Raw genomic sequence first — 72,089 nt, 5'->3', positions numbered from 1 at the left:
GTGGAGGTAAATGTGGGTGGTGTTGGAGGCCAGGTGGAGGTATTCTAGGTGGTGGTGGAGGTAATCTGAGTAGTGTTGGAGACCAGGTGGTGGTAATGAGGGTGGAGGTAGAGTGGGGTCGTAGAGGCAGGTCGTCTCCTGGGCAACAGTCGTACATTTATTTTTGGGACGCAGTTTTGTCTCGCGTGACGACCAGACAATGATGGTCATACTGTCCTGGTAATATCATCTCTTGCTCTCTTGTCTCCAACTTGAGTCTCCAGTCTGAGTCTCCAGTTTGAGTCTCCAGCTGTGTCTCAGGCTCTGTTGTCCCTGGCAAGATCTCAGTTCAGGCCTTCAGTTTGAGTCTTCAGTTTAAGTCTCCAGTTTGAGTCTTCAGTTTGAGTCTTCAGCTCGAGTCGACAGTTTGAGTCTTCAATTTAAGTCTCCAGTTTGAGTCTTCAGTTTGAGTCTCCAGTTTGAGTCTTCAGTTTGAGTCTACAGTTTGAGTCTACAGTTTGAGTCCTCAGTTTGAATCTTCAGTTTAAGTCTCCAGTTTGAGTCTTCAGTTTGAGTCTTCAGTTTGAGTCTCCAGTTTGAGTCTTCAGTTTGAGTCTACAGTTTGAGTCTACAGTTTGAGTCCTCAGTTTGAATCTTCAGTTTAAGTCTTCAGTTTGAGTCTCCAGTTTGAGTCTTCAGTTTGAGTCTACAGTTTGAGTCTACAGTTTGAGTCCTCAGTTTGAATCTTCAGTTTAAGTCTCCAGTTTGAGTCTTCAGTTTGAATCTTCAGCTCGAGTCGACAGTTTGAGTCTTCAATTTAAGTCTCCAGTTTGAGTCTTCAGTTTAAGTCTACAGTTTGAGTTCTCAGTTTGAGTCTTCATTTTAAGTCTCCAGTTTGAGTCTTCAGTTTAAGTCTCCAGTTTGAGTCTTCAGTTTAAGTCTCCAGTTTGAGTCTCCAGTTTGAGTCTCCAGTTTGAGTCTCCAGTTTGAGTCTCCAAGTGTCTCCAGTAAGTCTCGGGGGAGTTTGGTTCCCTGTCAGCACGTCAACCAGCGGGGGAGTGTTGAAGGGTCAGTTTCTCTCCATCGGGAACTTCACCAACTTGGTCATTAATCCTTATATGAGGCGACTAAGCCACGACACCTCCTGACGCTCTCATTGAAAAACCAGGTTACTGTAGTTAGTCTCTTGGCGTTATAAAAACACACCGCCAGCACGAGCAGACATCATCGCCTGACTTTCCACACCCATCCCGTGTTGATACTCTTGTGGAAACGACGCCAGACGAATGTTTAATGGGCACTTCTGCCAACACTGGCGGTATTTTATGGTACGGACATAAGTCACCGTCGTTTCACTCCTTTATACAAATCTCTGGTGAGAAGAATTTCATGGGAAAACTACGTCAGACGAACGTTCTCCCGCTGTCTGGCTGCACTGGCGCTAATTGATGGTACAAGCATGAGTCATGGCCGCCACACATACCTTCTAGGAGAAAATTGTTTGAGATAAGGCAGACTAACGTTCGCTCATTTTCTGCCTACAGTGGCGCTGTTTAATGATGCCAGTGTAAGTCACGGCCACTTAAACACACACACACACATACACAAGCGTCAAGATGGGAAGCTTCATCGAAAATTCCAGACTGAGAACCACTTCTTATGGGGTCCAATTATTTTCGTGTGGTAGGTGTCCACTAAGGTGTGCAAGTGGCATGGTCTGACTCGAGGCACCAAGTGTGTGTGTGTGTGTGTGTGTGTGTGTGTGTGTGTGTGTGTGTGTGTGTGTGTGTGTGTGTGTGTGTGTGTTACCTGACAGTTTCCTACTTCAAATCTTCTCCCTTAATATCGTTGCTCAGAGATTCCCACCTTTAGTTTTTCTCCTTAACTCCGACTTTTCAAAGATATGTTTATTGATATTTTTCATCGCCTGGGGGGCTGAGGAAATTGTCTTTCGTTGTCGCAGTGTCTTAGTGAGCGACGCAATATTGAGGAAGACGCACTTCTTAAGGTGCTCAATTTTCTTTACGAGGAGCTGACTGCAGAAAATTGCTGCCTCCAAATGTTATGGAGGACACGAGCTCTCGGAGCCATTCCCCTCTGGTGCCGATGACGACTGTGTCTTCCTTCACATCTCACCTGTGTCCCCTATACAGTATGTGTTCTTATATCAGCGACTCACACGGAACGCATAACCTACTATTTCAACACCATTTACCTCGGTGTCGTTGAAGTGAGCCAAGTAGATTAATTCTCACAGCACGAACTATACGACGGGTAAAACTTGCCGTGTGACTCTGAGAATCCCAAGTTAACTAACGATTCTCCGGGTATCCAATCTTACAGAGGGGAAAATTTATCGGGCGAATCTGTGAGAATCTTGGCAGACTTGATGGCGCCTGGTGTTACTGTAGTTAATTCATGCTTATGGAGAAGGTAATCTCACGCCCGGTTCCACGCGGCAACACACAGCCATTCTCGCCTTTGTCAAAGAAAATAAGATCTGAAAGAGGCGTTGTATAAGGCTGTTCAACAAGGTGGCAAGGTGACCGAGGGTGACTGAGTTGATTAAGGGAGGGAGGGTGAGGAAAAATGAGACGGTGAAGATAAAGGAAGAGGGTGAAGGCAAGGTAAGGGAGAGATAAGGAGAAGGAAGGAGGAAGAGGGGGAATGGAAGAGCGGTAGGGTAAAGGTAGAAGAGGGAAGAAGTTGAGAGTAACGAAGAAAGGTAAAGGGAGCAGGGACAGGGTAGTTAAGGGAGAACGAGCTGCTGGGTAAGGGAGGGAACCATAACACACACACACACACACACACACACACACACACACACACACACATCCTCTCCTCGGCAGTAAGAGTTCATCTTTATAAGAAGATTCGCGGGCCAGTCAACTTTAAATCCCTCTGCCAGGACGACACAATATATACACCTTCACACGTACTCACATACACACAGGCATACATACATAAGTTTCTACACACTCGTACACACACTTACAAACTCATACATGCAGACTTACACACATACACACACACACACACACTACATACACACACACACACACATAAACATACAGAAAGAAATTTACACACACACACACACACACACACACACACACACACACACACACACACACACACACATAAACACACAAAAATAAATTTACACACACACACACACATCCTTTCATATCAGTGTGCGAAACTTTACTGTCTGTCGATATAACTCACTTACCTGCAACAGAAAAGTTACTTCACTGAGTTGATGATAAGCAAGTTACTCTGTTCTCACTGACTGACTCAACAAAGGTATTGGTATTACTGAACAACTTGGGACACCTCACAGCTTTTATTTTATTTTATTTTTATTTTTTGATAATTTTGTCTATATAACAAACTCAACACAAACTTGTCTATTTATATAACAAACTCAACACAAACTTGTCTATTTATATAACAAACTCAACACAAACTTGTCTATTTATATAACAAACTCAACACAAACTTGTCTATATATATAACAAACTCAACACAAACTTGTCTATTTATATAACAAACTCAACACAAACTTGTCTATATATATAACAAACTCAACACAAACTTGTCTATTTATATAACAAACTCAACACAAACTTGTCTATTTATATAAACAAACTCAACAACACACAAACTTGTCTATTTATATAACAAACTCAACACAAACTTGTTCAATTATTTATATAACAAACTCAACACAAACTTGTCTATTATATAACAAACTCAACACAAACTTGTCTATATTATATAACAAACTCAACACAAACTTGTCTAATTATATAACAAACTCAACACAAATATACACAGGTAAATACAATATAGTTTCAGGATTATTTAACTCATTACAGATACAGGTGGAAATATTTTTTTTTTTTTTTTTATTTTAGAATTACAAAGACTAATTAATTTCAGAGTAACAACAACAAAGGACAAAGATACAAACAGATGCTTATATTTTGTTGGTAGAATTAATCGACAAATGAATGATGTAGTTATTTGAGAAGGAATAAGTACAGAATAATATCCACGTACAAGTACACTTACATATACCCAGATACAAGTACACTTACATATACCCAGATACAAGTACATTTACATATACCCAGATACAAGTACACTTACATATACCAAGATACAAGTACACTTACATATACCCAGATACAAGTACACTTACATATACCCAGATACAAGTACATTTACATATACCCAGATACAAGTACACTTACATATATCAAGATACAGGTACACTTACATATACCAAGATACAAGTACACTTACATATACCCAGATACAAGTACACTTACATATACCCAGATACAAGTACACTTACATATACTAAGATACAAGTACACTTACATATACCCAGATACAAGTACACTTACATATACCCAGATACAAGTACACTTACATATACCCAGATACAAGTACACTTACATATACCAAGATACAAGTACACTTACATATACCCACATACAAGTACACTTACATATACTAAGATACAAGTACACTTACATATACCCAGATTCAAGTACACTTACATATACCCAGATACAAGTACACTTACATATACCCAGATACAAGTACACTTACATATACCCAGATACAAGTACACTTACATATACCCAGATACAAGTACACTTACATATACCCAGATTCAAGTACACTTACAGATACCAAGATACAAGTACACTTATATATTTGACATTAGAATTAAACAGCACTAAATAGGGATATATTCTGTTTCCTTATGTCGTTTTTAGATCGCTTGTGCAGTACCTCAAGGGGGCATCTCAGGTCTTGTATTTTTTGGGGGCTGCTGTAAATATTTTCAAACTTCTCGTAGGAATTCATGTTAATATTATACACAGGAATGAAGCAGTATTTATGTGTATTATTATTATTATTTTAATTGGTAACACGATTAAGCATTCTGAATGTGAGAGTTTAAATATGTTAAATGAAGCCAATAGAATAATAAATGCCATAATTGCTTCCAAATATGACATGTTTAAGATTCATGTCCACGTATTTTAATGTAGATTTTTTTTTAACTCTTCTAGTATTAAGAACTTATAGGAATATATCAAGGCAAAAATGCACTGAAAACACGTATTGAAAAGGCAAATTATAAACAGGATTCCATCGTTCCCTCCGTCCATGTTTAGTCGCACCGTATGTTACTTTCGACCTAATTAAACTGTGTGTGTGTGTGTCTGTGTGTGTGTGTGTGTATGTGTGTGTGTGTGTCTGTGTGTGTGTGTGTGTGTATGTGTGTGTGTAAGTCAGAACCGAACACAGACTTGGTGCCCCGAGTGGTTGAGAGGTCATAAGGTTATCGTACTGAAGGGGTTAAGTCATTGTACTAAGAGGATTCAAATCATCATACTCAAGGGTTTATAAAGTGAATCAAGTCCCCTAACGTGGTATAATATAAGGCTGGTTTATAAGGTTATTAAAGTATAAGACTCTTCAGGTAGACTCGGGTAGTGTAGGAGCAGCCACATCTGATCTACCTGACCTACTTCTTAAAGTTGAATAACTCAATACAGTACCAGGTTGTATAAGTTTTCCAAATACCTGTTCAAAATATTTTAGTTCAATTCGTCTGTTCAAAATATTAGTTCAAATTGTTTGTTCAAAATATTAGTTCAAATTGACTGTTCAAAATATTAGTTCAATTCTTCTGTTCAAGTTGTTCATTGAGAAGTATTTGACTTATCCTCACCTACTCCCTTACATCTCGGTCCTCACTCCAACTCCCACCCCTCTCACCCCCTCTCACCCCTTTCCCTAACCCACTCAAAATTTCCCCCTGGTTCCCCTCCCCTTGTGACCTCACCCTCACCCCCCTTTCCCCCCTTAAGCACCATTAACGTCAGGTTAAGCCTTAAAGGAGTATAAAAACCTGTATTCACCCCTTCCTCTCCGTGCAACATTATGCTGCTTCCCTCTCCCTCCTTTACCCCCCTTCCCTCCTTTCCTCCTCTCCTCTCCTTACCAGCCACCTTTCCCTTTCTCCTTTCCCTACCTTTATCATCCATCTTTCCCCTCCTCCTTTCCCTGCCCTTACCCCTTCCCTCCCTCTCTCTTCCCTAACCATCCCTCCCTCCTTTCCTGTCTTTCCCTCTCCCTTGCTTCCACTTACCTCCTTCCTTTCCCTGCTCCTCCCATCCCTAACCCCTGCTCCTCTCCCGACTTTTACCCCCCCTCTATCCCCCTTCCTACCTCCTCTACCCCGCCTCTAACACCTCCCTACCCTTTCTCTCCTCCTACCCCTCACCCAACTCTACTCCCACTCCCTCTTCCCTACCCCCTCTCCCAAGCCTCCTACCCCTCTCTCTCCCCTTTCTGCTCTCTCCCCACACCTACCTCTTTCCCCCTCCCCCTCTCCCGCCTCACCCACCTCCCACCTACTCTACCCCACCTCCCACCCCTCTCTACCCCACTCTCACCCTACTCTACCCACCTCCCACCCCTCTCTCTCCCCACCTCCCACCCTACTCCCCCACCTCCCACCCACTCTACCCCTCTCCCACCCTCTCTACCCCACCTCTCACTTGCTCTACCCACCTCCCACTCCTCTCTACCCCGCCTCTCATCCCTCTCTACCCCACCTCCCACCCCTCTCTGCCCCCCTCTCACCTGCTCTACCCCACCTCCCACCCCTCTCTCGCGCCTCTCCCCCCTCCTTCTACGTATATATGCAGAGAACATTTCATTAGTATTCAGATGAAGGCTCAGGTTTAGTTTTCCTGTCTTTTGTCCAGTGTTTTTAAAAGCTGACGACCTGACTGAATAGACTGGCAGGGTTATGTGACGATCTAGGATGGTTATGTGATGATCTAGGAGGGTATGTGACGATTCAGGAGGGTTATGTGACGATCTAGGAGGGTTACGTGACGGCACGGCTAGGGGTTATGCTACATTCTAGTAGGGTTATGTGATGATCCAGGGGGGTTACGTGACTTGGTCTAGGAAGGTTATGCTACAATCTAGGAATCTGGGAGGAGTTTATGTGATGATCTAGGAGGGTTACGTGACGGCTAGGAGGGTTAGATGGAGGGTTATGACGGCTAGGATCTAGGAGGTTACGTGACGGCTAGGAGGTTATGTATGATCTAGGAGGGTTACGTACGGCTAGGAGGGTTATGTTATGATCTAGGAGGTTACACATTAGGAGGGTTGTGACTGGAGGGTTATGTGATGATCTAGGATATTAATTTTGTTTACCTACTTTTAAACTTCCTAAGCTGGACAGCACACACACACACACACACACACACACAGACAAACACACACCACACACACACACACACACACACACACACACACACACACACACACACACACACACACACACACACACACACACACACACACACAATTATAAAAGACTCTTCATCCACCCATTACTCCACCAATATACAACATATTCTTCTAACAAACATACTAATGAAAGGAACTATACACAATATATCTCCCCTCTTAACCCATTGTTATTTTGAGGTGTCATAAAATCGATGTGTGTGTGTGTGTGTGGAGAACTAAGAGTGTAGTTAATGGGGTGCCCGTGTTGTTGTTGTGAGATGGCTGATGCAGTGTCTTCTTGAAAAGTGGTGGGGGAGGGTGAGAGAGTGAGAGGAGAGATAGGGAGAGGGAGAGTGTGGGGTGAGGGTGGAAACAGGAGAAGTGGGTGGGGAAAAGAGAGAGGAGAGGGTAGGGTGCTTGTGTGTGTGTGTGTGTGGCTATGGACGTGTGTGGGGAGGTGCATGTTGGCCTGTGTGTGTCTGTGTGTGTGTGTGTGTGTGTGTGTGTGTGTGTGTGTGTGTGTGTGAGGTAGGGAACTAAGAGGTGTAGTTAATGAGGGTCTTGCCCGTGTTGTTGTTGTGAGATGGTGATGCAGTGTCTTCTTTTAGTAATTAGAGAGGGAGGGGTGAGAGAGGGGAAGTGAGAGGGAGAGAGATGGGGGGGGAGAGCAGGGGGAGAGGAGGGGTGTGGCTATGTGGACGTGTGTGGGGGAGGGTGTGTGTGTGTGTGTGTGTGTCTGTGTGTGTGTGTGTGTCTGTGTCTGTGTGTGTGTGTGTGTGTGTGTGTGTGTGTGTCTGTGTGTGTGTGGGGTAGGGAACTAGAGGTGTAGTTCAGGGTCTTGCCCGTGTGTTGTTGTTGTGAGATGGTGATGCAGTGTGCTTCTTTTAGTAATTAGAGGGAGGGGGTGGGGAGAGGGGAGGTGGGAGGGAGAGAGATGGGGGAGGCAGGGGGAGGAGGGAGAGTGTGTAGCTATGGACGTGTGTGGGGAGGGGTGTGTGTGTGTGTGTGGCTGGACGTGTGTGGGGGAGGGTGTGTGTGTGTGTGTGGCTGTGGACATTGTGTGCAGGAGGGTGTGTGTGTGTGTGTGTGTGTGGCTGGACGTGTGTGGGGGAGGTGTGTGTGTGTGTGGCTGTGGACGTGTGTGGGGGTGTGTGTGTGTGTGGCTATGGACGTGTGTGGGGGAGGGTGTGTGTGTGTGTGTGTGTGTGTGTGTGTGTGTGTGTGTGTGTGTGTGTGTGTGTGTGTGTGTGTGTGTGTGGCTATGGACGTGTGTGGATATGGGGAGAGAGAGAGATGGAAAATAACCTTAGTTCTGCCTTAACTATAATAGAGACGTGCTTCTCGCAGTCTGGAATGAACATTATGGTATGGAATCTCATTTTCCATGAGATTTTCGACCCTAAGTTCATCCCCGTGAAGAATCGAGTCATATGTAACTTAAATGTTATTGTTATTGGACGTTGGTTTTATTTTTCACCTTAAATTAGTAAATAGAACATCTGACATCTTCATCTTGTAAACTTTTTTTTAATCTAGAACTGAAGTTAGAAATCAATTACGTAACACGGACAAATAAAATTCTTCTATTCTGTTATTAGTCACATAAATTGTGGTTTATTTGCAGAAAGAGTGTGGTATTTGAGGAACATGACCTATACACACTAATTATTGGAACTTGTCTGTGGTGGCGACCTTAGGCCCTGGATTCTGAAAGACTCGTATAGATATTTTTTCCCTCTTTATCTCCGGATTATGAGATCTCGTCCAGCTACGGCAGTTTCAATAAATTTCGGCGCCACTATTGTCAGTTATTTTTGTGTCCTAGTTTAAATTGAGATAATTAAGGCTCAGGTCTCCAGTCAAAGTGAAAAATTGACTAAAAAACGTCTAATAACGAGCGCGCTGTTACCCGGAGCATCAAAGGTTCTTACGTTCAATTTCTCCCCAACTGGATGTGAGAACGTATCTAAATTACCCAATCAAATGACAACATAAAGAGAGTCGGGGAAAATAGCATCGAAATTACAGTAAACTTAAGTAAGATAAGTTGTGTGTCTGGGGAGGGGGGGGTTGTGTGTCTGGGGAGGGGGTTGTGTGTATATGGGGAGGGTTGTGTGTCTGGGGAAGGTTATGTGTTGTCTCAGGGGGTTGTGTTGTCTGGGGTGGGGTTGTGTATCTCTGGGGAGGAGGTTGTGTGTGTGTCGGGGGGGTATAAGGCGTAGGAATGCGTGTGGTAGCAGTCGAGGATGTAAAGGTGAGGTAAGAACGACAAAGAAATGCGGTGTACTATTATTGATGACTCCGCCAAGACACGCCACCCCGGTGTAAATGTCATGACATTTATCAAAACATTGTATGGTGTGGTGTGGTGTGTGTGTGTGTGTGTGTGTGTGTGTGTGTGTGTGTGTGTGTGTGTGTGTGTGTGTGCGTGTGTGTGTGTGTGTGTGACCGGCATTTTGCATACACAAGTTCATCAAATGATCGACGATAATATCTACATGTAAACAGCTATATAACAATTATTATACAGACCACAGTGAAGGGTGAAGGACACTACAGTAGACGTCTGGCACATCACCACACCTGAACCTATGTTGTGGATATAAACCAACATTAATTTTCTGCAGACCTTGTGATGTTGTTCGTACAGCGACCTTACACTAGTCTGCAAACAACCTCATACAAGCAATTACAACTCTTTTCTACAACTCGCTGGCTGACGGATTCAAATTAATGCTTCTCTCTCTCTCTTTTTCTCATTCAAATATTCACAACATTTATTCAGGTATAAGTTGACGTGGAAGTATTTTGGTTAAACTTCATCTGGTATTTAATGTCACTGGGATTTAGTCTTTTAACGAGTCATCTATTTTTTTGGTATGGTAAAGCTTGGCCGTGTTGTGCTCCGGGTCATGGCAGGGTGGACAGTGCTTTAATAAGTGTGTATGAATGTTTTGAAGTTTTTCACTATATTTCTAGGTTAAAGTCACATTATTACTCTGTGTATAGAATTATATTAAGTGAATAGTTTGTATACAATGGGTATTTGATACAGTCACAACGTGGGGGATTACTGTACGTGTTCTGGTAAGGCTGAAGAGAATTTTCTGATTATGATTTTATGTTATATCGTGTATAATCAAGCTTTCTTTAATACATATATTCTTAATGTACAAGAGATAGTTTGCTGTCGTGTTGAAGTTAATAGAATCAGGTACACTACACCAGGTGAAGAGCTTTAAATAAGCTGAAATACTGTATAAGTGACCCAGGTGATGGGATATAAATTATTGGCGGGAGGCGTCTAGCAGTAATAAGGTGTTGTCATCACACGAGTCGCTGTTGGAATCCATTAACAAGATCTGGATTATACGTGAATACACAACACTCGCCAGCAGTCGCCGCCCGAGACCACCTCTGGGGGTGTCATATTGTTAGCTCCCTCCCTCCCTCATGCTCAAGGTTTAGATATTATTTTTTCCTCGTAACTTGGGATAAGAGAAAGCATCGTGATACGGTAGATTTACAACGTAATTTCGGGTCCACGATGCTCAAAGGGCCCATTACGTTTTTTTTTGTTAGTTTTTTGTCGCAGTTTAGAATGAGAGAACGTTCCTCCGTATGATACATCCTCAGTGTAATTCCGACACAATATAAGTTATGTCTTTGTTGGAGCCCAAGTGAGCCAGTTGAATGCGTTGTTATATTTTCTAATTAATAATAAAAAATAAATAAAAATAACACTTGAATCTGTCCGGGTCCCTTTAAACGATATTTCCACCACCTTATATTTTGTCATGATTTAAGAGAACCAGAGAGAAGCTTTGTTATGACTCGCGTTTATTTCAGGCATGGAGTGTATGTTTGTACAGTGTGTTTACCTTGACGGCAGCTGAACGACCTGACACGGCTGCAACCATCTTTTACCTTCGTCTTATTTAATAGTATATTGATAAAAGGTATATACATGGTTTTTATAGCCTGTCATATCTTAAAAGCGGCTCCATTAAGGTCATTTTTGTACTAATACTTTAGAAAACTCTCCATAAGGCTCTCGTGCAGCGCTCTGTTCTTAGCCAAACTTATCAGTGTGTTTTGTGTGAGTGTCGACAAACTGTTTATAATTTGGTTAAGTTAAGAATTATGAAAGTTACGTTAAATCAGGTTGCAAATTATAAAAGTTATATCTGTTAAGTTACAAAATATAAATACTCAGGTTAGGTTAGGTTATGAGAGGTTAGGATAGATTAGGTTAGGTTAGGATAGGTTTGGTTAGGTTATGGAAGGTTAGGTTATGGAAGGTTAGGTTAGGTTAGGTTAGGTTGGACAATATGTTAACTCACCCACACCTCACTCTTGTACTGTCCATCATTTAAACAGACGAATTTCGATAATTTCCTCACCATTGACGTAATTCCAGCAAGGTACAAAAAATGTTGTACACTGTGGAGCAAATGTTTATAAGACCATAACAGTTATAACATTATAACGGTTACAGTAAAATAACGCTTATAACACAATTACCTTTATGGCGCTATAACACTTGTAACACCAGGTCGTTAGTTTAAAGGTTCGGATTCATTCACATAACACCACCATCACCAACAACAACAACAATATTATACCTGGGATTCGTCCACACCACCACAACAACAACAACAACAAAATCATACCCGGGATTCATCCACGTAATAACAACAACACCATACCCGAGATTCATCCACGTAACAACAACACCATACCCGAGATTCATCCACGTAACAACACCATACCCGAGATTCATCCACGTAACAACAATAGCTTACCTGGGATTCATCCTAATGCAACAACACCATACCCGAGATTCATCCACGTAACAACACCATACCCGAGATTCATCCACGTAACAACAATAGCTTACCTGGGATTCATCCACGTAATAACAACAATAACAGAACCAAACGTGGTCTGTTTTCCCGGATTTGATCTTTGAATAATTTATTTTGTTTCCAGTAGGGGCAGAGTAGCCTGTGATGTCGCTCTGCAAAGTCTCGCTGCATCGTAATGTTACACGAGAGTAAACTGTCGGTAGGTAGTGAACCGCTACTGCATTGTTTACCTGTGTACAAGTCCTTTATCTTTCAGGGTATGTTCATGGTATTAAAGACATATACTGGACATGATGAAGGAAATTGATAAGTTAGGTTAGAATAGGTTAGGTTAGGCTCGGATTCGGGTAAAGTTGGTTAGGTTAGGTTAGGCTTGGGGTACAGTAGGTTAACTAAAGATAGGTTAGGTTAGGAGTGAGTTAAATCAGGTTCAGGGATAGGTTAGATATAGGTTTAGAGTAGCTTAGGTTCAGGTTAGGTTAGACTAGGCTTGGGTTACAGTAGGCTAACTAAAAATAGGCTAGGGGTGAGTTAAGTCAGGTTCAGGGATAGGTTCTTTTATAGGTTTACAGCAGCTTAGGTTTACGTTAGTTTAGGTTTAGGTTAGGTTAGGTTAAGGATGTTTCAACGTCTATTTCAATCACATAGTAAATTCTCTCTTTTGCAGGCAGTACGTACGGGTGTTAATAGTTGTATGGCTAAGAGAAATTCTTTATCCAATACAAACTTAAAATATTTACGTAGTTGGAGAAAATCTTGTGAAGTATTTGGCTGTTTACAAGTTACGGCGGTGGGAATGTTGGAAGCTGCTGTGTGAGGTGCAGCTGTGTGGTGGTGGTGAAGCTGCAGGTGTGTTGTAATGTGTTGAAGTATTGTGTGTGAAGCTGAAGCAGTGTGGTGGTGGTGAAGCTGCACTTGTGTTGTAATGTGTTGAAGTATTGTGTGTGAAGCTGAAGCAGTGTGGTGGTGGTGGTTTCTCTCAATTTATTCATCGGTTTATTGATTCCTCTGAAAACAGCGGTAAGGCGAGCAATTATCTATGTTCCAAACTTCTTTTTTTCGTTGCATTAGTCAGGCCTGTATCTAAGCATTCCTGAGTGACTGACTAAACTATTTTTCCACGAGATTCCTGTGTGTGTGTGTGTGTGTGTGTGTCTGTCTGTCTGTCTGTCTGTCTGTCTGTCTGTCTGTCTGTCTGTCTGTGTGTGTGTGTGTGTTATTCATCTCATACAGACATCACGGCGCCCGGCTAGCCCCAAACAGTGACACAAGAATGAAGCGATAGACCTCTTCTGTAACACGTAAACAAAAAGATAAATAAATGATAAGAAAACGAATAGTTAGCGAAAAGGAAATAAAAAAAAATCGTGAAATGGGAATAAAGGAAGAAAATAAATAAATAAATAAAAGAATTAAATCGTAAAAAAAAGAGAGGAAACGTTAGTAAGAAATCGTGAGAAATCCATAAATTATATATATAGAAAATATCGTTATTAAAAGACTACATAAAATATAGCCCAAAAAATCTTTAAAAAAAAATCATTAGAAAAAAAAGACCAGATGAAAATAAAAGATGATAAAGGAAAAACTATTACGGTGGTGATAAGAAAAGTAAATAAGAGACTCACTTTGACACATTCGCTTCACATCCGCCAAAGAGAAACAATAACAATAGACCAGAATATACGTCTCTTTCTTCCGTCTCTTTCATCTCAAAATCGTTTTATTTTTCTCTCTTTTTTTTTGGTCATTTTTATTTCAGAACTTTTGTAGTTTTTGTCTTATCTTAAAACTTTTGTATTTTTGTCTTATCTCAAAGCTTCTATATTTTGTTTCATTTATCTCAAAACTATTATATATTTTGTCTCATTTATCTCAAAACTTCTATATATTTTGTGTCTCGTCTGTGAGTCGTCCCGATCACAATCTCAACAAAATGTGTAGAAAGAACAGGGAGAAAAGGCCACAGTTTCTCGCACTTCGCCGCACTTTGTTTAAGATTTACTGAAGTGGAGTGAGGGAGGGAAGGAAGAAAGAGGAGAGGAAAGGGGTGAATAGGGAGGGGGAAGGTGTGGAAAGGGGTGAATAGAGGGGAGATGGGGTGAATAAGAAGGGGGAAGGGGTGGAGACTGGTGAATAGGGATGGGAAGGTCGTCGAAAAAGGGGTGAATGGGTTAGGGAAGGTGAGGAAAAGGGTGAATCAGAGGGGGAAGGAAGCAAAAAGTGTGTGTGTGTGTGTGTATGTTTGTAGTGTGTTTGTAGTGTGTGTGTGTGTGTGTGTGTGTGTATGTTTGTAGTGTGTGTGTGTATGAGAAAGAAGGTCAAGGTAGAGTATGGTGGAAACACATGTTGGATGATGATGATGATGATAATAATAATGATAATGATGATGATGATGATGGTGATGATAATAATGATAATGATGATAATAATGATGATAATAATGATGATGATAATAATGATGCTGATAATGATGATGATAATAATGATGATAATAATGATGATGATGATGAAAAAATCTCAAACTTTTCACCCAGACTTTTTTACCACAAGGCCTCCCCCACACCTGAAACAATTACACCACAATTAGCTTCTTTTTTTTTTTTACCCCAACTAGCGGCCATGTCCGATATTTATGCCCGGTATTACCCGTAATAGCCGGTTAACTCACCACGTGTGCCGGTCGATAACTTTCTTTGATCCGGTATCCGTCTTTCACCCTTCACTCGCTTTTTACGGATAAAAAAATGACATTAAATAAATCCGCTTTGACTATGGTGAAATATGTGTAAAATTCTATTCCTGTTTCTTTTTATAAGTCAATAAGTATTAGTGTGTATATTTCTACCTGTCTGTGTCTGTCTGTGTCTGTCTGTCTGTCTATCTATCTATCTATCTATCTATCTATCTATATCCTGAGTTCCCATGAAATATACATAGGGGCTCTATTGTGTACCTTAGGAAGATGAAAGGTCATTGAGGGGGTTTATGCAGAGAGAGAGAGAGAGAGAGAGAGAGAGAGAGAGACAGAGAGAGAGTCACAAGGGACAAATAGACACACCAATATATTCTATCATTTTATATAACTGTAGCCAATACAGTATAATACAAAATAATTCACTTACACACAATTACTCTTAATTAAAATATCATCAAACATTACACACGATCAACTGTATTAAGATAATCCCTTATATTTATACAACAACAACAACAAAAACAACAAAATATGAACTGTGATATTTTAATGTAAAGTTGTATCAATTATTTTCTATTTTTAAGTTTTTTTTCTGAGTCTATTTTATACATGGTAATAAATCCCTCAAAACTGTTTAATATCTTCCATCAGTTAGGTAAGGAAAGGCGGGTATTGGGTTGATTATTATATGAAGCCAATGTGGATAGTCAAGAGCTGATCATTGGTTACGTTGAATTATACTTGGTAAGGAAAAATAATCCCTCGTGTGCGTTTAACATCCATCAGTGAAGTAAGGTTAAGTGGGTGTTGGTACTGACTAAACCCAGAGAGGTCCCACATGGTTCACAAACAACCTTTAGTCAGGTCAGTTAAGGTGGGTATCTCACTGTCTGAACCCGCCCACCTTCACCTCTTTCCCACCATCACCCCTACCCCCTCTTTCTCACCCCTCACCTCTACCGCCCCTCATCCCTACCGCCCTCATCCTTACCCTCCTCACCCCTACTCCCCTCACCCCTACTTCCCTCATCCCTACCCTCCTCACCCCTACCCCCCCTCACCCCTACCCTCCTCACCCCTCTTCCCTCCCCACCCCCTCCTCCCTCTTACCTTCACCCCCCCTCACCCCTCACCCTACTCTATTACCTCCCTACCCCGCCTTCACCCCTATCCCCTCACCGTACCCCTCTCACCCTTACCACCTCACCCTTACCCCACCCCTGCTCCCCCTCACCCCTCCCTCACTCTACCCTCCTAAATGCACCTCTAACAATACCATAATGTAACTGTATTTTAAAACGATCCCAAAGGCATTATATAACATCAATTATCTTATAATAAAAGTCTTTTTCTCTTAAAAAAAAAGAAAAATAAGAAAACAAGAACAAAAAAGACGCCAAATTGACACAAACAAAATCGTAGTAAATATAGGATGGTGATGGTGTTAACTACCTTGGTGTTAAGAGCTTGTAGGATGATGTCACTTAAACCAGCTTAGTGTTAATAGCTTGTAGGATGATGTCACTTAAACCAGCTTAGTGTTAAGAGCTTGTAGGATGATGTCACTTAAACCAGCTTAGTGTTAAGAGCTTGTAGGATGATGTCACTTAAACCAGCTTAGTGTTAATAGCTTGTAGGATGATGTCACTTAAACCAGCTTAGTGTTAAGAGCTTGTAGGATGATGTCACTTAAACCAGCTTAGTGTTAAGAGCTTGTAGGATGATGTCACTTGAATCATCCTAACGTGTTTGTATTAGCATATAGGATGATGCACATGGCTTTATCATCCTCGCCAGCTTTATGTAAAACCTCCATGGAACGAATTATATAGAGATGAAAGTCCGTTATATCGAGGGTCCGTTAGATGTAAAACCTCCATGTAACGAATTATATAGAGATGAAAGTCCGTTATATCGAGGGTCAGTTAGATGTAAAACCTTCATGTAACGAATTATATAGAGATGAAAGTCCGTTATATCGAGGGTCCGTTAGATGTAAAACCTCCATCTAACGAATTATATAGAGATCAAAGGCCGTTATATGTAAAATCTCCATCTAACGGATTATATGGAGATAGAATTCCGTTATATGGAGGTTTCACTGTAATACTAATATCCCATTATTCTTGTATAGTCAAATTTTACACACTTATAGCAATGTTTATATACAGTATACTATAACATATTATTCTACACTGAGCCATTTAATTAATCAACGTTGCATTATATTAGATCACAAGAGGAGGTCTTTACGTGGTAGATTCCGTCTAATTAATTATACAACCATGGGATGTTATTTTCCACCATTTGTTAAATTTGGATTATGTAGAATTAATTGTATTGTTAAATGTTTGTTTGTTGGTGTGATTTTTATTGTTTTTTTATTTCGCGATGTTTTTTGTTCAGGCAGGTGGGGTTATGTAGAGGTTTTGGGGTCTGTTTGTCCTGATGTCTGACTTCTTTTGCCTTTAGTAATTCGGGAAATACTTCATTGGTGAATTTAATTTATTCTAACTGGCTAAGTTTGACCCAACCAATCCTAGCCTAACATATTTCTTGCATTTCACTTCATGTCTAACATAACATAACCTAACCTGGCCTAACATAACATAACCTATTTCTTCTAGCTAACATAACAACCCTAACCTAGCCCCTAGCCCTAACTTCTTCAGCCTAACCCTATTTGTGCTTTTTAACATAACCTAACCTGGCCTAACATAACATAACATATAACCTAACCTGACACAGCTTCCCTATTTCTTATAACCTATTAAAACATTAAATCAACCAAATCCAACTAACTCACTCTCTCTTTCTTCCATGCCATCTCCTCACTTTATAGCTTTGTTCCTCTTCCCCCCTCTCCTTCCCCTACCATTACCTCCTCTTCTTCTCCCTCCTATCACCTTCCTCCTTCCCCCCTCCCCTTCTCCTTTCCCCTCCTCAACCTCTTTCTCCATCTCCTTCCTTCCCTCTGCCGTCTTCCCTCTCCCTCTCCCCCCATCCTCTCTATCCTCCTCTCCCTCTTCTACCTCCTCTCCTATCCTCCCCTCTCCACCTGCCCCCCTCTCCCTACCTCTCCCTCTCTTTACCTGCCCCCCCTCCCCTACCTCCTCTCCCCTATCCTCCCCTCTCCCCCTGCCCCCCCCTCCCCTACCTCTCCCCTGTCCTCCCCTCTTCTCCACTGCCCCCCACTTCCTCCTCTCCCTATCCTCCCTCTCCACCACCCCCCCTCTCCCTTACCTCCTCCCTACTCTCTTTACCTGTCCCCTTCCCCACCTCCCTCTCCCTATCCTCCCCCTCTCCACCTTTGCTTACTTACCCCTTCATGTCACCAGGTTGTCACTTCACTTAGCATCTCTCTCAAGGCAATAACCGAATTGTGTACAGAAATAATTATAGTCTGGGCCATAAACAGTCACTCGATGCTCCCAGTCAAACACCAGTCACGCCTGTCAGTTATATATAAAAAAAAAGCTCACTAACACGCCCCGGTTTAGCTTTCAGCCACTCAAAATACAGTTGGATAAGCTTAAACTGCTTTTCAAAGCTTTCTGTCAAATCACGATTCTATGTATATATACATAGCTAATACTGTTACGAATACTGTTATGTAAATACGTTGATTGATATTGGTGTATGTGTGTGTGTGTGTGTACGTGTGTGTGTGTGTGTGTGTGTGTGTGTGTGTGTGTGTGTGTGTGTACGTGTGTGTGAGATATTTTCATGTAAATGTCACGCAGGTGTGGGTAGAAATACTGCTTTATTCAAAAACTCAAAGTCTCCACCTGCCTGCGACAATGTTGTTCTGGCTACTCTCCTCTCTCTCTCTCTCTCTCTCTCTCTCTCTCTCTCTCTCTCTCTCTCTCTCTCCTCTCTCTTTCCATCCAAATCCGTTTTGTGTGTCTTTATAGCCATGACTTTGCATATGCCCATCTATACACATACTTATCCACCTACCCACATTCTACCCCACCTTAATCACCTACCACCTATCAATCCACCAAACCCACCTACCAATCCACCTACCCACCTACCAATCCACCTACCCACCTATCAATCCACCTATCCACCTACCAATCCACTTACCTACCTACCTATCCCACCCACCCACCTGTGTCTGTCCCTTTGCTTCACCGCCACCCAGCCAGTGTTACCAACGTCCCCATAGTGAGAAAGGAAGAGGTAAATGGAGACCTATTGGACTGTAGTAGGAGTTGTACACAATTCTCGCCCTTAGTCGTAAAATGGTAACGCTGCTCCCCCGTAAAAAAAAGTGTTGGAACGGCCGCAGTCCACCGAGCGTACATAAAAGTCTTCTGAAGATACAATGGCTCGTCCTTGTGTGTATTTACCTTTAAAACTAGGAGGGCGAAATACGGGGTCCCCCATGAATTGTGTGTCTCTCTCTCTCTCTCTCTCTCTCTCTCTCTCTCTCTCTCTCTCTCTCTCTCTCTCTCTCTCTCTCTCTCGTACCGAAAACCCCCATCAAGAGTCGCCATGTTAGTTATAATGTTGAATATCAAAGTTAATGAAGTTAATTACTTTTAACTTTAATTACTTATTTACGATGTATTTAAACACTATATAATATATATTTTTTTTATTTCTACACTTACACTTATAAGCGTTTACACTTGTACACATTTACAAATTTCACTTAATTTACACTTTTACACTTCATGTTTTACATTTTACACTTATATTTTAATAAAGTGTAAATGTATAAAAGTCTAGAGTGTAAGTGTATAAAGTTTGAGTATAAAGTGTAAAGTGTGAGTGTATGAAGTGTAAAGTGTGAGTGTATAAAGTGTAAAGTGTGAGTGTATAAAGTGTAAAGTGTGAGTGTATAAAGTGTAAAGTGTGAGTGTATAAAGTGTAAAGTGTGAGTGTATAAAGTGTAAAGTACAGAAGATAAAGCAGATACGCCAAGTCAACTTTTCTCGTGGTATTTCTGTGTCTGCCGCAAGAGGAAAGTGTTCACTATTTTGTGCTCTTTCTCACCCTCCACTTGAAGCAGGAACGCTGTGTGTCATGTGTGTGTGTGTGTGTGTGTGTGTGTCGTGTGTGTGTCGTGTGTGTGTGTGTCATGTGTACCTTTGTATATACTGTATATGTATGTGTGAGTGTTTGTATGTTTGTGACAATTACGTTTGTATATGTGTTTGCATGTGAGGTTGTGTATGTTGTATATATGTTTATGTGTGTGTGTGTGAGTTAATGTGCATTTTGTGTGTGTATGTGTGTTTGTTAGTGTGTGAGTGTATGTGTCCTCCCCCAGCCGGACTGACACACCCCTTACAGCCTTTGAAAAATAATTCGTGACACGTCTGTCCGGATGTCTGACCACACACCAACAACGAATTCACAAACACAAAAGGAAATATTAATACATAATATAATCAAACATAAATATAAAATTCAGGTAGAGTTACATAGGATGATTTGGGCCGTATTCGTTGTGTTTGTATCTGGAAACATTCAAAATAATGTTGATTTTTTTATGTTTAACCCATATGAAGAGACGGAACGTATATATTTAAATGATGTAGTAGTTTCTTACCCCACAAACTACCGGTGTGTTAATTCTTACAATGTTTACGACCGTCTGTAAACACTAAACATCCTTAGGTCTTGTAACTATAATACCAAATGTTTTTGAATCTATTTGTAGGTGTTTGTTACTCGCAGGTGTACGGACTAATGTACACCCGGGTCAAAGGTTTACTCCCTCCTACACTGAAGCAGCATTGACCCCCAAATGAGATGAAACAACACACCCGGACCAGCCGTGTTAAGTAAGTTCGGAGACTCATTCTGTGACTCAATTTCACCAAGGGGACCGAACTTTTGTCCGCGACTCTACAGAGCGCGACAGACGTACAGACGGACGCACATATAGACGGGCAGTTGGCATTCCCGTGGCGCCTTTCTGGGACAGCTCGGCTGCAAAATAACTCCCCACAGCCTGAGTGACGCGCCACTCACACCCTCTGAAAAAATTTGTTCCACACGTCTGTCTGAATGTCTGGGTACAAAGTAATAGCAGTCACATATATTCTGAATTTCAGTGCAAATACATGTATAAAGTACATGTAAATGGTTGCTGTAATTAGTACAGGTAAAGTTATTATTGTATTATAAGTCATGCCTACACATGTGTCTAATGAATGTGTACCTAAATTTTGAGTCAATGTATTAATCTCTCATTCATAAAGTAATTACAAACTCGTATATTCAGGTATAAATATATGTTTTAATAATGAGAGTAAAGTCCTGTATGTAGAGTTTTATATAATTCTGGTAAGTAACTTCACTACACGTTACCTACCATGAGTATTTGCGCACACACATATGACAGAATATTGTTGAATATTTCTCTCACTTTTCCTTAATTCATCCATAAATTGGTGCCTTATGATGTTCCTTATTTAATATAAACAAGATTGTAGGTTATACATCCACGAGGCTTTTCACTCCTTACACACTTCACATCTCAGAATTCATTCATATAATAATGCAAATAGAAAAAAATATTCTTGAGGTTTTTAGATCAATAAAAATCTATATGTCTCAGTGAGTCTTTTTCACAAGATAAGATGGCGTTATTCACACTTAAAACAAGTATATATATATACATATATCTGGCTGTATGACCTTCAGAGCTCTCTAGGTCTCGGGAAGTCATTCAGAAAACGAATCGTTTTTATTTACATTTGACATGAGTATAAATGAACAGCCTTGAGTCTTCTGGAACTAAAAGATTTACACATTTCAAAACATTCCTTCACGAGCTGTTTACCAAGTTATTTCTATACACTTAACACAAGTGTAAACACGCGCTATTGACGACCTCCACGCACTGCCAGACACAACACCGTTCACCAACAAAGACGGCTCTTATGGTTTTTTGTTTTTGTTTTTTTTACGGGCATTAGCCCATCGGGCACAGGTCACTGACCCACATCGGGCCTGGGGGGGTGAAAATTTAATAATGATAATAACAACAACAAAAATAATAATAATAATAATAATAATAATAAAGAACCATAGAAAAATCATTCAATACCCTGTAGTGAGAAACAATATATGTATATTGTGTTGTCAATAGTAGGAGAAACAATTGAGACCCTGCAATTGAGTGTAAATGAGGCAGAAGTCAGATCAGCAACCTGGGACTTTGTCACAATTTTTGTGATGCCATATGGCAGCAGGGTCTACCATTAGACAACACATTATGCTTCCAATATCTTCCCAAGCGGCAGTACCTCCCTGTTGTGCGTCTTGCCCTTCCCTCCCCCTCTCTCTTAAATCCTCTCCACCCTCTTCCTTCCCTCCTCTCTCTCCTCCTCTTCTTTCCCATTCCTACATACACCACTTCTTACTGTATTCCCATTCTTTCTCTCCCACTCCCGCTCTGTTCCCTTTCTACCAATCACTTCTTCTCTCTCAGAGTCCTTCCTGCATTCTTCCCCTTGCCACCAGCAAGCGTCCATGCCCCCCCCCTTCCTCATGCCACCAGCAGATGCTCCTTCCTCCACCTACCACCAGCAGGTACCTGTTTCCTCCCTTTACCACCAGCAAGCCCCACCACCTCCCTGCCACCACTCCACTACCCGGACACAACATTTGTCAGGGGCAGTCGTCGTCATATGCTTCTTCGCGCTTTAATCAGTCATCTCCTGTCGCGGCTCTTAAGACCTCTTGGTTTTCTGAATATTCCTCGTTGCTACTGAAGCCTTGTCACTGTGGCCGAAGCCTTATATATATTACTGAAACCTTGGCTTTTTTTTTAAGTCATGTCGGTTTTTGAAGTAATACCATTGTTTCTGAAGGTTTGTTGCATTTGTTCAAGTCCTTCTGGATGCTCCTGAAGTTTTGTCAAAATTTGTAATGAATGCATCTAACTGGCTCATTTAAGCCTTGACACAAGAATAACAACCCGATTATTGTCGAAATTGAACTGAAATTTTACCGTAAGGAGACGTGCTCTCATAACCCTGGTAGCGGGAAAACATCATGAACGACCCTCTGTGAGCCCAGACCTCGGTTGGACCCTAGTCGACCAGCGTTATGAAACTGGGCAAGAATTTTCGGCACGTTTTTGGCTCGCGTCCCTTGGAAAATATTTCCCATCGTCAGCAGGCCTGGGTCAGAGTTACCAGATGTTCGTGCATTAACTTCTGCTCCAGTATGGAGATGTGAGGACGCATCTAGCCGACTCGCTCACATCTAGTGCGTCTTAGGTAAAGGTTATATGCCAGAGTTCCACGCTCACGTAAAAGGTGTGCACATATAAATCACCCAACACTGTACTCGTGTGGGTAAAAGTCTTGTCTGACGAAATATGAATATATTATTGATAAACAGTTCCAATACTGTAGGAAGAAATTCTTTAAATAATAATAAAGGATTTAGAAGAGGCACTTACTGAGGGTAGCAAAGTCAAAGAAAATAAACGATTAAAATTAAAGTATTCCAATGTAATATAACGTATCTCAATGTGATGATGATGATAATGACAACATTAAAACAGTTATGTTACAGTGTTGCTCACCGGACACCGTCCTGTTCACATTGCTGTTACTGTTGCCTCGGTGGAGTGTACAGTGAGCAACACACACACACACACACAAACACACACACACACACACACACACGTACAAGCACGCCACTGCCTATTTTACCATAATAGAAAGATTTTTAGGGATTGTGATCAGTCTAGCGAGGAGGATGCGATCGTTCAGACCACAGCTGGTTGAGCCGAAGTGAACCTGCTGGCAAGGGATGGCGGCCACTGCGGCTGTCAGTTCTATATTATATTATGAAACAACCAGGTGCAGGTCCCCGCTTTCTCACCTTCAACTCATAAGTGTGACCAGAAGAGTTGAGATTAAACAATAATCTGACCAGTACGATGTATATTTAATATTATTTGCATGTACAGTATAATGAATCCGATTTTCACTATCCCGTGATTTGACCTGACATAACTTTCCTGAGGAACAAAGCCACGCAACACGTCTCTGGTGAGTCAGTTATTTTATGACGACAGAACCAGACATCTGACAGCTAAACTTGTGTACACAGAGTCCAGCAGTAACGGTATAAGCTGTTAAGTAGATAATGGGACTTAGGTCATGTTACGGTATAGCAGGTCCCCTGCTCGGGATAATGGTCATCGTGGTCAACCGATATCATCATTGTACTAACGTTATCAACTGCAGCTGTGAAATTACCTTACCGTGAAATTTTTATTTAATATCTAAAACTTGTTTGATGTGGGTGAAGGTCGGAGTGGGGAGACAAAGGGGGACACAGTTGAGGACTCGCAAACAAGATGTCACGCGGTTTTCGATTCGGGCGAGATTGAAGGATTATTTGGGACACAACTCATAGACCCTGTTCTTTATATAGTGAGTGGGGTGCAGCCTATGAAAGTCTCAAAATTTGTGAATTCGTATTTCAAGGGACCAAAGTTATTTGGAGCTTCCAACAACAGCAGAACTTATAAACCCTTGACTCTTCAGGCTTCCTACGCCCTTAACTCATGAGACATAAAGGCAAAAGCATGAACAGCATGTAACTTCTGTTGAGCACTATAAGCTTAACGATCACTTCACCTTACACAAGGATGTAGGAGGGGGGGGGGTGCAAAAATAAAAAGTGTAGTGTGTTGATGGTGAGAGTGACTCAGGCTGTCCTGTAATACGATACAGTACTGGGAGGTCACAGCCCGTGGCCTCTGTGCATAACGCTTGGTGCTCACACGTGTACTGCCTCCTGGACCCACAGGTACTTACTGCTGCCGACACTTTGTTCTTAAGTGATGAGGAGCGTCCAGTATAGTTACATTAAGATAAAGTACAGACACTAATAGAGACTCGTCTTCTTTCCCGCTGAACTTATTACGGTCGACTATATCCGTCCATCCCTGCCACTGAGGTCCACACACTCTCAGCTACTTCCGATATATTTTCTGCCTTACCGGACTAGTGAACACACCTTTTATACTACGTGACCTGAGCTACGACACCAAAATGGCGGCCAACATGACTGTGCACGTACACTTAAGCTTCTCTCACGTCACGAACATTAACATTATAAACCCTTGAAAATCCTGACACGGGTAAGCGAATAAGAAATAGTAGCCCGCTTTTGTAGCTAATTTTTGGAACGATGATTTTCGACACATCCACTGTAGTATGTTGAAATGTTAAAGAATGTTCCTACTGATGTTTCAAGGATCTACACGTTGATATGTTACAGTCTGGAGCTCATACAGGCTGGTATATTGACGTTTGTAAACATTATCGGTAGATGGTAGACTGACTCATTCATGTTGCAACACTCTCCAGCCTCGTATTATCTACCAGGTCGCTGTTCTTTGCAGTGACAAAACCCAATTATCATTCACTCATAGTTGGTAAAGTCGCCATAAAGAGGAGAAAGAAGTTAGTTTTCATTTTGTTATATAAGTGTTTGTAAACCTAATCAGATGACGATGGACAAACACAAACATCATTTTATTCATTAGTGTTTCAGCAGTTCACAGATTAGTCCAATGGAGGAAAATATCGGGTTTTTTTTTTCACGTGTATCATCTCAAGGCAATAACACACATCACCAACCTATTCCTTCCTATAAAAATAAATAAAAATAAAATCGTTTCCATAGTCGTCACGTGGAAGAATAAGACGCCATGATTCCTTTACTATTTTTTTGTAAACAAGATCAGCTGATGGACTCAAAACACACACCATAAATTAAACGGCTCTTAAGACTCAGCAAGACTCACCACGTGGATAAACTCAAAACACACACCATAAATTAAACCTAAGACTCAGCAAGACTCACCACGTGGAACAAGGAGCCATTATCACCATGTGGGTCTTGCAGGTAAACTAACTTATGCTATAAATCAGTCAATGAATCAACTTCTGGGTGGATGTAACTCACGCTCTTAGTGGGTTCTTGTTCCCTACTACAGCGACGTAATGTTCTTAGCGGGTATTGGCCATGAGAGTGATGTGGCGGTGACCAGGTGGGCGGAGGGTGAGTGGCGCAGCGGGAAGAGAAGGAGGGAAGGAGGGAGAAAGATTTGGTGTGAGAGAAGGAGGAGGAAAGGATAGGGAAAGGAAAGAGAAGAGGAGAAAGACAAGGAGGAGAAGGGATATGGAGGAAGACAAAGGGAGAGAAGAGAAGAGGGAGGAAGAGTAAAGGAAGGGAACAGGAAGAAATGAAGAGGAAGTCAAAGAGGAGGAATAAGGGGAGAGGAAGAGAAGGAAACAATAACAGGAGAGTAACGGTAAATGAGGAGGAAGGAAGAAGAAAAAATCTGGGTAAAGGAAGAGAATGAGGAATAGGAAGAAGGGGCAGTAAACAAGACAAGGAGGAGAGAGGAACTAATAGACGGAAAGGAGCAACAGAAAAAGGAATAAAGGAAATAAGAAGACTGAAAAAAGACAATAGGAGTAGAAGGATGAAGAGAAGAAACAGAGAATCAGTCAAGAAAAGAAAAATTAATTTAAGAAAGATGTAAAAAAAATTATGGTGAACGAATGAGAGAGAGAGAGAGAGAGAGAGAGAGAGAGAGAGAGAGAGAGAGAGAGAGAGAGAGAGAGAGAGAGAAAGAAAAAAAACACAGTAATCCTGGATTTTATTATTATTTTGAAATCTATACACAGGTAAAAGTACTTGTACCTATAACTTCTCCCTCAGTAACAACAAAAAAATCCTTCACATCACCACCAATATCACCACCACCGCTACTACCAATATCACCGCCACCACCAATATCACCACCACCGCCTCCATCAATATCACCACCGCCGCCACCACCAATATCACCACCACCTCCACCACCAATATCACCACCGCCGCCACCACCAATATCACCACCACCACCACACTGGCGAACCACCATAACGACACACAATATCACCACCCACCAGCTATTTACACCCAACTTATCAATACCAGATCTTGATATATTTGCATATATAATTAACTCAACCGAGGAGTGGTGTGTGTGGGGGGGTGGTGGGGGTGTAGTGATGGCGTCACCATTAGACGAGGAGAGAAGTGGGCGAGACGGTAATTTAATTAACATGAGACAGGTAAGGACAGGGAGGGAGGTGAGGTACGAGGAGAGGGAGGGAAGGAGGGAGATAGAAACGGAGGGGTGGAGGAAGGGAGGGAGGGAGGGAGGTTAGGAAGGAAGGAAGGAAGGAAGGAAGGAAGGAAGGAACCAACCAATAAAACAAGACACTGATAATTTTTCTAAGTTGTTGTCTCCGTCTCTTCCTCTTATTCCATTATCTTGTATTTTCTCTTCCTCTTTCTTCCTTCCCCTCCTCCTTGTTTTCGTCCTTCTTTAGTCTTCTCTTTCTATATCATCTGTACCCTCTTCGAATTTCTTGTATTTACTTTTCTTCTATCCTTTCTTCCTCCTCCAATCGTCTTCTTCTCTACTTCTCCTTTATTTCTCTCTCTCTCTCTCACGGATCTCTTATGTACGTGATAGTATAATAAGATAAGTATATTCCGTAGAGTTTCTTCAGCTCTTATTGAATATTTATAAGAGTTAATAATGTTAATATGTAGCTTAAGTAAATATGTAAAGTCTTTATCTACAGTAATTTATAAACACTATCTGGTATTATGAGTCAGATGAATGTTTAGTTCATAATATTCAACTCTTGTTTGTATTCTTAGTTGCGTCAGTTAGCTCTATGAATAACAACCTCCTCTGCCTGACTGAGAAGCAATTTTTATGTGATGCAACTTAAGATTACATAGTATTTTTGGGGGTAACTGTTTAATATTTTACATAAGTGTTTCTCCTGGAGTCTTGATAAGTCTCATTCATAAGTAAATTCCAATTTAAGAAACTCGTGAAGGAGGAAAATAGCAAAGTAACACAAAACAGCTGCCTAATACACTGAGTTTATTCTGAGACTCAATGACGTCACTCGTTCTTGTCGTCGGAATCATTTACCCAGACGAGAGAAAATGTTAAGACTCCCTCCGAGCTCTTAATCAGGACGCAGATTTTCAGAACCTAACCTAACCTACCCTGACCTAACCTACCCTGACCTAACCTACCCTAACCTAACCTATCCTAACCTAACCGTATCTATGACATCTTGTTTATGGTGTCACGTGACGGAGATTCTTTTGTCCATAAGGTATATTTACATGCTAATGATCATGGGAATTTTGGCCTTATTGCATTGTTTATCACTGTATACATGTTAGCGAGGATAATGATATAATACTGTATGGACAAGTATTACTATCATGGCAACTTTGAACCCCTGATATGACCTAAGACAGTATCATGGCAACTTTGAGCCCCTGATATGACCTAAAACAGTAGCATGGCAACTTTGAACCCCTAATATGACCTAAGACAGTATCATGGCAACTTTGAACCCCTGATATGACCTAAAACAGTAGCATGGCAACTTTGAACCCCTAATATGACCTAAGACAGTATCATGGCAACTTTGAACCCCTGATATGACCTAAGACAGTATCATGGCAACTTTGAACCCCTAATATGACCTAAGACAGTATCATGGCAACTTTGAACCCCTAATATGACCTAAAACAGTAGCATGGCAACTTTGAACCCCTAATATGACCTAAAAAACAGTATCATGGCAACTTTGAACCCCTGATATGACCTAAAACAGTATCATGGCAACTTTGAACCCCTGATATGACCTAAGACAGTATCATGGCAACTTTGAACCCCTGATATGACCTAAAACAGTATCATGGCAACTTTGAACCCCTGATATGACCTAAAACAGTATCATGGCAACTTTGAACCCTTGATATGACCTAAGACAGTAGCATGGCAACTTTGAACCCCTGATATGACCTAAAACAGTATCATGGCAACTTTGAACCCCTGATATGACCTAAAACAGTATCATGGCAACTTTGAACCCCTAATATGACCTAAAACAGTAGCATGGCAACTTTGAACCCCTGATGTCACCCATAAATATAATATAATTAACTCGTAATACAAGAACAACGAGTTTATAAATACAACAGTTAGATGGAATAAGACTTTACCAGAATAGATTTTTTCCGTAATTATGGTTGACCTTTGATGATATAACGCCATCATTACCACCACTATCATTATTGCTATTACTACTACTACTACCGTCACCACCATTATTACTACTACAACTACTACTATTACTACTACTACTACTACTACTATAACCACCGACGTCACCATCGCCGCCACTACCATAATAACCACCATCACCACTATCACTATCACCACCACCAACCTTAGAATAACTACAATTTTCACCTTCACCACCACCACCATCGCCTCACCACCACCACCACCACAGCCAATTAAGACGTCACATATGAAACAGGTGCATTGATAATTAACTTTGCAACACCTTAGTTTTTTTATCCCCCACCTCTACCTCCCCCCCCTCCCACTCCTCCCCCACCTCACCTCCCCCCACCTCTACCTCCCCCCCACCTTCACCTCCCTTGTCATGCTCCTCCTTTACCATTTCTCCTCTTTCTCTCCTTACCCCGCCCACTTCCTTTCTCCTCTCTCTCTCTCTCTCTCTCTCCCTTAACCCCTTTCTTTCACCTCCTCTGTTCTCCTTTCCCTCCACATCCTCTTCTCTCTCTACCCATCTTCCCCTCTCCTCCTCCTCTCTCTCTCCTCCCTCCCCTTTCCTCACATTCCCCCACCTCCTCTCTTCCTTCCTCACCTCACTCACCATCACCCCTTCCTCCCCCTTTTCCCTCACATCCACCCTCCCTTACTCCCCTTATCCACACCCTTCCTCACCTCCATCCTGCCGTCTCCCTCATTCCCACCCTCCCTTCCTCCCCTTCCCTCTCCCCTCTCCACCCCCCCACCTAGGTAATTACAGGTGAATACAGAACCAACAACTAGGTTTCTTGTGTCGCTGCAGGAGATTACAAGGTGGTGAGGTGTATGTTGCCAGATGCTTATGATAACAGTAATCCTCATCCAGGAGCGACCGTGTGGTTTGTGTCTGAAGCCAGGGCGTGTTTACACCTCACACGCATACTGTTATTGTTTTGATATGAAGGGTGAGTGTGTGTGTGTGGTGTTATTGTGGTTGTTATTGTGGTTGTTATTCTTCGTATTATTGTTGTTATTATGATTTTCGATATTGGTATTTTATTATTATTATTATTTATTATTGTTATTATCATCCAGAGTAATGTTATTTCATTCATCTCTATTATTATTATTATCATTATTATTATTCTGTATTACCAGTCACCCAGATTAAGGTCAGATTTAGACTTGAAAAAAAAAAGGCACTGGGTTAATCTTACAAATATATAGATTATAAAAATAAATTAAAGACTTAGAAAAATTTGTAGGATAAAACGTAGAGAATTACCGCGTTAATGTCAGTCTGTCTGTCTCTCACACCAACAATTGTCTCACCCCGTCTACTTTATTTTATTTATTTTTTTTTTTTTACTGTACATTTCTCTGCAGCCATTTGTCCTTTCATCTTATTTTTATTTATTTATTTTGTTGTTTATTGTTGGTGATGTAGCAAAGGTTAATGTTATTTATAGTTGCTAAATAATGGTACAGTGAAACCTCTATTTAACGGACTATATGGAGTTGAAAATCCGTTATATCGAAGGTCCGTTAGATGTGAAACCTCCATATAACGGATTATACATAGAGCAGTCCGTTTTATGGAGGTCTCACTTTACTGTATTGCCAGGGTCTGTTTGGTTAGGTTAGGTTAAGTTGGGTTAGCTTAAGTTGGGTTAGCTTAAGTTGGGTTAGCTTAAGTTGGGTTAGCTTAAGTTGGGTTAGCTTAAGTTGGGCTAGGTTAGGTTTTGTTTGGTTAGGTTAGGTAAGGTACACAAGTATAGCCATCATTTACTGTTTATATTACGAGCACTAAATTACTTACAGTCACCAATTCATGTTCTTCCGGCCACACTGTCGTATTTTGACAGGTTTTAGCGTCATATTATACCAAGACGCCTCCTGGCTGCCCTCACTCATCGATACACAGAGATTCGGGATTATTTTATGATCTTGTGAAATGAGGCGGAAGACGAACGTTGGTGAGTGTTGGTGAGATTTTCTTTAACTCTCCCTCTCTTTCTTTTTGTCACTTTCTTTCTCACTTTTCTCTCTCTCTCTTTCTCGATCTTTCTTACTTCTCTTTTTTTTTTCCTCTTTGTTTATCTTTCTCACTTTTCTCTCTCTCTCTTTCTCTCGCCTCTCTCTCTCATTATCACTGAGCGTCGGGGGTTTCCATACTACCCTTTGATCAGTTCTCCCCTTTGAGGCAATGATGAACTTAAATAACAACTATATTTTCCTCACAACATCAGCACCTGAGCACAACCTGGTGTATACAACTCCTACACCCGTTAATTCCACAACCTGGTGTATACAACTCCTACACCCGTTAACTCCACAACCTGGTGTATACAACTCCTACACCCGTTAACTCTACAACCTGGTGTATACAACTCCTACACCCGTTAACTCCACAACCTGGTGTATACAACTCCTACACCCGTTAACTCCACAACCTGGTGTATACAACCTGGTGTATACAACTCACCCGTTAACTCTACAACCTGGTGTATACAACCTACACCCGTTAACTCTACAACCTGGTGTATACAACTCCTACACCCGTTAACTCCACAACCTGGTGTATACAACTCCCTACACCCGTTAATTCCCACAACCAGTGTATACAACTCTACACCCGTTAGCACTCCCTTGGTGTATACAACTCCCACACCCGTTAACTCCCACAACCTGGTGTATACAACTCTCCTACACCCATTAACTCCACAACCTGGTGTATACAACTCCCTACCCAGTAACTCTACAACCTGGTGTATACTCCTACACCCCGTGCTCTACAACCTGGTGCCACAACTCCTACACGTTAATTCCACAACCCGGTGTATACAACTCCTACACCATTAACTCCACAACCCGGTGTATACAACTCCTACACCGTTAATACAACCTGGTGTATACAACTCCTACACCCGTTAACTCTACAACCTGGTGTATACTCTACCCGTTAACTCCCAAACCTGGTGTATACAACTCCTACACCCGTTAACTCTACAACCTGGTGTATACAACTCTACACCCGTTAACTCTACAACCTGGTGTATACAACTCCTACACCCGTTAATTCCACAACCCGGTGTATACAACTCCTACACCCGTTAACTCCACAACCCGGTGTATACAACTCCTACACCCGTTAACTCCACAACCTGGTGTATACAACTCCTACACCCGTTAACTCCACAACCTGGTGTATACAACTCCTACACCCGTTAACTCCACAACCTGGTGTATACAACTCCTACACCCGTTAACTCCACAACCTGGTGTATACAACCTCGTTACATCATTATTACAGTTTTGTTAAGTTAGGTTAGATTAGGTTAAGTTGCATCATATTATTGTTGCATTAGGTTAGGCTAGGTTAGGTTAGGCTAGGTTAGGTTAGGTTAGGCTAGGCTAGGTTAGGTTAGGTTAGGCTAGGTTAGGTTAGGCTAGGTTAGGTTAGGTTAGGCTAGGCTATGCTATGTTAGGTTTGGTTAGGATAGGATAAGTTACATTATGTTACAGTTGCTACAGGCAGACATACACCCTTGTTTGAGGTGACGCTTTACACTGTATATCAATAACTGAAGAAATTATGTAGTACAGCATAAATTACAGCAATGAAATTCCACTTTATTTTGTATTTACCTTCAGTGGGATTTCAGTGATATGTAAGCAAATAAATATACAAATAACACACAAAAAACACTAACTTTTATTCCACTATTAACATTCTACATTTATATTGTCTTAAAACACACACACACACACACACACACACACACACACACACACACACACACACACACACACACACACACACACACACACAATAGAAAGTAAAACTCTTCTTTTTATCTTTGTGTTTGAGTGTATGTTTTTATGTATGTATGTGTGTATGTATGTATGTGAGTCTGTGTATGTATGTACAGTATGTATATGTGTGTGTGTGTGTTCCAGAGACGGCAAAGATCCGGGAGCATTTCACACTCCAGAGAGTATGGTACGGGCAAACCCAACTACATTTGCATTAAACATCAATTTCCTCTGGACTGGGACGCTTCTGTGTGGCTCCTAACCAACCAACCAACCAACCAACCAACCAACCAACCAACCAACCAATCAACAACTATTTCCATAACCATCGGCCGAACAGAAAAACCAAGTATCGTCTAACTATTTTATGTTCTCTGTATTGATGGTGAACAGAGAACGTTGGGCTATTATGTGTTGTAATGAAAGTGAGAGAAGGAGAGAGAGAGAGACAGAGAGAGAGATAAAGGGAAAGAAAAAGAGAGGGGAGTAAAGAGAGATAGAGAGAGAAAAGGGAGAAGATAGAGATAAAGGGAAAGAAAAAAGAGGGAGTAAAAGAGAGAAAAGGGAGAAGAGAGAGAGAGATAAAGGGAAAGAAAAAGAGAGGGGAGTAAAGAGAGATAGAGAGAGAAGTATAGACAGACGGGAGAGAGAGAGAAGAAAAATGAGAGAGGAGAGATAGAAAGAAAAGGGGAATAAAAAATTGGAGCGAAAGAAAAAATGGGAGAGGGAAAGCGAAAGAGAAAGAGAAGAGAGAGAAAGAGAATTACAGTATTTCCTGCTTAGTTAATCTCGCTGACACAGAGGAACTGATGCAATTACTTCCAGAAAATTAAATACCCCGTTGATGTAGACTCACTATGGTACTCTGGGTTGACTCTCTCTCCCCAGCTGAAAGTAATTTGTGTAAGTCTACCGGAAGTACTTTCTCTAACTTGCAACGAGAGATACTTACAAGGTACTTTCTTTGTTTTAATCCTCATGACACTTTCTGTTGGTTAGTCTCCGTGGCACTTTCTATTGGTCACTCTCTAAGACACTTTCTATTATTCACTAAGACACTTATTGGTCATTTTAAGACACTTTCTATTGGTCACTATCGACACTGTCTATTCCTCTGAGATCAATAGACATTCCCAAAAGAAATATCTATCCAGCACTGTCAATTGATCTCTCTGACGTCACTTAAGTTGTGTTCGTCCATTTGAATTCTCGCTTCTGCATGATAAAGATTACAACACTTTATTATCCCTGCAACTAAACAGACACATGTGTGCTCCGACGTAATGTGTGCCCAGGGTGTAAGCTACGCGTGCCACACTAGGCTGCAATAAGAGCCACTACACGGTTGTTGCTCGTCCTCACCATGCATACCCATATCTGTGTGTCGGAGGTCACTGTAGAGGCTGAGTTAGTAGGGATTCTGGTCGAGTTGCTTCTCTGATTCTTCTCTCTTTGTTCACTATGAGATCACAGTCAGACCTTCCACTTGGGTTCTCTGTAAGTACCTTATAGTATCGGCTTAATGTAGATATTATACAGCATGGGTTTGTTAATTACTGAGACTGCCGAGGCTCAAAACCTTCCCGGAGAGTAACCTGAGAAAGGATTGTTACTGAGAGCCGGCTAATGACTGACTGCCACCCGGGACATTAGCCGCGGTTATATCCTCACACAACATGGTGCAATACCTCAGGTGTTTTCAGTTTACCTTTCGCAACTGTAAACGTGTGCATTTACAAAGAGGTTGGAATGCGACACCCAGGCTGGAGCTCTAATTGTTTTGAAAACACCAAGATACTTCGTAGGTCAATTGCGCCATAGCCGGCAGTTGTCCCATGAAACATCAACAACAAACAAAACCTGGTTGTTTGAGTAAAGCTATACTGGGTTCACATAACACCTGTCATGGCACGGCTTACATGTAGACGTGCGTAGATAAGGTGTGTGTATGTGTGTGTGTGTGTGAGCTGACCTCTGTAATTACCCGTCAAGTTAGGTCTAAAACAAACAGCCTCGCCTCCACTAACGTTCACTCAAAATCGCCCACATAAACGATCACTCGCAGCCAATCAACTTATTTCCCTGTCACAGAATACATGAGCTTGTATACACAGGTAGAGCATGGCTAATGTATTTATATCCTTGTATTAAAACAACTAATGTGTATATGGACTGTACTGTAGTTCCTCTCTAAATTCAGTTAAGTATAAAATGTTATGCATAGGTAGAGTATTCTATATATATATTCTTGGCATGTAGTAAGTGAGGTGCATTGCGGTTCTTACCCTAAGTTAGGTGAGGTAAGAGGTGCGTCACCGTGACCAAGGTGCAGCACTAGGAGACAACACCGCGTGTGGTTGTCGCTGGGAACACGAGTCTCTATATTAAGTGGGATATAATTGTTGTCATTATTTTTGGTGTATACATTAGCGTACGTTTATATACATTATGGAGTATAATTGTGCTTATTTTTGTATTCTTGGTGTATACATAAGCTTAGGTGAATATACAAAGATGGAGTATTCATGGTATATACCTTACCGTAGGTGTATATACGGACTGTTTACCACACAAGGTGCATTTCCGTGAACAGAGTGGAGAGGGGGGGGGTCACCTCTCCGTACGTTATGTTGAGAAGCGACGTAACTTTCATATTAAACACCGACGTCAACATTGTAGTCTTAAGTGGTGTCAATGTTGTTCTGAGACTTGACAATAATCAGTAACATTCTAATCTCTTAAATGATTGTCAACGTAATGCCCATGCAACTAACACACTCTGACAATGACATTGATATTGCAGTATAAATGGCGTCGAAAATGCACTTAGACTATAATAAATATATATAGTCACTCAGCTGTTGATGTGAGAACACGATTAACAGCGTCATTTAAACAGGAAGGCCAATATGACGACAAAATTACACTGAGACTCTACATTAACAGAGGGCGTTCTTCCCTACTAAGTTAAGGTTAAAAAATATTGACGTATGAATCACTGAGACTGGTTAAAGGTTTCTCATGATGTGGGAGAATTTGCACCTGGTTAGCACAGTGACATCTAGTGTGTTACCTGTAATCATTAGTGTGACGGGTGGTGAGGGGACAGGTGGTGGTGAGGGGAGGGGAGGAGGGACAGGTGGTGGTGAGGTGAGGGGAGGAGGGACAGGTGGTGGGGAGGGGTGGTACAGGTGGTGCTGAGGTGAGGGGAGGAGGGACAGGTAGTGGTGAGGGAGGAGGGACAGGGTGGTGGTGAGGTGAGGGGAGGGAGGGACAGGTGGTGGTGAGGGAGGACAGGTGGTGCTGAGGTGAGGGAGGAGGGACAGGTGGTGATGAGGGGAGGTACAGGTGGTGCTGAGGTGAGGGGAGGAGGGACAGGTAGTGATGAGGGGAGGTACAGGTGGTGCTGAGGGGAGGGGGGACAGGATGGAGGTAAGGGGAGGGGGGACAGGTGGTGGTGATGGGGGATACAGATGGAAGTATTATTTACTGTTGTGAATTGTCCAGCATCAGGGATTATCTCTGGTTTATCACCTAACTCAAAGGTCGGGGTGTTTTAATCCCTCTGTCTCTCTAGTTATCTCTCTCTCTATCTCTATCTCTCTCTCTCTCTCTCCCTCTGTGTCTCGAGTTATCTCTCTCTCTCTCTCTCTCTCTCTCTCTCTCTCTCTCTCTCTCTCTCTCTCTCTCTCTCTCTCTCTCTCTCTCTCTCTCTCTCTCTCTCTATCTCTATCTATCTCTCCTCTCCTCTCTCCCCACGTCAGCCCTGCCAAAGCGAGGTATTAATGTTCCACAGGGAGTTGACATTATCTCCAGGGAATTGATGGATAATTCAGTCCATTAGTCCACCGGGCGAGTGTCCCACAGAAACATGGGAGGGAAAGAAGGTCGGTAGGGGACGGAAGGAGAAGGAGAGGAAGAGGGACAGAAGGCTGGTAGGGGATGGGAGGGAAGGGGGAGAGGGTTGGTAGGAGACGGGAAGGGGCAGATGATTGGTAGGAGACAGGAAGGGGGAGAGAAGGTTGGTAGGAGACGGGAAGAGGGACAGAAGATTGGTAGGGGATGGGAGGGAAGGGGGAGAGTAGGTTGGTAGGAGACGGGAAGGGGGCAGATGATTGGTAGGAGACGGGAAGAGAGGGAGGACGGGGGGAGGAGGTGGCTACATATAAACCTATGGTCGTAAACACATCAATAAAATCCTACCTGACACTTTTCACCTGATTTCCGTAGTGGTCCTCTGGTGGAAATGATTGTTGTAATGGACGGTAGTAGTGGCGGTGACAGGAGAGCTTCATGGTGTGTGGGGGGGGGAAGGGGTGAATGTGCCATGATTGTAAATATTATTAATGACATGACATTTTGTTGCACTGTAGTTACGAGAGCGGATAGTAATTACGTCACTATTAAAAGTATATATCATGTTATTTGTTGTTGGGTTTTAGTGTTATTTATATTCAGAATGTTTTGACCAACACTTGAGAGTAATGTGGGTAATATGTTATTGTAGGGAGGGCAGCGTCATGGTGGGTGTGACACAGTGGGAGGCAGGCATAGTGGGTGTGACACAGTAGGGAGGCAGCAGCATGGTGGGTGTGACACAGTAGGAGCATCATGGTGGGTGTGACACAGTAGGGAGGGCAGCGTCATGGTGGGTGTGACACAGTAGGGAGGGCAGCGTCATGGTGGGTGTGACACACAGGGAGGGGCAGCGTCATGGTGGGTGTGACACAGCATCCATTGGGCGACACTCATGGTGGGTGTGACACAGTAGAGAAACACAGTGGGTGTGACACAGTAGGGAGGGCAGCGTCATGGTGGGTGTGACACAGTGCATAGTGGGTGTGAGCGTCATGGTGGTGTGACACAGTAGGGAGGGCAGGCAGTGGACACAGTAGGGAGGGCAGCGTCATGGTGGGTGTGACACAGTAGGGAGGGCAGCGTCATGGTGGGTGTGTGACACAGTAGGGAGGGCAGCGTCATGGTGGGTGTGACACAGTGAGACAGCGTCATGGTGGGTGTGACACACTGTAGGAGGGCAGCGTCATGGTGGGTGTGACACAGTAGGAAGGGCAGCGCGTGACACTGTGTGGACAGTGCGCGTCATGGTGGGTGACACAGTAGGGAGGGCAGCGTCATGGTGGGTGTGACACAGTAGGGAGGCAGTGTCATGGTGGGTGTGAGCACAGTAGGGAGGGCAGCGTCATGGTGGGTGTGACACAGTAGTTGACATAGTCCATGGTGGGTGTGACACAGTAGGGAGGGCAGCGTCATGGTGGGTGTGACACAGTAGGAAGGGCAGCAGCGTCATGGTGGGTGTGACACAGTAGGGAGGGCAGCGTCATGGTGGGTGTGACACAGTAGGGGAGGGCAGCGTCATGGTGGGTGTGACACAGTAGGGAGGGCAGCAGCATGGTGGGTGTGACAGTAGGGAGGGCAGCGTCATGGTGGGTGTGACACAGTGAGGAGGGCAGCGTCATGGTGGGTGTGACACAGTAGGGGAGGGCAGCGTCATGGTGGTGTGGTGCCGTCATGGTGTGTGACACAGTAGGGAGGGCAGCGTCATGGTGGGTGTGACACAGTAGGGAGGGCAGCGTCATGGTGGGTGTGACACAGTAGGGAGGCAGCGTCATGGTGGGTGTGACACAGTAGGGAGGGCAGCGTCATGGTGGGTGTGACACAGTAGGGAGGGCAGCGTCATGGTGGGTGTGACACATTCCGTAATAAACATGACATTGAAATCCATTTTTTTTTACAGACCACACTCGGGTTTTTCTTAGTTAATATTGTAGAAATATTTTAACCAATACCTTATAATCTTATCTGCGAGGCGGTGCTTGTAGTGCAAGAGTTACTGTTGTGTTTATGGACAGTTACCTCCAGGACAGCGAGGTTAACCTTGGCCAACATACATAGGAGAGGTGGCTATAGTTATTTATTTATTTATTTATTTATTTATTTTTATTTAACTTGGCCCCGTTCCTTTGGTCCTCAAGCTTCCAGAATATATAAACATTATTATGAGATCGTTTTGCTGATAACAATTTATGGGAGACAACGTAATAAATTGATCTTTTCTGCATAAGCACCTAATATATGTTACTAAATACACAATATATTTTATGAAAACGATCAAATTTGTGAGAATATTTTCTGGCAATAGAAAGTCAAGATTGCATTGTAAATAAAGTATAAAATACTAAGAGAGGAAAATTTAAAAATCAGCTGAGTAAAAGGCAGATAATATTTAAAGGCATCAATAAAAATATAATATCTTGATCACTTTAGAAATCCCGCCTTCACAGTTGACAACAGTACCAAAAGGGCGGAGTCAAGTCACTGCTAGTCAATCAGCACACTGAATGAGTCGCTGATGAATGATTAATTTTCATTTTTTATTCAGTATCAGCGGCTTTAATCGCAGTAAAAAAAATAATTACATTATCATTTATGCCACTGCAGCGATAAGACAACTCCTCTATATATACACTGGAGCTTGGCCAGGCTCATGACCAGGTACAGTAAGACCTCCCCCTCACCTTCTTGTGAAAGCTGTTGTTACCATGTCCAGTGAATAGATTTGACAGCGACACTTGTCTGATCTCTTCCGGGGGTTTGAATTTTACATAAAAATTAGATTCTGAATTCGGTGGACGAGCGAAAGATTTACTGGTATATACGATAGCGTTATTTGTAGCGCTATGTCCCATGTTTTGACCACACGATTAGCTTATGAAAAAGTGGTAATTTTGGTCGTTTTCGCCTGATTCATCGTCCCGTCTAGGTACCCGCCCCTCTAAAACAATCCTCTAATTGCAGTAGCGTCGTTTTCTACCTCATTAAACGCAACATCGTCATTAACATAATTTATTATTCCACTTTACCTTTCAGCCACTTGCTTAGGTTTAACACAAACTACCACTTCTACCTTGAAAATTTGAATTAATTTATTTTGCTTATATCCTCTTATCAGTGAAGTAGTAATATGATTGACCAATATTCTGTGTTGTGCCCCTTGGTACTGACCCTTCTAACTACCGGGTACAACAATAGTCTCAAAATCTAGTGTTTTAACGTTTACCTGCAGTATAGCGGTGACAGACAGAAGACCATCATGATAACAGAAGGTTGGCGGACTAGTGTAATTACTAAACCAGTTACGCGCTTAAAGACTTTAGATATTAAAGCGCTGTAATAACATAATAACGTCAACGTCAAGTATTCAACATGTTCCATTCATGTGTGATACAATTTTCAGCTTATATACAGGGCAAGCTTCCTTCTACATGCTTAAACCAACGCTTATATTAGCAACAGGTGGAGGTGAAGGAGGGTGACGTCACCATACAGGTATCTATAACTGATTCTAGTGGTGATAATCTCTATAACTGATTCTAGTGGTGATAATCTCTATAACTGATTCTAGTGGTGATAATCTCTATAACTGATTCTCGTGGTGATAATCTCTATAACTGATTCTAGTGGTGATAATCTCTATAACTGATTCTAGTGGTGATAATCTCTATAACTGATTCTCGTGGTGATAATCTCTATAACTATTCTCGTGGTGATAATCTCTATAACTGATTCTCGTGGTGATAATCTCTATAACTGATTCTCGTGGTGATAATCTCTATAATTCGTGGTGATAATCTCTATAACTGATTCTAGTGGTGATAATCTCTATAACTGATTCTCGTGGTGATAATCTCTATAACTGATTCGTGGTGATAATCTCTATAACTGATTCTAGTGGTGATAATCTCTATAACTGATTCTCGTGGTGATAATCTCTATAACTGATTCTAGTGGTGATAATCTCTATAACTGATTCTAGTGGTGATAATCTCTATAACTGATTCTCGTGGTGATAATCTCTATAACTGATTCTAGTGGTGATAATCTCTATAACTGATTCTAGTGGTGATAATCTCTATAACTGATAATTAATCGTGGTGATAATTACTTCTCTGTATAATTGAAAGACTATTTAACACGCCTTTAATCACCCGCTGTAGTTTAAACGATATAAATGGCTTGAAGTCGCGTCCGCCGCTCAATCACACTGAGTGAATGTATGTAAACAAGAACTGCTGATGAGTGACCAATCAGCGAGTACTAATTCACGTCGAAGGTAAAGGTCATCTTTTGATTGGCTAAGATGGTTACTTAACCTATTATTTGTCTTTGGTCTTTGTATCTTTGAATTAATAGTAACGTATTGATGTTTTTGATCAGTAACGATGATTTTTTTTTTTTAAGGAACAATGACAATTTGTTTTTATAATTTTCTGTGAATGTGGTGAAGACAGGGGTTAAAATGACGGGAAGAATGATGATGACGGTCACCTGTCACAAATCCCCAGGTATGATCATTGTACCTGGGTGGCAAGACAGTAATATAACCCTAAGAGATCCAGCTATAAAACACACGAAGTCTCACTCACCTTTAGTCATAAGGTCATATTTGGCAGCCACGATGATAGCCAAGAGAAAGAGGGGGGAGGGAACTCTTCTTGACCCAGCTTATGTCCTCTTGTTTTATTCCTTCACCCTCTTTCTCACTTTCTTTCTCGTCTTTCTTCCTCTTTTTCCCCCTCTCTTTCTCTCTCTCTTGTCCACAGCGTCACGTCATGGAGGCGACACTTGGGTTGGAGGGGTGAGGGGAGAGGAGGAAGAGTGGTGAGGTGAGGGGAGAGGAGGAAGAGTGGTGAGGTGAGGGGAGAGGAGGAAGAGTGGTGAGGCGAGGGGAGAGGAGGAAGAGTGGTGAGCTGAGGGGAGAGGAGGAAGAGTGGTGAGGTGAAGGGAGAGGAGGAAGAGTGGTGAGGTGAGGGGAGAGGAGGAAGAGTGGTGAGGTGAGGGGAGAGGAGGAAGAGTGGTGAGGTGAGGGGAGAGGAGGAAGAGTGGTGAGGTGAGGGGAGAGGAGGAAGAATGGTGAGGTGAAGGGAGAGGAGGAAGAGTGGTGAGGTGAGGGGAGGGGACCAGCTGCTGTACACTATCAATAACTTTCCTGGTCTCCAACTTTGCCCTCAAGAGTGAATCAAAGTAAATCTTGTGTCTAATGTTTGCACACAACTTTGAGAGAGTCGGGACACAGGTGAACACTGACACACATGCAGACTCTTTCTACATTTCTGTGGTTTAATTCACGGTAAATATCTATTACAGTCTGTTGTATCTTTGGATGTATAAAAAATTGTCTGTATGGTTGGAATCTGAGTCTGTTATAATCGTATTGTCTGCATCGCTGAAAGAGTAAACGCTTTATATATTCTCCAGGTAGTATAAGAATACGCTGTTTATCATTGTAAACTCTAAATTGTGACGTCAATATGTAATCAAATTTCATTCATAAGACTTTGGCCTGAAGTGTGTGTGTATGGGTGGGTGTAGTACATGACCCCTAACTACTCCAGTCACTCAGAAAACTATCGGTACTTGAGGTTGATCGATGAATTTCAGAATGAACACTACCTCCTGTTGTCTCGTCGATAGGGTTATCAAAATCCTTCATCCGTTGTGTCATAATTTTTCAACACAATTATGTATCGATAGTTCTTTGAGTGGCTGTACCTCCTCGTTCATGTACCGTCACTGTATCGATAGTTCTTTGAGTGACTGTACCTCCCCGTTCATGTACCGTCACTGTATCGATAGTTCTTTGAGTGACTGTACCTCCCCGTTCATGTACCGTCACTGTATCGATAGTTCTTTGGTCTGTACCCCCGTTCATGTACCGTCACTGTATCGATAGTTCTTTGAGTGACTGTACCTCCCGTTCATGTACCGTCACTGTATCGATAGTTCTTTGGTGACTGTACCTCCCCGTTCTACCATCACTGTATCGATAGTTCCTGTACCTCCCGTTCATGTACCGTCACTGTATCGATAGTTCTTTGAGTGACTGTACCTCCCCGTTCATGTACCGTCACTGTATCGATAGTTCTTTGAGTGACTGTACCTCCCCGTTCATGTACCGTCACTGTATCGATAGTTCTTTGAGTGACTGTACCTCCCCGTTCATGTACCATCACTGTATCGATAGTTCTTTGAGTGACTGTACCTCCCCGTTCATGTACCGTCACTGTATCGATAGTTCTTTGAGTGACTGTACCTCGCCGTTCATGTACCGTCACTGTACTGTTTGCTCAAGTGTGCACATTATCATTGTATCTTTCTATAGGAAGTGTTCGTGAATATTATGTTATACAGTTTTTTTTTTCATAGTCTTTCGAAACAGTATTGATTGTGTATGTCATTGTATACAGCCTATATTGACGGGCTGGGCAACTCTATCACGAAGTTAAATGTGATAAAGCAACGCCTCCTCTAGCGTTCAAAGGGACAACTCAGCGCTGTAATTATGTTTTATGGAACAAAAAAAAGTCATCAATAACGTTTAATTGACCACAGCAACGTCGTCAATAACGTTTAAAGGAAGAACTCAACGTCATCACTATCGTTTATTGGAACAAAATGATCAAAGGACAGATTTCAAAGAGCATCATTAATGAGCTAACATAAAGAAAACTCATATTAATGATGACAGACAATATACAACATCAGTGACGTCAAAGCCAAAAACAACAATAATGACGTCAGAGGCAAAAAGAGACCATTAATGACGTCAGAGGCAAAAAAAGACCATTAATGACGTCAGAGGCAAAAAAGACCATTTATGACGTCTGGGGCAAAAAAATACCACTAATGACGTCGGAGGCAAAAAAACATTAATGGCGTCAGAGGCAAAATAGACCATTAATGACGTCAGAGGCAAAAAAGACCATTAATGACGTCAGAGGCAAAAAAAGACCATTAATGACGTCAGAGGCAAAAAAAGACCATTAATGACGTCAGAGGCAAAAAAGACCATTAATGACGTCATAAGAGCAATACATTAGGTGGTTATAAAAGTAAAGGTGCCTAAGACTTTTTCTTTACACCATTAAAGACGTAGAAAACCGTGTAGGAAACTTTTGAGTAAAACTGTGACTAACAAGACAATACAAACGTCAAAATCATTGCTCAACACAAAGTCTAGGACGTGAAGTAACACTATTATTGTCTTCAGGATCAAAACAACACAATTAGTTACACCAGATTCGCAACATAACACCATTAGTTATGTCAGAATCACAACACAACACCTGTAACTTCAGAATCACAACACAACGTCATCAGAATCACAACACAACACCTGTAACTTCAGAATCACAACACTACGTCATCAGAATCACAACACAACACCAGTAACTTCAGAATCACAACACAACACCAGTAACTTCAGAATCACAACACAACACCAGTAACTTCAGAATCACAACACTACGTCATCAGAATCACAACACAACACCAGTAACTTCAGAATCACAACACAACACCAGTAACTTCAGAATCACAACACAACACCAGTAACTTCAGAATCACAAATCACCAACACAACACAACAACACCAGTTCAGAATCACAACACAACACCAGTAACTTCAGAATCACAACACAACACCAGTAACTTCAGAATCACAACACTACGTCATCAGAATCACAACACAACACCAGTAACTTCAGAATCACAACACAACACCAGTAACTTCAGAATCACAACACTACGTCATCAGAATCACAACACAACACCTGTAACTTCAGAATCACAACACAACGTCATCAGAATCACAACACAACACCAGTAACTTCAGAATCACAACACAACACCTGTAACTTCAGAATCACAACACAACGTCATCAGAATCACAACACAACACCAGTAACTTCAGAATCACAACACAACACCAGTAACTTCACAATCACAACACATCATACACTGGTTGTGAAGGAAGAGTGACGTAGTTGTTGTTTACTAGAAGGCCGCCAGCAGTCAGAGGAACTAATGACAGCCTCGTCCACACCTGAGGCGTAGTAGGTAAAGGTAACACGCCATCACCGACACCTAGTGGAGCAACATTATAATCTAAGTCTACATCCACATGTTCATCAAAAGACTCAACATCCACATGTATATTTAGTCTGACTCATCATCCACATGAACATCTTGTGTGATTCAACATCCACATGTATTCCTAGCGTGACTCCACGTGAATATCTAGTGTGACTCAACATCCACATGAACATCTAGTGTGACTCAACATCCACATGAACATCTAGTGTGATTCAACATCCACATGTATTCCTAGCGTGACTCCACGTGAATATCTAGTGTGACTCAACATCCACATGAACATCTAGTGTGACTCAACATCCACATGAACATCTAGTGTGATTCAACATCCACATGTATTCCTAGCGTGACTCCACGTGAACATCTAGTGTGACTCAACATCCACATGAACATCTAGTGTGACTCAACATCCACATGTATTCCTAGTATGACTCCACGTGAATATCTAGTGTGACTCAACATCCACATGAACATCTAGTGTGACTCAACATCCACATGAACATCTTGTGTGACTCATCATCCACATGAACATCTAGTGTGACTCAACATCCACATGAACATCTAGTGTGACTCAACATCCACATGAACATCTAGTGTGACTCAACATCCACATGAACATCTAGTGTGACTCAACATCCACATGAACATCTAGTGTGACTCAACATCCACATGAACATCACAAGTCCAAAACAACAGCATTAATGACGCCACAAGACCAAAACAACACCATTGATGACGTTACAGGAACAACACAACATTGTCATTAATTCGTAAAGGAACATTAACCTCCTGGCGATTATCATAGAGAAAAACAAGGTCATTACTGGCGTCAGCGGGACACCACAACATTGTAACTAACGTCTACAGGGACATAAACCCCCACCGACGTGTTAAGGGCAACAACGAGGTAGTAATTGATGGTGTTTGGTGGGGGAGGTGAGGGGGCGAGTCTGGCTGCTCGTCAAATTTCATCACATGCAGCGGCTGGGAGGGAGATCGTTATATCACGTGAGCTGTGGGGGGTTACATGTCCACTGGGGGATATCCCTGCCCTGTCTTCCTGGCCTCCTGTGACTCGGAAGACCCTCCTAAGGCTCAGAGTCGTGCCTAACACACCGCACTTCCCTCCCTCCAGGCCCCACTGCAAAACGTAAACAAACCGGGAGTCTGTCCGTCGACGCGTGTCTCTAATCTCATGATGTTCTCACTCCTGACACGAGGTTATCACCCACCCCCACGAGGCTCACACACGCCTCACACGCCACCTGGCCGCCCCTCTTGCCAGGGACCTTCGCTAGCAAGGAACGAGGGGCAGGAGAACACCACGGCAACGACACCACACCAGCGAGTGAAACCGCGGACGAACGTTTCAACAAAGGTGTGTTTCCCCCACCGGCTTCACGGCGACTACCGCCCGACCACCCGTCTTCCCTCTTCCCGCTCTCGCTCTCTCCCTCTCTCTCTCTTCCTTTCCCTCTCTCTCTCCTGCCGCCACTCACGCGCAATCTACTCCCCGGAGCATTCATTCTGCCCCCCAACCCACCCTCCGTCCTCCGCATTCTGCTGCCGCTTGATTCGAGTCTCTCCTTTTCATGTCTCAACTTATGTATATAATAGGAAGTAGATATCTCCACCACCATTATAATATCCAGAAAGAGTTACATCACTCCTGGCTGAGAGAGTCCTCAACAAGCTTCCGCAGGCTTGTGTAATAAGCTTTCCCCGCCCATTAAGCTCCTCCAAATTTCTGAGATTCATTTACCCATCTGGTAGTTTGTCTTGGTTTTGGTCATTTCTTAACTCGTGTGACAGTCGAGGGTCTCTTTAATACTCGGTTGATGTGTGTGTGTGTTGGTCTTGTCGTATGGCTTGTCCACCCTAACCTAACCTAACCTAACCTAACCTAACCTAACCTAACCTACATAATATACTCAACACATTATTGATTTGTTTATATTCTTTGGGTATATTGAAGTGTGTATATACCGACATTCATTTCTCATACGTCACATTAAGTCAACACTGGTACACTCATTAATCGTATAGTACTGCTCTTTCCATACAAATTAATAGATAATTTTCTTTTGAGTATATAATTAAGTATTATAAATTTCCTCCTGATGATATTTGAGATCTTCATGTGGTGACAACAGTCGGCATTGTCAACAAAATGTATATAAACGAAATGATGAGTGTTATAGCCTAAGAGTTTTATATTTTACTCCTGTCTGAAGTGCTGTAGGCTACTATGTGAGGGCGCCAAAGTTTGTAGCGTGTAAAAATAAAGAGAAGTATTTCATAGTTTCTATTAGAGATTATTCAGCCCAGGGCCTTACAATTGTCTTACTATATACCAAGGACAACAATGCTCGCTCTTCCATAACTCTGGCACAACATCACAATAAGCGGGTGTTTTTTTTTTTTCTCAATATGTATGTGGTGTTATTTCGATAGTTTTCGCCATTTTGAATTATTTGTTAGTATTCAGTTTATATTTTATCTTTTGACTGCTCAGATTAATGTTTGTTCTATTTTTTCAACGGTCTTATAAACGGCGCCATTTTACTTTGAAATGTATACAATTTAATTCAATTTGATCAACTGTGACAACAAAAGTTTTAACATGTCCGACTGCAGCAAAACTCTTGTCTAGTATTATTAACATTTGTCAACAAAAAGAACATCATCAGTACTTCTAATGGCAAATATACAGGACCTGGCAGCCACTTAGTACTGCGTGTGTTCGGTGGCTGTTGTACTGTCAGCTTTACACACACACACATATACACGTGAAAAGAGACAGCCAACATTGTACCCTATGGACGTCCTACATATGGGTTTCAACACAATATGGACTTCATGAACATTCACTTGTAACTAGTAAACTTGATCTGACGAGACTCTCCTGCTGAGGTCTTCTTTCATCATCAAGTATTATGGAGACTTAAATATTTGTTTATGTCTAAGAGAACCCCCTCCCCTCCGCGCCCCTCCCCACCCCTCCGCGCCCCTCCCCTCCCCTCCCCGGCCCCCTCCCCCTCCGGCCCCCCTCTGATGACTCATCGCCTCCCCCACCAACAGAATCTGGTAGGAAATTGTTGAATAGTAAACTCGTGGCCGTTATGAAGGCTAAATCAGCAAAGCCCGAGGTAGGAAAATTTGTATATTGCAAAGGTAGAATTGCAGGATGTATCAAAGGATGTATCAAAGGATAGTGCCGTGGTAGAGCGTGTGTACCAGGTTGTGTATGAAGCTGCTGCCTCGGTGACAGGCAGAGATGTGACAGTGTTTTATGAGAAGGATCCCCGGCCGTGTGTGGTGATGGTTCTCTCTTATAACAGGACTTTTATTTGGGCTTTTTTATTAGAAGTAAATATCATTAATTAAGGTTTACATATCTATTAAGTGTAAATGCTTGAAGGACTGTAAATGATCTGGTTGTTAACATTTGTTAGTCATGGATAGAACAGACACGTTTATGTAAAGATGGTGATATGTAGCGATATCAACAGATAAGAACGATGAGTATTTATCATATAATACTTCTTTGTGATCTGGCGCTGGTAAGATACAACGATAATGACAGTACAGGTACAGTACGACAAAGACGGTAAGACCCTGACACTGTTGTACAAGCATGAACGTGACTCGTGACCATAACCTTTACTCGTTAATCTGTTGCACTGTCTCCACAACTACTCTAAGATGCTTCAGTTTGGTAAGCCTGCCACGTTTAAAGAGTTCCAAGATTTATGTACATTTCTTAGACTGTTAACCCCTGAGTGGCCAAACGAGTGTACAGTAGTTACTGCTCCAGCGTGCTGCTGTTCATCACAGGGCCTCCTGAGTAGGTGCCCACGACAGGTCTGGTCAAACAGTGAGGTAATAAAACTTAACCAAGATGACCGTACACCGAACTGGCAGGCTATGTAGTCTACATGTTAAATGTATGGGCGACCCGACACTCATAGCCTCTCTGGCGGCTGGCATGTCCGGAAACCTCCTACAGGTCCCCAGACTTCACCATCTCGTCGTCCTCTCCGGAACAAACACCCCTCCTAGACACAGGTCAGGTGGTACTTAACATTACTAGGGATCTGCCACGCTTTGCCATAAACAGATGAACCTCTGCAGAGAATCGTCCACTGACCCTTCCTTCACTACATGTAACTTATTAACACAACTATTGGTCCACCTCAGACGCTCCCATTTATTCGTCATCTAAGTCTTAGAAAGCGAGCAGGAACTTTATATGCTTTTCTGTAGGGCGCTGTGATTCTTTGCACTTCAATTTGTACATGATAGAAGGGGTGCACAATTAACTAGCCCCAACACCTGCTTGGAGCACTTCTGAAAATGTTAGCCTCCCAGTGTGTGTGTGTGTGTGTGCTGGTCACCATAAAGGAGAGTAATTCATTATAGAGTTGAAGTGAGTCATTCTAGCTGACTGTCAACTGATGCACAAAAGTGAAGGTAAAGTGTCGGTGAACAATCCCTCGTGTTGGTGGTGTGCAGGAGGGCAGCTTTGGCCTTCATACTTCATAACAGGTTCTCCTTTATTAAAGCCAAAAATTTTATGACCGAGCGTGAAGTTCTTTTCGAAAACCCGGGTCCTGACGCCTCCACTAATTATGAGACCTCGTTGTTGTTCACAAGATTTTGGCACGGTGTTATTATTATTAGTATTAGTAGTATTAGTAGTAACAGTAGTATTAGTAGTAACAGTAGTATTAGTAGTAACAGTAGTATTAGTAGTAACAGTAGTATTAGTAGTAGTAATAGCAGCAGTATTATTAACATTATTATTGTTATAAATGATATTATTTTTGTGGTTAATTTTATATATTTTCAATATCACTGTTATCTTCGTCAGCGCATTGTTTACTTTATAAAGCCATTATTACACTGACGAACGATGGAAGTACAAACTATGTATCCGGATTCTCAAGGATTCACGCGTTATTTGCTGCAGATGGTGATAAGAGATCGAATTTAGTTACGGTGAAGACTTAGTGCATTTACGAAGCAATCCCCCCCCCCCACACACACACGTAACCTAAAAAGAAACACAAGGGTCCAGGAAGTGCTTTTGTGCTGTTTCACATCTTGACGCAGAATAATAAGGTGTAAATAACCGCGAAAGTGCTGGAGTCTTCGTGTTTGTGTTTCCTAGTGGCTACCTGCATGTTATGTAAATTACGAGAGAGAGAGAGAGGAGGGGAGGGAGAGAGAGAGAGGAGGGGAGGGAGAGAGAGAGAGGAGGGGAGGGAGAGAGAGAGAGGGAGGAGGAGAGAGAGGGAGGAGGAGAGAGAGAGTCGCCTTTGGCTCCAGGAGAACAATGTGGCGTAGTGCTTCTAAACTGAACACCTCCAATTATTTGTTGACATTGGCTCAGTCTTTCCAAATGAGGCTTCAAGTACCTGACCCGACGCAGCCCGCCCACGTGTTAGGAGAATGACATGAACACACTGTGGCCCCAGAGAACCCGACTGCAGGAGTGAATTGATTATATGAAGCTTTGACCAATCTCAACAAGTTATTAAAGAAAATAAATGAAACTCGCATACAACTTCTGGAAAGATTTAGATGATTATATGGAACTGGGATCAAATTCAACAAGTTATCTAAATAAATTAAGCACATATATGTTCCGGGCGCCGAGAGAGTCATAGGAACACACATAAAGGTTACAAGATCATTATTTTTATTGCTGTAAACACTGCAGTTATACAGAAAAATACTCAAAGAACCGATGGGCAATGTTACAAATATTTCATGACTTGTATCACTTACTCGTAATGACTGAATGTAGTCGCCGTAACATCGACAAATCCTGATAAAATACGAGAAAAACAGAGTTGTGTGCCTAAAGATATTTTTCCTTCATTTAGTAAATATATATTCATTTTGATCACACTTTAGCTCATTGGTTGTACTTTATAAGGTGTGAGTTAACCAGTATGTGCCTGTGTATAAAGCAAAATTCCTGTTATTATTGGCATATTACATACACACACTTGAGGACCTAACATGTCTCAGTGTTAACGAAGAGGATAATTACACATAACGGATATAGAGTTTTGCTCCTGACGCCATGCTCAGCCAACATACACAAGAGGCGGACGATGAAGCCAGGATGTACAGTCAGCCAAATTTTACCTGGCAACACTTGGTAAAGTAAGGTTGTATGCAAGGTGATTGTGATTGGGGGATCTATTTTCGGCTGTATCACTGTCAGGATAAACAATAAACAATCCAAAGGTAGAATTTTTATAATAAACTATTCATTGTTGTTTATGATCATGAGAAATTTCCAAATATTCGTATATTTGCTTAAATAATGAAGACAGATTTATCTGAGAATCTTGTGGTAGCCCTCGTAGTTCAGTTGCCAATTCATTACTATAATTTCTGGATCTTTGGCTGACTGTACCTAACATACTGTAACCGCCCGGTGAGCGACTGTGGGATAATGGGACCCTTGCACGTAGGACTTGATTGTTCTTTATTCGGTCAAAACCTGCAGAGTACAAATTACATATGTTACGTATGAGATAATTAATTCATTCGTACGTTCCTTCACTATTAACAACTACATATGACATATTTGAGTAGCGTGGGGTGTTAAACCATATAAAAACTTACGTGTTTCGGGTCTAATGTAGGACTTATAAGCTCCCTGACTTGTTAACTCACTGGACGGCTAGAGACTATCTTCTGAACCCCACAGGGAGCGAGTCAGCCCGAGGCGAGGCCATCTGTTTCACATTTAACACCTCAGCAAAGTTCGTTGTCAACACTCTGTCTCTCTCCTGTTTCTCTTTCTCTTTCTCTCTATCCCTCTCTTTTTCTCTCTCTTCTAGTTTATCCTACTGTGACGGTAACACATACTATAGATGAATGGCTTAGTTAAGAAGGTCCTCCCAGGTGGGTGGGTGCACACGACACACCTCCAGAACACATAGTTACATGAGTATAACGCTGGGAATTATTCCATGTGATCGACTACATTCGCTTACCTCACTAACTTTACGCTTGGCGAGACACCAATTAGGAAAGCAAATGAGATAATTAGTATATTGTCAATTCTATACTCATTAGAACACAATTAACGTTAATGGAATGTGACACCGTTCAGTGCCAACTGGGAGTATCAATGCAAGACTAGGTACGCTTCATGTTGAGGTGGTCATCATCGTGTTCAACTTGTATACGTCTGTGTGTTAAGGCTGCGAGAAATTAATTAAAACATTGCTGTAGTAAGGATGCCGTCAACGCCACTATGTTAGCAGGTGTGCACCGCCAGGAAGCGATGGGTAGCAGGCTGACACAACTTTGGTCCTTAAACAGCCTTTGTCCAGAGCCTTACTTAATGCTGCCAAGTTTGTGCTGTAGCTCCCGTAACTTTACAACTTTACACACAAGACAAAGTACCCATAATAAGTACAGTTTCACCCACATAATTATTAACTTGTAAGAAAACTGTCACAAGTACTGTAGCATCGTCTTAGCTACATCGTTTGAGTAAATTGACTTAGTGGCACCAGATCACATGTTAAAGAGGGTATCCGGAGTATTACCAACCATGTCACTGGAAACATATCTACATTGTTCACGAGAGGAATTTCTAGTTAACGTCTCACTTGCATATTGAACTTAATATTCCTTGGAAGTTCTGAGTAAACATTAAACTGTTGACTAGAAGTTTTTAATACGTGACACCCAACCCAACCCAACCCAACCCAACCCAACCCCACAGCCATTATAACTGTGACCCACTAGCAGGGCGCCTTTAGGACCGGGCCTCGAGTCGGCCCAAACGGTTAAACCAGATCAGAATAGGCTTGGTTAAGGTTTGTTAGGTCTTAAATACATTTAGCGAGTTATCACAACACTGGTGTGGAACTAGTGTTACCTGGTGTGGTACTAGTGTTACCTGGTGTGGTACTAGTGTTACCTGGTGTGGTACTAGTGTTACCTGGTGTGGTACTAGTGTTACCCGTTGTGGCACTAGTGTTACCTGGTGTAGTACTAGTGTTACCTGGAGTGGTACTAGTGTTACCTGGTGTGGTACTAGTGTTACCTGGTGTGGTACTAGTGTTACCTGGTGTGGTACTAGTGTTACCTGGTGTGGGTAGTGGTACTAGTGTTACCTGTGTGGTACTAGTGTTACCACTAGTGTTACCTGGTGTGGTACTAGTGTTACCTGGTGTGGTACTAGTGTTACCTGTTGTGGTACTAGTGTTACCTGGTGTGGCACTAGTGTTACCTGGTAAGGTACTAGTGTTACCTGGTGTAGTACTAGTGTTACCTGTTGTAGTACTAGTGTTACCTGGTGTGGCACTAGTGTTACCTGGCGTGGTTTTAGTGTTACCTGGTGTAGTACTAGTGTTACATGGTGTGGTACTAGTGTTACCTGGTGTGGTACTAGTGTTACTTGGTGTAGTACTAGTGTTACCTGGCGTGGTTTTAGTGTTACCTGTAGTTATTGGTTTTGATGTTACCTGGTGTAGTACTAGTGTTACATGGGTGAGCCCACTGAGTGTTACCTGGTGTGGTACTAGTGTTACCTGGCGTGGTTTAGTGTTACCTGGTGTGAGTACTAGTGTTACATGGAGTGGTACTAGTGTTACCTGGTGTGGTACTAGTGTTACCTGGTGTAGTACTAGTGTTACCTGGCGTGGTTTTTAGTATTTTTGGGTGTGGTACTAGTGTTACCTGGTGTGGTACTGAGTGTTGCCCGTTGTGGCACTAGTGTTACCTGGTGTGGTACTACTGGCACCTGGTGTGGCACTAGTGTTGCCTGATGTGGTATAGTGTTACCTGGTGTAATACTAGTGTTACCTGGTGTGGTACTAGTGTTACCTGGTGTGGTACTAGTATTACCTGGTGTAGTACTAGTGTTACCTGGTGTGGTACTAGTGTTACCTGGTGTGGTACTAGTATTACCTGGTGTAGTACTAGTGTTACCTGGTGTGGTACTAGTGTTACCTGGTGTGGTATTAGTGTTACCTGGTGTAGTACTAGTGTTACCTGGTGTGGTACTAGTGTTACCTGGTGTGGTACTAGTGTTACCTGTTGTAGTACTAGTGTTACCTGGTGTAGTACTAGTGTTACCTGGTGTGAGCTGTTACCTGGTGTGGCACTAGTGTTTACCTGTTGCCCAATATGAGTACCTGGTGTACTAGTGTTACCTAGTGTGGCACTAGTGTTACCTGAGTGTGGCGTGTGTTACCTGGTGTAGTACTAGTGTTGCAATTGTAGTACTAGTGTTACCGGGTGTAATACTAGTGTTTCCTAGTGTGGCACTAGTATTTACCTGAATGTGGCATGGTATTTACCTGGTGTAGTACTAGTGTTACCTGGTGTAGTACTAGTGTTACCGGGTGCTTGTGTAATACTAGTGTTACCTGGTGTGGCACTATTTTAATTGTGGTACTAGTGTTACCTGTTGTAGTACTAGTGACTGCCTGGTGTAGTACTAGTGTTACCTGTGGTGTGGCTGGTACCTGGTGTAGTACTAGTGTTACCTGGTGTATTACTAGTGTTAACCTGATGTGGTACTAGTGTTACCTGGTGTGGCATAGTGTTGCCTAATTCAGTACTAGTGTTGCCTGGTGTAGTACTAGTGTTACCGGGTGTAATACTAGTGTTTCCTGGTGTGGCACTAGTGTTACCTGGTGTGGCATTAGTGTTACCTGGTGTGGCGCTAGTGTTACCTGGTGTAGTACTAGTGTTACCTGGTGTAGTACTAGTGTTACCGGGTGTAATACTAGTGTTACCTGGTGTGGCACAAGTGTTACCTGGTGTGGTACTAGTGTTACCTGTTGTAGTACTAGTGTTACCTGGTGTAGTACTAGTGTTACCTGGTGTGGTACTAGTGTTACCTGGTGTAGTACTAGTATTACCTGGTGTAGTACTATTGTTACCTGATGTGGTACTAATGTTACCTGGTGTGGCACCTGTTACCTGGTGTAGTACTAGTGTTACCTGCGTAGTTTTAGTGTTACCTGTTGTAGGACTAGTGTTTCCTGGTGTGGTACTAGTGTTACCTGGTGTGGCTGTTACCAGTGTGGTACTAGTGTACCTGGTGTGGCACTAGTGTTACCTGGTGTGGTACTAGTGTTACCTGGTGTGGTACTAGTGTTGCCTGTGGCACCTGTGTTACCTGGTGTAGTACTAGTGTTACCTGGTGTGGTACTAGTGTTACCTGGTGTGGTACTAGTGTTGCCTGGTGTGGCACTAGTGTTACCTGGTGTGGTACTAGTGTTACCTGATGTGGTACTAGTGTTACCTGGTGTGGTACTAGTGTTACCTGGTGTGGTACTAGTGTTACCTGGTGTAGTACTAGTGTTACCTGTTGTAGTACTAGTGTTTCCTGGTGTGGTACTAGTGTTACCTGGTGTGGCACTAGTGTTACCTGGTGTGGTACTAGTGTTACCTGGTGTGGTACTAGTGTTACCTGGTGTGGCACTAGTGTTACCTGATGTGGTACTAGTGTTACCTGATGTGGTACTAGTGTTACCTGGTGTTGGCACCTGTGTTACCTGGTGTAGTACTAGTGTTACCTGGTGTAGTACTAGTGTTACCTGTTGTAGTACTAGTGTTTCCTGGTGTGGTACTAGTGTTACCTGGTGTGGCAATAGTGTTACCTGGTGTGGTACTAGTGTTAGTGTACTAGTGTACCTGGTGTGGCACTAGTGTTACCTGGTGTGGCACTAGTGTTACCTGGTGTGGTACTAGTGTTACCTGGTGTGGTACTAGTGGTGTGGTACTAGTGTTACCTGGTGTGGTACTAGTGTTACCTGGTGTGGCACTAGTGTTACCTGGTGTGGTACTAGTGTTACCTGGTGTGGCACTAGTGTTACCTGGTGTGGTACTAGTGTTACCTGGTGTGGTACTAGTGTTACCTGGTGTGGTACTAGTGTTACCTGGTGTGGCACCTGTGTTACCTGGTGTAGTACTAGTGTTAGCTGGCGTGGTTTTAGTGTTACCTGATGGTGGTGGAGTTATACCAGTACCAGGTGTGACCACTGTACCCTCTGGTCACCGAGTGCATCAGCTCTTACAGTTGTCTTGGTTTCATCCTCCGTCTTGTCCCGTCGATCGTCACTTATTATTATTAGTGTCATTATTATTAAGATTCATCAACTGAAAGACATTATTTTCAGGGTAACGGATACGCTCGTTACCGCTGTAGCGTCAATTCCTAAAATAATTCCCATGCCGGGAATCGAACCCGGGCCTCCTGGGTGAAAGCCAGGTATCCTAGCCACTAGACCACATGGGATAATGTTTGTAGGCGTTAGATATAGTTTTCCGGTCTGTAGAACAGTTTACCATTATGCTGTAGGATGGCCTGGATCAACAACATGCATGGGTCATCCAATTTATTCCATCTCATTCATTCAGTCCTGCTGGAACAGGTCTTCTGTGTTATGACGTTCCTCCACAACATGACCCTGACGAACTAAAAACAAGAACTGGAAGCATTTGTACATCACCCATGTGAGAAATTTCAGCACATACCCCATTAATACGGTGGTATTCCTTAACAATATAATTTAGTATATTTGTGAAGCGTCAGTAGTGTCTTCCGCAAGTATTACACTTAGTAAAGTTAAACAAATACTCTATAGTTATGCTAATATTTAAAAGTATTTTTCTCTACGGAGTTTTACATAGAAAATGGTTTATGGATAACTATAATAATATACTTGGGCAGCTTCCTCGCTGGTACATTTTAATAATAATATACAGTATATTCAGTAAGATTGTCATACAGGATTACAATTAGGTTAACATGTTTATAAACTATGCAGCTGTACAGTTCATAATGAATAAAGACAAGTGTAGGTAAACAGTGGACGTAGGACGTGGGTGTACACAGTTACCTGTGTGCCGAGACAGTACAGGGAACAACAATACTAAACACTAAGGCTTTTTTTCCGCCACTGGTAAGCTCGTTAGCCACATGGGCGGTCGGTCGTCTCTGCTACGAACTGTTGCCAAGTACCAACCGCATGAATGGCTAATAAGCCAGTATGTGATGAATGTGTGTGTGGTCTGAAGTTGTTTATAACAGTGTAGAGGATACTTAAGTGTTTTATGGCGAGGGTTTTAATAGATATTTGTTTAGTCAACATGTGTGGAGATGTTAGGTTTTAGGAGGAGTTTAAAGGTAGTGCACAGCGACCAGTGTCTTGTTGCCAGGGTAGTGTGGGGACCAGAGGATACTGAAACACATTATATTACAAATATTTGATAATGCAATTTTTAATTTGTCTATGATAAAGATCTGTACATTTGCTTTGTTTTTAATCAAAATTTATTTTTTCGTCATAATTTGAGTTTTAAATATTGTATGTTTTTATATTCGGTAGTGTTGGTTAATCAACATAATATTTACATATAGATAGATCATGTACTGTACATGTATATTATAACAACTATTCCTACAAGACGGTGAGCCACGTATGCACAGGCCAACCGGCCTATTGCAGACTCCTTATTGTCTTATGTTCTTATGTTAGTTAAACACAACTTTATCAAACAAAATAGAATATACGTTTGTGAATTTATTAATGTTTATTTTACCAAATTAAAGGATTCCGGTTTTCTGGATGAAAAATATTAATGTAAATTTTGTAGGTATTACAAATTAGAAACATTTTATATACACAGTTTATATATATATATATATATATATATATATATATATATATATATATATATATATATATATATTTTATATTTTTATCAAGATTTATCTTATCCACGTTTTCATTGTGATTTACATGAAATATATATATACTGTGTATATATATATAATATATATATATATATATATATATATATATATATATATATATATATATATATATATATATATATATATATATATATATATGGGTTGGGTTAATATAGGTTGGGTTTTGGTTAGTATAGGTTGGGTCGGGTTAGCTTAGGTTAGGTTATGATATGGGCTTTCTTAACCAATCTGGATGGACACTTGTCGTTGGACTTGGCTGGGTATCTCTCGTTCTTCCGAGTGAGATATTAGTTGCTTGAAGACGTTATTTAGGTCATCTAGCACATGTTTAAAGGACTTATTATCACCTGGACTTCCTCTGCTACAAGTGGAGGGGAACCTTGATGTGTAGGGACATAACTCGACCTACTGCGTGTGGACGGGAACTTTCTTATACCTGTTCTTTATAATCTTCAAGCATCGTCTTGACCACCATATAGCCGCCGCCGTGGAATAGAGAGCACTGATACAGAGGAAAGTGGCGATGTAGCTCTCAAAGTAGTCCCTCACCAGACCTGTGGCGGAGGAACACAAGGTCCTGTTAGTTGAAGTGGTGGTTAGGGTTAATACGGGTTTTGGGATTTATGATTTATCTGACTTGTATTATTTGCGTGTTCTCTCTCTCTCTCTCTCTCTCTCTCTCTCTCTCTCTCTCTCTCTCTCTTACCTAGCAAAAAGCCACCTACAACGATGACGGCTCCGTTAAACATAAATACGAAGCTGAACACTTGGGAGTACTGGTCGACCCCAAGGTACTTGATGATCATATGGATGAACAGCACGACGCTAACGCTGTTAGATATCCCGTTCACAGCCACGCACAGCATCACCCAGTTATACGACGAGGACACCGGCAATACTGCACAGGGAGGAAGAGGGAGGGTCGTCAGAATAAACAGAAATAATCGATAAGACGAGATGATTACACTGAAACTTAAAAGATTTATATGTAACGAATACTGGATTATGTGGCATCGGGAGAGGTTGTTGTAGAGGTATTTCATGGTCTCAGATTGCACCTAAAGTCCCTCTCAAATTACATCCCATGACATCAAGAGAGTACTGTACTTACATCCACAAAAGAGGGCAGAGAGGGTAAAGCCGATGGTATAAACCAACTCGATGGGGAACCAGGAGTAATCAGATAATCCAGCGAATATCAGCCGGAACACTGCCTGAGGGAGGGAGTGAAGCTGTTAGTAGTGCACCACCTGTACAGGCAGCTGGTGCTACCACCCCATTAACGTTGTGGGAGATAAATGTAGAGGTATATTCGTATACAAACACTGGACAATACACGGTACAGTGGCGGAGGTGTTGGGAGCATTAGCAGTAATGTATTTATTAATGTTATGTTATATTAAGATGACTTGGTAGAAGTAACAGATTACATTTTGGTCACCAAACATAACGTTATTGCCAACTATCTGACGAAAGTTGGATGGCGGTTGTAGTGTGATGTGGGATTTTGTCTGGGTCGGAAATTGTCCGGTATAGGACATCTTACTGACCTCTGTAGCACTGAAGGAGGAGATGGCGAAGGCGCTCTGGTAAGGGGTGTAGCCCAGGCTGGAGACGTAACCTGGGAGGGCGTACAAGGTGTTGATGTAACCCAGGAGGCTCAGCGCGTTGGCCCACGCAACCAGGTGAAAGTGAGGCTGTTTTAGTAACGAGTAGTTGAGCATCCTGAACACCTGTGGGGAGGATGGCTTGTGTGAGATTAGAGAGAGAGTGACGGGGAAGAGAGAAGTATAGACGGACAAACAGACTGTGTGTGACTATCGAAAGGAGAAGTTCAACACCCTGAACACCTCTAGAGGAGACTGGTTAATGAAATTTCAGACGGAAAAAATGAAGGTAAAAATTCTCTTCCTTACTTTACATTTCCTCTGTCATACATTTGTCTCCTACCTGGAATTACTGTATACTATTGCTGTGTGGGTCCGAATAACAAGTGGATGAATCAGTAACACAGGTGGACTCGTCAGTGTTTCTCACCTTGACGACGAGACAGTCGTTGCAGCAGTCGTCCTGGTCATCATCGTCGTCACTGCAGAACAACTTTTGGTCACCAACAGGTAACAGAGGGATAGACCCCGATAGTGACCACTTGGAGTCCCTTAGAGCCAACGGTAGTTTGTTGTCCTCGATGTTGGTTTTCTCCCGTAAGTCTTTGACCCGCGAAAACAGGATCACCTCGTCGTCTTTCCCCGGGGGGTTGACAGTCGTGGGGGTTGTAGGCATGACGAATATGATGTCGTCGTCATCGTCGTCTGTCGTCGTCTTCGCAGGGGCACCACTCGCCGGAGGGTTACCGTTTTGCTCCACCAGCCCGTTGTCGGTGATGGCCACGGAGGTTATGGGTGCCGGCACATCCTCTAGCCTCACGTCATCATCTTCTGGGTCTCGTGGCTCAGGTATCTGTGTAATAGTAATTAATTGTGGATTACATTAACTTTACTTAAAATGATGAAATTTTACCTATATACTGTACAAGAACAATAATAATGATGATGATGATATTATTATTATTAACAACAATAACTAATAATAAGACGACCATTACTGAGGTGAAAAATGGGTCCCAGGAACTATATCTAACCTAACCGAGCGGGGGGGGGGGGTAAATTCCTAAGATTCCCCGGATGACCGAAACTAAAATAATACTAATGTATTTTCCCATAGAGGTCCTATGTGTCAGAACTTGCCATGTGTCACCTACCATCCAAAGTGTCAGGACTCACCAGGTGCCACTCCGGGGGTTGATAGAGCATACCGGCGATGCAGGTGTGGAGGGAGAGCGCCCCGACCAGGAGACAGGACCAGGTGTACCCGTAATTGTCCAACAGAAGGCGAACCAGAGGAGCCGTACCGATTTTACCTGCAGGGACACAAACATACACACAAGGGTTAAATACGTGTAGTTAAGGGGGAAATGGGTGAAAGTAGTGGCAGAAATGGGTGATTTTGGGATGACATAGACAGGAAGGTGGAAATGGGTGTAAGTGATCTGGGTATGGGTAAAACCAAGGGAAGGCGCATGGGAGGGAGGGAGGGAGGGTGAGATGAGCTATATTGAGATGGATATGTGTTAAGGGAAGATGAGTGAGGGTGAGGTGAAAATGAACCAAAGTCAACTAATCAATAAAAATTTCGTTGTGTTTTTATCTCATAAATGTTTTTATAGGCGATGATATATATACTGTAGTACCGTTCTATTGGCACTAGGTTAGGGTACCGTTATATTGGCACTAGGTTAGGGTACCGTTCTATTGGCACTAGGTTAGGGTACCGTTCTATTGGCACTAGGTTAGGGTACCGTTCTATTGGCACTATTAGGGGCACTAGGTTCGGTATTCAGGTTTGGCTTATTATATTGGCACACCGTTATATTACTAGGTTAGGTACCATATATTGGCAATTAGGTTAGTACCGTTATATTGGCACTAGGTTAGGTGTTATATTGCACTAGGTTAGGGTACCGTTATATTGGCACTAGGTTAGGTACCGTTATATTGGCACTAGGTTAGGGTACCGTTATATTGGCACCAGGTTAGGGTACCGTTATATTGGCACTAGGTTAGGCACCGTTATATTGGCACTAGGTTAGGGTATATTGGCACTCAGGTTAGGGTACTGCTATTGGCACTAGGTTAGGGTACCGTTCTATTGGCACTCAGGTTAGGGGTACCTCTATTGGCACTAGGTTAGGGCACCGTTATATTGGCAGTAGGTTAGTACCGTTATATTGGTACCAGGTTAGGTACCGTTATATTGGCACTAGGTTAGAAACTGCTATATTGGCACTTGTTAGGGGTACTGTCTATTGGCACTAGGTTAGGGTACCGTTCTATTGGCACTAGGTTAGGGTACCGTTCTATTGGCACTAGGTTAGGGTACCGTTATATTGGAACTAGGTTAGGGTACTGTTATATTGGAACTAGGTTAGGGTACCGTTATATTGGAACTAGGTTAGGGTACCGTTATATTGGAACTAGGTTAGGGTACCGTTATATTGGAACTAGGTTAGGGTACCGTTATATTGGCACTAGGTTAGGGTACCGTTATATTGGAACTAGGTTAGGGTACCGTTCTATTGGCACTAGGTTAGGGTACCGTTCTATTGGCACTAGGTTGGGGTACCGGTGGTGTAACAACTCACCCAGTGAAGCGGCAGAAGAGACCATCCCATTGGCCAGTCCTTTACGATGGTTGAAAGAGTACCGGTGGTGTAACAACTCACCCACGAAGCGGCAGAAGAGACCATCCCATTGGCCAGTCCTTTACGATGGTTGAAGTACTTGGTAATGATGTGATTAGTCACGGGCACTGTGATTAACACGGGCACCTAGTCATGGGCACTGTGATTAGTCATGGGCACTGTGATTAGTCGTGGGCACTGTGATTAGTCGTGGGCTGTGATTAGTCAGGGCACTGTAGTCAGCACTGTGATTAGTCGTGGGCACTGTGATTAGTCGTGGGCACTGTGATTTAGTCGTGGGCACTGTGATTAGTCGTGGGTACTGTGATGGGTCATGAGCACTGTGATTAGTCGTGGGCACTGTGATTAGTCGTGGTTATGGGAGAACTATTAATGGTCATGGGAACTTCAAATGGTCTGGGGAATGAGAAATGAATGAATAGGTAGAAAAGGAGGAAGAAGGGGGAAGGAAAGAGGGAAGAGACAGGAGGAGGAAGGAAGAGACAGGGGAGGGGGAAGAAGGCAAGAAAAGGTTAGGTAGAGGAGGAAAAAGAAGACGGGAAGGAACGACTGACAACACAAGACGCACCGCCGACGATGGAGTAAGAGAGGGCGAAGGAGACGATGCTGGTGCTGTAGGCGCATAACACCATAGTGAGGAAGGACATCAGACCCCCCGTGATGGTTATGGTGCGGTACCCGAACAGCTCTAACAGCGGCGCCGTCAACAGTGCTGGAAATAAACCACCAGGAATGATGGTGTTAGTAACGTCAGTGTATTAGGCACACTCCCTGCAGCAGCGGCCTTCAGTCCCACATTGTCATCCTCGTGGTAGTTCAAGGTCAATGTTTTATACTCGAGACTTAAGCCAAAACACTTGTGGTTACTTTTACATGATCTGAACATTTTTAGGGAAGATAAGTAGATAAAGTATTCGGTTTGTGACAGTTATATGTTTTTTGTTTTGTTTTACCGATACAGGTTGTGATATGTGGATTTTGATACCTGTTTTTGTTGAATCTTCAGGAAGATATTCATTGAAAATTGACGTAAAAGATATTTGAACGCCCACACATGCGAGAATATTTATTTATGTATGTGTGTGTGTGTGTATGTGTGTACACTCGTCAAACTATATGTCATGAACAGAGGCACCAAGTTTCTCTTGTAACTGCTCATTCAGTCTTGCCAGATTCAAGATTTCCGCGCCCATGTGTAGTTGCCTATTCTAATGTATATTTTTTTCTTTTACAGCAGAATATGAGATAAATTCATAATGGTTCCAAAAAATGTTAAGGGTCGGCCATGAAAACGGAACCGCCGATAATTGGGGGGGGGGCTTTATTGGTAAAGGTTCCCTGCCTACCGACATACCTGCAGTCGCCCACACCTACAAGCATACATGACCCCCTCCACCCCCCACTCTTCCTCACCAGCACCTTACCGGTGAAACTCCAGGAGGTGCTGAGGCCGTTGCCGATTAGTGTGAAGGCTGTGGCCCCGGCGCCCATGATCTCCAGCTTCTCACTGAACAGCACCCCAAACGCCATGGTCACCGCCGGGAAGAAGAACTGTCAGGGGTGGGTGGGATGTTTTTAGTGAGGAAGCTCTTGTCGTCAAGTGGACACAGAAGAGATGTGGTGCAGGTCGTTATGTGAGAATGAGGGGAGTTAGAGGGGAATGTGTGGAGGATGTGCTGGTGGTCGTAATAATAATTAACGGTTTATTGAAAAAATTCTGCAGCCCGAAGGCTGAAAATATACATTGGACATAAATGACTTATTACATACATTGGTGGTTTAACAAAGCCTTCATTAGAGAAAGGTAAAGGAACATACAGTGAACATACAGATTAATGTAGGTGTTAAACAGCAATCTCGTAGTGTAGTAACTCCCTCCCAGATGGTGTTAGGAGGAACTCACGTGGTGTAGTAGTTCCCTCAGATGGTGTTATGAAGGACCTGGCGTGGTGTAGTAATTCCCTCGCAGATGGTGTTATGAGGGACCTCACGTGGTGTAGTAATTACCTCACAGATGGTGTCATGAGGGACCTCACGTGGTGTAGTAATTACCTCACAGATGGTGTTATGAGGGCCTCACGTGGTGTAGTAATTCCCTCACAGATGGTGTTATGAGGGGCCTCACGTGGTGTAGTAATTCCCTCACAGATGGTGTTATGACGTGGGTAGCCTCACGTGGTGTAGTAATTACCTCACAGATGGTGTTATGAGGGGCTCACGTGGTGTAGTAATTCCCTCACAGATGGTGTTATGAGGGACGTGGTGTAGTAATTACCTCACAGATGGTGTTATGAGGGCATCACGTGGTGTAGTAATTACCTCACAGATGGTGTTATGAGGGACCTCACGTGGTGTAGTAATTACCTCACAGATGGTGTTATGAGGGACCTCACGTGGTGTAGTAATTACCTCACAGATGGTGTTATGAGGACCTCACGTGGTGTAGATGGTGTTATGAGGGGGTGTTATGAGGGACCTCACGTGGTGTAGTAATTCCCTCACAGATGGTGTTATGAGGGGCCTCACGTGGTGTAGTAATTCCCTCACAGATGGTGTTATGAGGGACCTCACGTGGTGTAGTAATTACCTCACAGATGGTGTTATGAGGGACCTCACGTGGTGTAGTAATTACCTCACAGATGGTGTTATGAGGGGCCTCACGTGGTGTAGTGTAGTAACGTGGTGTAGTAATTCCCTCACAGATGGTGTTATGAGGGACCTCACGTGGTGTAGTAATTCCCTCACAGATGGTGTGATGAGGGACTTGACGTGGTGTAGTAATTCCCTCACATATGGTGTTATGAGGGACATGTGGTGTAGTAATTCCCTCACATATGGTGTTATGAGGGACATGTGGTGTAGTAATTCCCTCACTGATGGTGTTATATGAGTGAGGTTTGGTCTTAGGCCTTCCTATCGTAGACAGATTAACACATCGGTGGTTGTTGTTGGGTCGGGCCGTTATCACTGGGTACCTGGGACCTCACTGTGTGAAGGTTAACTTGGCTACGACTGTTACTGTTGAGTTGTTCTCACTGACTTAAGCACTGTTCACCTCTGTTTAACACTGGTTTCGTTCCTTTCCTAAATAGAATTGTAACTTCTGGCGAGAACTTGTTGATATTCCGGTGGGGAGGAGGGTTCAGGGGAGGGGGTTGGTATGGGCCAACTTAACAGTTGACCTGGCTGCTCCGAGAGGAGCGCCAGGTACGTCTTGACCCTTCGGTGGTCAAGGATGTCACAGCCGCGGTAAATCTGAGATTCCAAGCGAGAGAAAAATCACTATATTGTAAGATGAAGGATATACTTCAGTAGCGAAACCTCCAAACATACACATTTTTTATTTATTTATTTTTTATTTTTTTTTTACAGGGATTAGCCCACCCAGGCACAGGTCACTGACCCACACCAGGGCCTGGGGGGCGAAAATGTAATAATAATAATAATAATAATAGTAATAAAGAACCATAAACAAATACAAAAAAGATCAAAAGTGAGAAACGATATATGTTATGTTGTCAATAGTAAGAGAAACAATTGAGGCCCTGTAATTGAGTGTAAATGAGGCAGAAAGTCAGATCAGCAACCTGGGACTTGGTCACAATTTTCGTGATGCCATATGGCAGCAGGGTCTACCATTAGACAACACATTATGCTTCCAATATCTTCCCAGGCGGTAGTACCTCCCTGTTTGGTAGCTGCCAACTACCTACTACATAAAGTAAGTACACAATATATTGTCTTCATAATATAATCACCAATAACTATAACAACTATACAAGACATTTTTAATCATGGTCAGGATTCTCCAAGGTTTCTGCATTATCTTTTCATCTGCTGGGAGAAGAGAACATAATTATCTGGTTTTCGAGGAGTTTCGCCAGTGATGTGACATACCTGAAGTGTTTGGTTTTGGTATGATATGAGAGATTAATGGCGGATTTCATCATGGACATCACAGGTTGATTACAACAGTCCTATTTGTGGCAACAACTGAAGTGATCAGTCACACATGAACTTATTTCGCCCCTCGAGCTAATCTACTGAGACTGACGCTTGAAGGTTAACTTTATCGTAAACTTTTGTTCTGTATGACATTTATTTGTCATGGTGACTGCTAACAATATTACAGACTTATTGTTAAGGATTATCTTGTCTGAGTGCGTGTAGGTATGAACAATATTTCATCTGACTAACACTATCAGTTACGAGGTACTTCAGGTCTCCGTACTAGCTCAAACTATTTTTTTTATTATCCGTTGATGATTTTATCTCAGAAAAAGAAAAAAAACACGTCCCTAGATCTTATACTCCACGTGTCTCCACTCGGGATAACATCGACGGTCTCACACAACAGACCTCACTAACAGATGACCTTGTATGCATAGTTAAGTGGGTGACGTCCAGTGCTTTCTTCAGCGCCTTTAAAACAAAATACCGTACATAATGTTCAGTAACAAGTAACACACTTTTATCTCATTAAGGTTTTAGATATTTCTCTTACCTTACAATATAATTTGTCACACCTGTAATATATCGTATTAAGAGAGCATTATCTCTCTCTCTCTCTCTCTCTCTCTCTCTCTCTCTCTCTCTCTCATTGACATATAATAGATATAATCTATCTATCTATGTACTCTCTATGTACTCACCACAGTTATACAAGCCCCGAGTACCACCATCCACCCCCATCCACCGTCAGGAGGCACCAAGTTCCTCTTGGTCTTGGCCACCATCCTGGTAGGGAGAGGACCCATCGCTGGTGTCTTAGGCGGCGGTCTGTTAGGTACCAGCTTCTTTTTACTTGGTTTACCTCCCATGTTGAATTACCCTCGTCTGTGGTCTGTGATGCCCTCTGTGTTGGTGTCTGTGCGTGTCTGTAATAATAATAATAATAATAATTAACGGTTTATTGAAAGAGCTTGGCAGCCAGAAGGCTGAAAATATACAGTTACATATTTGGGGAATGGGTGTGTGTCTGTGTGTGTGTCTGTGTGTGTCTGTGTGTGTGTGCCTGTGTGTGTCCTTAGCGTCGTTCAGTCCTTGTCTGTGTCTATATGGTTGTCTTTCTGTTCGGTACTTGGTGTCTGTGTTATGTTTATGGTTAGTCTTTTTTGTGTCTGTGGTGCCTTTAAGTTGTTGTCTGTGTAGTATGTTCGTCGTTGTGTCTTTTCGGTGTTTTGTCTGTGTTGTTGATATTAAGATACAGTCTGTGTACCTTCTCTGTCTTAGTGTCTGTCGTTCCTTACTTCCAGTTTATTCTTGCTGTCACGTTCTTACTGTCGAGTGAGAATCTTGTCGTCAAGAGATCAGTGTTACCGTTTTCTGTTGTTTTATGATAGTACTGTTTCCTGTTTGACTGTACAGTACTTTGCCACACTTCTGTACACTTTGTTCTGTGATATTCTGAAAAAATAAATTGCATTTTACATATAATAAAACATAAACAATAAAATATTTCAGCTGAGTATAGACTGGAACCTAATGGGGACGTCTAATCTTCACGTTATCTAGAATAAATGTCTAAAAATTATTCAATGTTTTCTTCTCAAACACACATAAAATATTTAAAAAAAAGACGTTGAATTAATAAATATTATCATATTTTTGTTAGTGTGTCGCTTGATGATATGGGCAGTGGTATACCTCCTCCCCCCAGACCTGCAGTGGTATACCTCCTCCCCCCAGACCTGCAGTATATACCTCCCTCCCCCAGACCTGCAGTATATACCTCCTCCCCCAGACCAGACCTGCCTGCAGTATATACCTCCTCCCCCCAGACAGTATACCTCCTCCCCCCAGACCTGCAGTATATACCTCCTCCCCCAGACCTGCAGTATATACCTCCTCCCCCCAGACCTGCAGTATATACCCCTCCCCCCAGACCTGCAGTATATACCTCCTCCCCAGACCTGCAGTATATACCTCCCTCCCCCAGACCTGCAGTATATACCTCCTCCCCCCAGACCTGCAGTATGTACCTCCTCCCCCAGACCTGCAGTATGTACCCTCCTCCCCCAGACCTGCAGTATATACCTCCTCCCCCCAGACCTGCCCCTCCTCCCCAGACCTGCAGTATACCTCCTCCCCAGACCTGCAGTATATACCCTCCTCCCCCCAGACCTGCAGTATATACCTCCTCCCCCAGACCTGCAGTATATACCTCCTCCCCCCAGACCTGCAGTATATACCTCCTCCCCCCAGACCTGCAGTATATACCTCCTCCCCAGACCTGCAGTATATACCTCCCCCTCCAGACCTGCAGTATACCTAGACCTGCAGTATATACCTCCTCCCCCAGACCTGCAGTATACCTCCTCCCCCAGACCTGCAGTATCCCCTCCCCCCAGACCTGCAGTATATACCTCCTCCCCCAGACCTGCAGTATATACCTCCTCCCCCCAGACCTGCAGTATATCCTCCCCCCCAGACCTGCAGATATCCCTCCCTCCTCCCCAGACCTGCAGTATACCTCCTCCCCCAGACCTGCAGTATATACCTCCTCCCCAGACCTGCAGTATATACCTCCTCCCCCCCAGTACCTGCAGTATATATACCTCCTCCCCCCCCAGACCTGCAGTATATACCTCTCCCCCCCAGACCTGCAGTATATACCTCCTCCCCCAGACCAGTGGTATACCTCCTCCCCCAGACCTGCAGTATATACCTCCTCCCCCAGACCTGCAGTATGCCTCCCTCCCCCCCCAGACCTGCAGTATATACCTCCTCCCCCCAGACCTGCAGTATATACCTCCTCCCCCCAGACCTGCAGTAATGTACCTCCGAGGACTCAAGGTTTAGTTAGGTGGCTCTGTGTTGTTTAGACCCACTACCTCGTATCACATATTCAGTAGGTTGAAATAACTCCAGTATAGAAGTTCCTGGGCAACACGACTCGCCTCCCTCCCCACACCACTCACACAACGTCGATAACAACATACCCCTGATAAGATAGCCTCAACAATGGTATGCCAGAGCAGCAGTCTGTGTCCGGGTAACCTACTGTATATAGCTGAGAATTTACAGTCTGTCGTGATGTAGGAAGATACAGTCTTAGTTGTACTACACGTGTTGGACACCTACTACAAACTTCATCTGATTACCTAATGATTTGACATCCAGGTTATTTCACCCTGTGACTAAACATCCTAGTGCTACCAGGAGGGATTAAAATAGATGAATTTAGATTAGGTTAGCATTAGGGTGGTTAATCTTCAGGTGAAATAAACTGGGGGCCTAATCCTCAGGTGGTCCATTTATTCCTAGTTATACTCTGTGTTAGTCACCGATCTATCAACAAGTGCACTAAAGGACAAATCAATATCTTAACTCTCGCCTGCAGTAATGTAATGATTAGATGATATAGAGTTTAATATCGGGTGAAGATGGCGTCCCGGCAATGAAGGTGTTAAGACTAAAGAACTCCTATAAAAGCTCTTCACGCACACTACAGCAATGGTCCCCCAACCTTTTGTAGGTTCTGGGCCACATTTATCATTGTAAATATAGTGGAGGGCGCCAAAACCTTAGATCTACATTCAAGAAACAAATATCTCATATATACTGTACAGTTATTTGCAGTTTTACACGTCCAACTGTTGCCAGTTACATACTCTTGGACAGGACGTGTGGATTTACCCCAGTGAGATGGCTGACTTACTCTGGGCCGGTCTGGGGTAAATACACACGTCCTGTACACGACAATTGTATCAAGTTATTATATATTTTCATTCATTTCATTCTTACAAAGATTCCCAACTAATTCACAATTATCTAATGAACCCTTGTGGGCTCCATGATATGGTTCGTCCGCTAACTACAGATTGGGGACCACTGCCCTGCAACATTATTCACCATTGATGTTCACTTTACTCACGGACACCATCTCTATCCTGTAAACACCAGGTGCCACAGTGACTTACATGTACACATAATAAACTATAATCTCGACAAATCCATCACTTTGAAATCAACGTCAGTACGAGCAATCAACAGCTCCTGGCGACTCACCTACCGAAGCTACGCCACACAAACGTTCGGCTGCCCTTTGTCTGTATAATAGCTCTTGTTTACATTGCAAACATTATACACTTAGCATAAAGATCTTTGAATAACATATTAAACACCAGTCCAAGAAAATCAACAAATTCAATGGAAAAGGGAAATTCATCATCATATTGAATAACAAGCTATACTAATTTGTGTTATGTCTGCAGGTCTAACACAGGTGGGGTGATAACGTCTTAATCCGTCAATCAATGAACATTCCTCACTTATCACAATAGGGTATTAATTTCATATTTATTTTTAGAGCATTATTTCATTAGTACTTTGTTTCATCGAAATTTTTTCACTGTGATTTTTCTATCCTGGTAGTTCTTTCATAGAAGTTTCATAGCAGAATATCTTTCTTTCAGAGTGCGATTTCTATCACAGTACTAATTCTATCACAATACGATTTATTTCACAGTAATATTTCACTCTGACCTTGGTCCATGGGTTCACCAACACAACGGTCCCGATCTCGGATTCAAAGATTCATGAGTCATCGAACTGAATCTCTGAGTAACTTGCACGTATTTAAAACATACCCCAGACAATAGGTTGTCTCAGAAAAATGTATACACACGGCCTAATACGTTTTCGTATATTTCGCGTGAATGTTTGGAACACGCGATATCCACTAAAATATGTAAGGTAGTTTGTATACAATTTTCTGAGACGTCTTAAATGATTGTTTGTCAAAGTTTCTTAACGTTTATTATTTCCCCGTAAGTGTGACTGAAAAACGCACTAAGTTACGGTAGAATCTCAAATCAAAACTGACGTCACTTCAAACAGTTAGATGCTCATATCATTAGTTAAGGTAGAAGTTAAGGCAAATCCCTTGGAGGCTTGAGGACCAGGGAACCAATACCTTCAAGAGGATAGAACACAACACTAGTTATTGCACACCTGGTGACCAACACCACTCTGAGGGAGGTATCCAGATAGGCTATCAATCAGGTTGTGTTATCGTGATATCAGCCATTACTCAATAATCCCGTGCATGTAACTGGTGATAACACGGTCATGCGGATCCCTCACAGCACACCAGCTTTTATTTCTTGTATATATTCTCTTACCTCCTCCTCCTGGGCTAAATCAGGTATATTCTGTTCCTTTATTATTTAACCTGTAGAATATAATCAGTGTGTGTGTGTGTGTGGTGTGTGTGTGTGTGTGTGTGTGTGTGTGTGTGTGTGTGTGTGGGTGTGGGTGTGTGTGTGTGTGTCTCCTGGTTGTCTACTATTTTTACTCCATAATGGCAGCGTTGAGTTACCCACCTTAGCCGCAAGTTGTATTTCTTGTACTTTCCTATCTTTTTTTTTGGTCCATTCCTCCGCCTCTTCCGTCGTCCCAATTAGTCATGCCACAGTATAAACAGAAGGCGGGTGAACTTTCCTCTGGTTAACAATGTTTCTTTTTAAATCACACCTCCGCGTCTTAAAACTGCAACACCTGATCATTTGTTTGTATTCAGATACCCAACAGGATATTCATTTTAATTAATACTTAACCTTTTATAATATCGATATATCATTTTACTCATCATTAATAATATCAATTCAGGATTATCGGTACAGATCCTGGGTCATCAATACAGGAAGCATTTCACTGTACAGTCAACAAATTCCTGTTTATGTCTGTATGCATCACACAATCGGAAGTACCAACCTTACCAAATGAACATGGCCTCAGTCGATGATCGTTGTGAAGGCCTTCAGACTCAAGGGTACAGATTTTGTTGTTGCTGTTGACTGTACATTTTGAACAGTGGCAAAATTATCTTCCCAGTTTAGTCTGATGATTTTTTAAAGCTGGCGAAACATAATTAAAGACTTACCTTGACTACGTACGAACAGTTGGTAGACCTGACTGAGACGAGACGCTTTTATTAAACGGAACATGAAGCATATCATGGTTCAAAGCATCCCAAAGTGTTAGTATGGTAAATGATATATTTCACAGGAGAATACTATATTTTCAGTATAATTAAAGTATGTCCACCAACTGTTTCAAAGTTTCGCAGAGAGCGTGTCGGAAGGCTAAAGTACAGGGTATACTGCAGTATTTCGCGATACTGTATACAGTAGGTAGGTATACTGTAGTCATCAAAAACTGGGAGGATGTAATTTTTTAGCTCCCTGTGTACTGACCACGGTCGTACATGTTAGTTTACTTAAAATCAGACAATTCATATTTCGCTCAAT

General features: G+C 42.4%; 2 protein-coding genes and 1 non-coding gene across 7 annotated transcripts; all 3 read right to left on the bottom strand.

Annotated features, from left to right (window-relative positions):
* Positions 1-56,021: 56,021 nt before the first annotated feature.
* On the bottom strand, positions 56,022-56,093 carry Trnae-uuc. Its single transcript has one exon. It is a non-coding gene; the product is annotated as a tRNA-Glu (tRNA).
* A 1,623-nt stretch (positions 56,094-57,716) lies between these two features.
* Positions 57,717-61,832, bottom strand: LOC121863990. Its single transcript, XM_042362867.1, has 7 exons — positions 61,777-61,832; positions 60,359-60,495; positions 59,613-60,035; positions 59,126-59,308; positions 58,687-58,789; positions 58,282-58,473; positions 57,717-58,129 (listed from the first exon to the last, which is right to left on the bottom strand). Exons 1-7 carry the CDS (start codon positions 61,799-61,801, stop codon positions 57,981-57,983), a joined length of 1,212 nt encoding a protein of 403 aa, XP_042218801.1. The 5' UTR covers positions 61,802-61,832; the 3' UTR covers positions 57,717-57,980.
* Positions 61,833-62,056: 224 nt separating this feature from the next.
* Positions 62,057-70,819, bottom strand: LOC121863986 (monocarboxylate transporter 2-like). 5 transcript variants are annotated; one of them, XM_042362860.1, is made up of 5 exons: positions 70,754-70,807; positions 67,055-67,242; positions 66,489-66,713; positions 63,261-63,387; positions 62,057-62,548 (listed from the first exon to the last, which is right to left on the bottom strand). In XM_042362860.1, exons 3-5 carry the CDS (start codon positions 66,654-66,656, stop codon positions 62,349-62,351), a joined length of 495 nt encoding a protein of 164 aa, XP_042218794.1. In that variant the 5' UTR covers positions 66,657-66,713; positions 67,055-67,242; positions 70,754-70,807; the 3' UTR covers positions 62,057-62,348. The 5 variants fall into 5 exon arrangements, with proteins under 5 accessions (XP_042218794.1, XP_042218792.1, XP_042218797.1 ...); XM_042362858.1 differs by having other exon boundaries at positions 67,086-67,242; XM_042362863.1 differs by having other exon boundaries at positions 67,156-67,242.
* Positions 70,820-72,089: the final 1,270 nt, after the last annotated feature.

The sequence above is a fragment of the Homarus americanus genome, unplaced genomic scaffold (assembly GCF_018991925.1).
Source record: "Homarus americanus isolate GMGI-L3 unplaced genomic scaffold, GMGI_Hamer_2.0 scaffold11187, whole genome shotgun sequence".
In the NCBI taxonomy this organism is placed as follows: Eukaryota; Metazoa; Arthropoda; class Malacostraca; order Decapoda; family Nephropidae; genus Homarus; species Homarus americanus.
Note: the sequence above shows the minus strand (reverse complement) of the source record. Positions and strands in the feature narration are given on the sequence as shown.

Coding starts and splice junctions, on each gene's coding strand:
- LOC121863986 (XM_042362859.1), bottom strand. CDS start 66,656: ATGGGAGGTAAACCAAGTAAAAAGAAGCTGGTACCTAACAGACCGCCG. Junction 63,388..66,488: donor TCGGGGCTTGTATAACTGTG/GTGAGTACATAG, acceptor CACCCCTGACAG/TTCTTCTTCCCGGCGGTGAC. Junction 62,549..63,260: donor CACCTCCTGGAGTTTCACCG/GTAAGGTGCTGG, acceptor GTTTATTTCCAG/CACTGTTGACGGCGCCGCTG.
- LOC121863990 (XM_042362867.1), bottom strand. CDS start 61,801: ATGGTCTCTTCTGCCGCTTCACTGG. Junction 60,496..61,776: donor CTCTTCTGCCGCTTCACTGG/GTGAGTTGTTAC, acceptor GTGTCCCTGCAG/GTAAAATCGGTACGGCTCCT. Junction 58,790..59,125: donor CCTCCTTCAGTGCTACAGAG/GTCAGTAAGATG, acceptor TCCCTCCCTCAG/GCAGTGTTCCGGCTGATATT.